The sequence below is a fragment of the Bufo gargarizans genome, chromosome 5 (genome assembly GCF_014858855.1).
Source record: "Bufo gargarizans isolate SCDJY-AF-19 chromosome 5, ASM1485885v1, whole genome shotgun sequence".
Classification (NCBI taxonomy): Eukaryota; Metazoa; Chordata; class Amphibia; order Anura; family Bufonidae; genus Bufo; species Bufo gargarizans.
The window spans coordinates 313197812-313269900 of NC_058084.1; the positions used below are offsets into that span (position 1 = coordinate 313197812).

The 72089-nt window shown below is 42.8% G+C and overlaps 1 protein-coding gene across 1 annotated transcript; it reads right to left on the reverse strand.

Moving 5' to 3' along the window:
- Window positions 1-1695: 1695 nt before the first annotated feature.
- Window positions 1696-48144, reverse strand: IRF4 (interferon regulatory factor 4). The gene is made up of 9 exons (XM_044292815.1): window positions 48124-48144; window positions 40087-40322; window positions 26412-26598; window positions 25822-25916; window positions 23862-23997; window positions 7883-7990; window positions 6784-7137; window positions 5890-6002; window positions 1696-3205 (listed from the first exon to the last, which is right to left on the reverse strand). Exons 2-9 carry the CDS (start codon window positions 40285-40287, stop codon window positions 3062-3064), a joined length of 1338 nt encoding a protein of 445 aa, XP_044148750.1. The 5' UTR covers window positions 40288-40322; window positions 48124-48144; the 3' UTR covers window positions 1696-3061.
- Window positions 48145-72089: the final 23945 nt, after the last annotated feature.

The window sequence follows — 72089 nt, forward strand, 5'->3', positions numbered from 1 at the left end:
GGGATGTCACCATTCATTGCTACAATGGCTTTGCTAGATTCATATCAAGCTGGCAGCTTAGGGGGGGTGCACTTTTCAGGGGAATGCCCTTTCTGCTGCAGCTGGTGGAAGTTGAAGGATGGAACTGAGCATGTGCTTCCATCTCAGTGAGCAGGACAGAGAAAAAAAAAACTGCAGGTGGCGCTATAAAGATACATTTTATTGAATAACTCAGTGGCTATACTAAATTTTTAATTAAATGCAATTACAAAAGTATTCAGATCCAGGTGCTGGTTTGAAAAATGTAGAATATTTTTTCAGCATTGACAACATGTTTCCCAGCAGAAAATAAGAGTAAAATGTGTAGGAGCATGTGCTTCATTGTCACTACAAGTACAGGAAATGAATATTTGTGAGATATTATATCCCAAAACTTTACATCTGTGAGATGTGTATTCCTAAAGCTTGCAAAGTCAGTTCCACAAGTTTAAAAATGGCTATTAACTTTACCATCAATATGTGTACTTTTTTCCCCAAAGGTTTGCATTGTCTAACAAATACATAGTTTCCGCGAGTCTTTGGCAACTTTAAAAATCATGAAATACAATAGTACATTTGTCAGTGATGATATAAAGGCCTAATTTATGCTAGAGTTATTCTAATAATTTATATTTACATCTTTTATATGTCTTGCAAAAATATAAAAAAAACAAGGTTTTGCTGATTTCCCGATGGACGAGCGAAATGCTTGTTCATCGGGTGAAGCAGTAATTCATGCAGACACCTAAATCATCATTTCTGGGCAGAAAATCATGCTGTCTAAACAGCACTCTGCTCTGCACAAACAATAATTCTGTATGGGTATGAGCAATAGCGATTACTCATCCCCATACAGTGGAGGGGATTACTGCACGTAAATGCAGCGCTTCACCCCCACTGACGAGCACTTCCTTCCCGATAATGGACTGCTCACTCAGGCCGTGTAAACTGGCCTTAAAGGCTCATGCACACGACCGTGTTTCTTGTCTGCATTCGATCCACATTTTCTGCAGGTCAGATGCAGACCTATTCACTTCAATAGGGCCACAAAAGATACAAACATTACACTGTGTGCTGTCCACATACGCACGTCCATTCTGCAGCACCTGCAAAAAATAGAACATGTCCTATTCGTGTCTGTAAAATTATAGACTATTCTATTGATGGCAGAACTTACCGCTCTGTAAAATGTGGAACGCACGGAGCAGGAATAATGCCTATGGCCGTGTGCAAGAGCCCTTAGCCTTTGTCAACCACAAGCTGAATATTAAGCTGTGGACCAGGACATGACTGGGGTGCCTTTGTTAATTGAAGAGTATGAGACATTTGTATATCTTGCCATTTCATCTGGCAAAACATTGTGAACTAAGTGTCATGATATATACAGCGGTGCCCGGGGATCTCACTGCACTTACTTTTATCCCTGGACGCCGCTCCGTTCTCCCGTTATGTCCTCCGGTATGTTCAGGGACTTGGTTATAGTAGGAGGAGACTGCCCTTGTTCTCCTGGGTGTCTCCTCCTCCTAGGCTGTAGCGCTGGCCAATCGCAGCGCAGAGCTCACAGCCTGGGAGAAGAAGACGCCCAGGAGAACAAGGTCTCCTCCTACTATAACCTAGTCCCCGAACATACCGGAGGGCATAGCAGGAGAAGGGAGCGGCGCCCAGGGATAAGAGTAAGTGCAGTGAGATCCCTGGGCGCCCCTGTACAGATCATGACACTTAGTTCACAATGTTTTGCCAGATGAAAGGTCCTCTTTAAAGCATATTTAGATATATTGTGTTTTAGCTGGACAACCCCTTTAATAGTCCTGTTTGTTCTTGTAAAATGATCTTTATATCTATTTAGATCTGTTACATTATAAAATGATCCCTATCCCTATCTCCTGATGTGTACTTACTGGTGAAAATATTTTAAAAAAATATCTTAAGCATATCTTAGCATTATCTTAATAAAATGAAGAATAGGAACATTATTATGAGAATCCATTATTAAAGGGGTTGGTTGGCCACTTTCTGGCTACTTTTGACCAATGTACATGTAAGATGACTACATGACACTTACTTATTTCCTGTACTGTTTGCTATATTTCATAAATCATGGTCCCTTGCTGGGCAAATCTTCTGTGCAGTTGACACAGGAGACCTATTAATAAGCTAGCTGCTGATGGAAGACACATTACTCAACCTTCACTCAAATACACCACTTCTTCTATCTGACTTGCAATGTTGAGAGTTCTGTGCAGGTGTAGTGTATTTGAATTGAAGAGACTGAGTGATTTACCTGGTCACATGACCCTCCATTAGCAGCCATTTTATGGAGAGGACCTCTGTTTGGATAGCACAAAGACTTGCTAAACAAGGGAGAATACCTTATGAAATATGCAGAATATCAACAAAAACTATATTAGCAACTGCCATATAGTCATCTTAGAAACACATTGATCAACAGTAAATGGAAAGTGGTCAACCCCTTTAAATTATACTTCACAATTCCAATTACAATGTTAGATCTATAAAATATAAACTGCATAAAATAGACAAATGTTGTTATTGAAGATACATATTTTAGATGACACCAAATAATAAATAGACCCTCAAACACAACACAAAGGGGCACATTTATTAAGACCGGCAATTTAGATACCGGTCTTAATAAAGGGCCATAGCTGGCGGTGGATCCGACCAAAGTAATGAAGAGGTGTAGGCCTCTCCATAACTTCGGCGCATCCAGCGCCAGTTCTAAATGTAAAACAGCTTCCAAGCTGTTTTACATTTAGACCATTTTCTACGCCCATGCCACACCAACTATTTTAGACCTGGCATGAGCAGGGCAAAGTCCCTGAGACACGCCTAATTTAGGTGTATTTCAGCTTAATAAATGACCCCCAAAGTCTTTGTTTTTCTTTTGTCAGTCAAATATGAACTGCGGTAGTTCAACAACTGTACATAGTTCCGCAACAGTAGAAATTGGCACCAGTACTTTTATCAACTGATGCGTTAATGAGTTTAATACAAAGTAACCTACAGGTTCTAGCTTGACAATTTATTCCTGAAGTGGGACATGGCGAATTGGTCGATGATAATCTTCTGAACTGCTAATAAGATCGGAATATTCATAGCCTCTCATAAAATGTCCTCCATTTTGTTCTGCAAAGCCAATTAGCTGTCTTGCAAATACAGGCTCAACCTGGAAAACAGATAACACAGTCACACACTGCTCAGGGGTAAAGAGAATTACAAAATTCGATTCACCTTGTATATACTCGGTCCTTGGAAATATCTGATCTAAGGAGCTTCCAAAATTTCATCTCAGGTTGACCTAATTTATTTTCTCATGTTGGTGTTGGTGACATGTACAAGAACAAGATTTCCCTCTCTACAGGCACTTTTTTGACTAAACATCTATTAAATTTGGATTATTCATATTAAGGTCTATACATGTGGTATTGCCAATTGCATGGCATATGGAGTACCTTCATGTCATACTATGGACCCATATACACCACCATATGGTGCCTCCATTAGAAACAAAACTGTGTACTTCTTTATGGAACCAAAGTCTCACAAAGATGCAGTATAGGCCCATTGTGTCAATAGCTATGTTACAGGTCCATAAATAAGAATATGTACAGCACAGATCCATAGTACAAACATGTGCATGAGGCCTAACTAGATCTCAGCAGGACTGCCAGCTATCTAATGTGTATGGGGTGTCCAAAAGGTAACGGATGGCAGATGTCGAGAGAAAGGTAGATCGGGCTGTTAGATTTCAAGATGCCACTAGTGATGTCGGCTGTACCACTGGCAGCATTTCAAAAAGGTGTCTGGCAGCAGCTTTCTCACCTCTCCCCACTACAGATGTTAAATTGTCTCTGACTTTTCACACAACTTTTGTGTAGTACAGCTAACCTTCTCCCAGGCTGTGACGCTCTCTGCTGCAATTGGACAGCTCACAGCCAGGGAGAAGGAGACGCCCGTTAAGATACAGTGCCATTTCCTGCTCCCTGTACCGATGAATTTACATACCAGGCGGGAAAAGTGATCAGGGGGCACAACGGGGGAACAGATCAGCGCTTACAGAAAATAGTAAGCTCTGTAATATGGCATAAGTATGCCCCACAGAATCCAATCGTTTTATCATAATGCCGGATCAGTGAAAGGTCCTCTTTAATAGACCAAGAGGGACTGTCATCTCACTAAAGGATCAAATTACAGCTGCACACAGAAATCTATGAATCTATGTGGGTAGGAGGAAGAGTGAGCTGCAGTGAAAGAGGTACAGCCATGGAGGATGTAACAGCAAATAGTAAGTGTTATATCACACCCCTAGTGCTTTACTCTCATCAATGCTGTTCATTACTTCTCTGTAATGTTATATATGGTGCTTCTAAGTGAATGAGTGAGAGTTAGGGAGCACTAGCAGGATTGTCTTCTCTCCATATGTACTGTATAGGATGCAATATAGCAGTTTCTGCCACTAGCTCAGGGACAACTAAAAAATACCAGATACAAGTCACTTAATGGCCAGAAATAGTGCTAGCATTCATGTATACGCACATGGTAGCTCATCCTGAAAAGTCATCCGAAAGTCTAAGGGTCCATTCACACGTCCGTTTTTTCTTTCCTGATCTGTTCCGTTTTTTCAGGAACAGATCAGGACCAGATCTGGACCCATTCATTTTCAATGGGTCCTGGAAAAAATCGGACAGCACAATGTGTGCTGTCCGTTTCCGTTGTTCCGTTCCGCATGTCCGTTTAAATATAAAACATGTCCTATTCTTGTCCTGAAAAATCGGATCCTGGTACAATACAAAGTCAATGGATCCGCAAAAAACGGATGACATTCGGATGTCATTCCGTATGTCATCCGTTTTTTGCGGATTCCGTTCCTGGAAACACATAACCAATTATTTTATTTATTTTTTATTTTTTTTCAATTTTTTTTCAAAGAAATCCAAACAACTTTATTTGATTATTGAAATGTATACATGTTTCCGTTTTTTGCGGATCCGCAAAAAACAGATGACATACGGATGACATACGGAAACATTTTCAGGAACAACGGATCCGCAAAAAACGGACCGTTTTTCAGGATGAAAAAAAACAGGACGTGTGAATGGACCCTAAGTATGCTTAACTGTTCAAAGAAATTGTAATAATATTAACCCTAGGGCCATCGTTGTTGATGCCCCATACATATTAGATACATTTTGGCTGGACCTGCCAACCATCTGACATGTATGGGTGACATATGATTCTACCCTGATAAATGATGGTGGAGGATATTAGATTCTGTCATGTTGAATTTCAACATTTGATCCTTTTATGCATCCGTATGGGGAGTGTCAGGGAGTGTCAGGAGAGATAGCTCAGGACCAACAGTTGTTGGCTGAATTAGCATTTGACCAGCAGCTACATGAAGTTTATGGCCAAACTTAGCCTTAAAGGGAACCTGTCACTGGGATTTTGTGTATAGAGCTGAGGACATGGGTTGCTAGATGGCTGCTAGCACATCCGCAATGCCCAGTCCCCATAGCACTGTGTGCTTTTATTGTGTAAAAAAAATGATTTGATACATATGCAAATTAACCTGAGATGAGTCCTGGCCCTGACTCATCTCACATACAGGACTCATCTCAGGGTAATTTGCATATGTATCAAATAGTTTTTTTTTTTTACACAGTAAAAGCACACAGAGCTATGAGGACTGGGTATTGTGGATTTGCTAGCGGCCACCTAGCAACCCATGTCCTCAGCTCTATAAACAAAATCCCGGTGACAGGTTCCCTTTAACATTGGTGCTATCACATCCCAAATTTAGGGAAATTAAAGAATTTTTCATGCATTTTTTTTTTTTTTTACAGAACGTACATGAGCTGTAATTAGCTTCCGTCCTCTCTGCGGGTCTGGAAATTCTTCCCCAAAGCACAAAACGATCTGAAATCTTGGAGCTGGACGTCCATGGTGAGCAAATGCCTGTAATTCTAATAAAGGCAAACATATGTCAACAGAACACTCTGAAAGTTAAGCCAATTTTTTAAGTAGTCTGTTCATATGACTATAATATTTATACCGCATGTTACTCCAATCATATACAGAAAGAGTGTTTCAAATCTCCACACACAGGGGTATACTGTATATCATAATGGGAATCCAATTCTACGTATTTTACAAGTCATTCAATTTTATCTGAAAACGTATAGCAGAGGAATACATAGTTTTGGACATTTTTGGAAATCCTTGAAAAGAATTCTAGGAAAAATGTCATAAACCTATGCCACACAAATATTTCTTACTTTTAACAACTATGTTCAGCTTTTCAACTATTTTTATTATTGTTCTAGTACATCTAATATGAAAAATTGAGCAAATGTTTAACTAGTTTGCATTAAAAGCTTCCTACAATTTTGGGGGTGACTTATCAAACTGGTGTAAAGTAGAACGGACTTAGTTGCCCATAGAAACCAATCAGATTCCACCTTTCATTTTTCACAGATCCTTTGGAAAATGAAAGGTGGAATCTGATGGGTTGCTATGGGCAACTAAGCCAGTTCTACTTTACATCAGTTTGCCTGAATCTCCCCCTTTGTGTCTACAGCTGCTCTGCAGGTCTATGAATCCCCATGTAACATACAACAACCTAAATCTCTGTACCCATGTCCCCATCTGTACCAATTTCATAATGTATTGGGAGTTTAAGATGGATACTAAATATGTAATACAATGATCAATATGTGATACGATAATATGTGATACAAAATATACCTGTTAAAAACTGCTGAGTATCAAATAACTTGCAGGGCACATCTCGTTCTAGTTTATTGGGGCGATCGCTGTAGATGGACAAAGGTCCTTCCCAGTAAATTCTGCTCTGGCACAGTCTCTTGGCATATATTCCATCATGGGCCATCCATAGAATTACGCCTTTCTCCAAGTGACTCAGCAGCTTCTCAATGTTTTTCCGCAGACTATTATCTTCAGGGTAAGGAAACAAGATTTGGTCCATGCGACTTATTTCTAAGCATTGTCCATGTGAAATCTTACATCCTTCTGGACTAGATGTTGTTCTCTCCCCAACCAGAGTATCTCGGTAATATAAACTGATATGGAGCCGGCAGTCTAAAAAGTAATTGAAAGTCAATTAGAATACAGCCTCTTTCACACGAACGTGCGGATCGCGGACCCATTCACTTGAATGGGGTCCACAATCTGTCTGTTCCGCAAAAAGATAGTTCTATTTTTTTGTGCAACGAATGCACGGAACGGAACCCCAAGGAAGCACTCTGTAGTGCTTTCGTGGGGTTCTGTTCCGTGCTTCAGTTCCGTTACGCATCTCCAGATTTGCGCACACATTCAAGGGAATGGGTCCACATCCGTGATGCGGAATGCACACGGCCGGTGCCCCGTGTATTGCGGGCCGCAATACAGCCACGGCGGGACAACGGGCGTGTGAAAGAGGTCTAATGCAAACTTTTCAACTATAATATGATAAGTGATGAACTGCATCAGAGCTGGATTTAGGTATGAGTAATGCAAATGCTGAACATGTGCAAGTTGGATGCATGACTGAGTCCTTACCATGTGCTACCTTCACAGCCCACACACTGTTATTTTAATTTTCCCTTATGATCTATTTAGAGACCTTGTGTGAATTGGGGAAGTCAGACACAAGCTTTCCAGGCAACATGAATAGGTGAGGGCTGATATATTTTCACAGGAAAAAACCAAAGATAAATTAATCTTGCTTAATTACACAGTGTATGAAATGTAAAAAATACCGCATAGGCATTGACCTATGCGTTATAAGGTGCATTGGTCTTACGATACACAGTGTAGCCCACATTTGTCGATTTGGACATCTTACCTGATAAAGCGATGGCTTCTCCGGATCTTAAGCTTGGTTCTATTGGTAGTCCAGCAGTTTGAGATTCTGATGGTGGACAAGCATAAAAAGAGCCAGTCACTTGATAACCTATTAAAAAAGACAAAGACTACATTAACTTGCTTAAAGGAGAGAAAAAAGACAACAGAAAGAATGTACACAGCACTCTGCCTAAAGATCACAACTTTCTCACACGGTTTTCTATAGCACTTATGTGTTGGGGTTTACCCAGAAAGACCATACATATGCAATTCCTAGGATGTACCTATAGTGTATGAATCATATTCATGCCTGGCCTTTCAGATAGTTTTTTTCAGAAGGTACAACAGCAATTCAATTAAATGGCAGTTACTAAAGTAGATTCTTAGTATCAAAGTTTTTTTTATCTGAAAAATAACTGGTATACCGTAGCTAAAAATTCTGCCATTTGAGAACTTGACTAAAGGCATGATTAAGTATCAAGGCTACTTTCACACTAGCAGCAGCCTTCTCCGGCAGGCTGTTCCGGCGGGTGAACAGCCTGTCGGATCTGTGCTGCCGCTAGTGCACATGTGCCGCTGGAGGTCCTCTCCGGCCCCCTTGACTATACCGGGGGCGGGTTTACGGTTTCTCCCATCTGGACACAGGATCTTTGGAGCTTAGCCAGAGTGACCATTGGGTTCTTAGAGAAAACTTCAGAAAAGTCACTGCACTCTTGTTCTTGAATCAAAACTTAGTGTTTAATCACACCGAAAAAATACAGCAACGTTTTGATACACGGGTCTTTCTCAAGCTACATGTGGTTTACAAGTGAACTTCAATACATATACAGGGAGTGCAGAATTATTAGGCAAGTTGTATTTTTGAGGATTAATTTTATTATTGAACAACAACCATGTTCTCAATGAACCCAAAAAACTCATTAATATCAAAGCTGAATATTTTTGGAAGTAGTTTTTAGTTTGTTTTTAGTTTTAGCTATTTTAGGGGGATATCTGTGTGTGCAGGTGACTATTACTGTACATAATTATTAGGCAACTTAACAAAAAACAAATATATACCCATTTCAATTATTTATTTTTACCAGTGAAACCAATATAACATCTCAACATTCACAAATATACATTTCTGACATTCAAAAACAAAACAAAAACAAATCAGTGACCAATATAGCCACCTTTCTTTGCAAGGACACTCAAAAGCCTGCCATCCATGGATTCTGTCAGTGTTTTGATCTGTTCACCATCAACATTGCGTGCAGCAGCAACCACAGCCTCCCAGACACTGTTCAGAGAGGTGTACTGTTTTCCCTCCTTGTAAATCTCACATTTGATGATGGACCACAGGTTCTCAATGGGGTTCAGATCAGGTGAACAAGGAGGCCATGTCATTAGATTTTCTTCTTTTATACCCTTTCTTGCCAGCCACGTTGTGGAGAACTTGGACGCGTATGATGGAGCATTGTCCTGCATGAAAATCATGTTTTTCTTACCTTGCAGACTTCTTCCTGTACCACTGCTTGAAGAAGGTGTCTTCCAGAAACTGGCAGTAGGACTGGGAGTTGAGCTTGACTCCATCCTCAACCCAAAAAGGCCCCACAAGCTCATCTTTGATGATACCAGCCCAAACCAGTACTCCACCTCCACCTTGCTGGCGTCTGAGTCGGACTGGAGCTCTCTGCCCTTTACCAATCCAGCCATCTGGCCCATCAAGACTCACTCTCATTTCATCAGTCCATAAAACCTTAGAAAAATCAGTCTTGAGATATTTCTTGGCCCAGTATTGACTTTTCAGCTTGTGTGTCTTGTTCAGTGGTGGTCGTCTTTCAGCCTTTCTTACCTTGGCCATGTCTCTGAGTATTGCACACCTTGTGCTTTTGGGCACTCCAGTGATGTTGCAGCTCTGAAATATGGCCAAACTGGTGGCAAGTGGCATCTTGGCAGCTGCACGCTTGACTTTTCTCAGTTCATGGGCAGTTATTTTGCGCCTTGGTTTTTCCACACGCTTCTTGCGACCCTGTTGACTATTTTGAATGAAACGCTTGATTGTTCGATGATCACGCTTCAGAAGCTTTGCAATTTTAAGAGTGCTGCATTCCTCTGCAAGATATCTCACTATTTTTGACTTTTCTGAGCCTGTCAAGTCCTTCTTTTGACCCATTTTGCCAAAGGAAAGGAAGTTGCCTAATAATTATGCACACCTGATATAGGGTGTTGATGTCATTAGACCACACCCCTTCTCATTACAGAGATGCACATCACCTAATATGCTTAATTGGTAGTAGGCTTTCGAGCCTATACAGCTTGGAGTAAGACAACATGCATAAAGAGGATGATGTGGTCAAAATACTCATTTGCCTAATAATTCTGCACGTAGTGTATAGGTGTATCATTCAATCCGGATTGGTTGAGGGGTTGTTCCACAGAAAGGTCAAACCCTCCCCTTGCATATTCACCCAATCGTGTTCTAAAGTGATAACATTCAGTAGTATAACAGCATAACAATCTCAGCTGTGTACTTCAATTAAAACCTACCATGCACCTGAGCCGAGAATCCATCCAGCAGTATGCGTGTGATGAGTGGCGTCTCTCCCGTCTGTCTTTGCGCATGTGTGAGTTATGGAACGAGATTCCCGGAAATCACATGTTCGACATAGCGGTCACATGATCAGAGTCCCGAAACCGCGCAAGCGCCCTTGATCACATGACAAGTCATGTGATAGAGCATCCCAACTGTATCCTGGCAACCCAAGGTCCTAAACCAAAACTAATGTGTTGTAAAGGATACAATAGAGCCGAGGATAAGATCCATTATGGGAACGAAATAAGGTAAATATCAGTCGTGCCACTCATCTCACGCATAATGAAATCCAGACTATGAACTCAGACAAAATGCAAATAATAGCCCACGTGCCAGCAACACTGGAACCAGCCAATAGTGGATACCTTATACACAGTTTGGCGCTGCAATGCCAATGGTTGTAACCTAGCTGGACTGTGTTCTGGGCGAAGTGTGGAATGGACCATAGTTAGTTACAGATCCCCTTCCATGCTGACGGAGCACCACCAAAGCTGTGGGTGGAGGTATATCGAGTGCATATCAGAGGAAAAGGGGCAATATTAGGCTAAAAAAAGTCACAAGGATCAAACAATGCAGCCCCATAGCAAAAGCCATATAGTCATAGTCGTGAGCTTAACCCCGCAAACGCCCTATGGTTTCCACCACTGGGATGTGCTGGAGAAATGCGCACACATGCAATTTTGGAAGGGGAATACTAGGGCCGACATACCCCCCACCCCGGTCAAGGGGAGGTGAAATATATCGGCCCTTGCCTGGTCTGGGCCCAGCTCCAAATGAAGAGCGCCCCTACCCTGCTTATTCCCAACGTTATCCTGTGAATGGCTTGGGTTCAGGGCCAGTCAGATCCTGTGGAATAGCGTAGAGTTGCCCCCATGACGTCCCACAACGCCCTCCATCCATATCAAATATGCCGCTCCTCAGGAGGAGAGGGGATCATGAAATTGTCAAAAAATGCCTAATGTCACTACAACATAATTCTCCCAGTACACACTTCCAGCACGGGCAAAAAACATTGGGCTCTTAGTCACCTTTCCAACAGATTACTTGGTTTGGTGGGGTGGCCAACTCTAGGAGAAGACCCAGTTATTCCAGACTTCTTCAATTTATGAATTATGGAGGCCATTGTGCTCTTGGGAACTTTTAGTGCAGCAGACTTTTTTCTGTACTCTTCTCCAGATCTGTGCCCCCACACAATTCTGTTTCTGAGCTCAATAGGCAGTTATTTACTCCTCATGCTTGTTTTTTTTTTGCTCTGATAGTATTTTGAGTTGTGAGACCTATAGATAGGGGGGTATCTTTCCAAAGCATATCCAATCAACTGAATTCACCACAGGTGGATTCCAATCAAGGTGTAGAAACATCTAAAAAAATGATCAAGAGAAATGGGAGGCCCAACAGAGCAAAATTTCAAGTGTCTTAGAAATGGTTCTGAACACTTATGCCCATGTGAAATTTTTAATAAGTTTGCAAACATTTCTAAAATTTTGTTTTCACTTTTTCATTAAGGGAGACTGAGAGCAGATGAGGGAAAACTTGATTTTTTTTTATTTTAGCACAAGGCCACAAAATAACAAAATGTGAAAAACTGAAAGGTCTGAAGACTTTCCGAATGCACTGCAAATCTATTGTGTTCATAAAGAATAGAGTTCGCTAAGATGTTCTATTTTGTCACTACAGATGCCTCTGCATAAAGTTTCAATATTATTTTCGAAAACAGGAAGTTGCGTTAAGACTGGAGAACTGGAAGCAGACCTCTTATTTCAATGTAGGAATCTGTCTAGACAATAGATTGTCTGTGGCTATAGAGGCAAGGAGAAACTTTTTTCCCCCAGACCCAGTCCTCTCATCTAGCTAAACCAATACCCTGCTCTGCACTGATGAAAGGCAAAACCCATGAATCAGCTGTCTGCAGATGGTCTCTTTTCCGTATGGAGAAGATTCTGGTATCCACTGGCATGTTTAAAAGGCCTGTTACCAGGTTGGACTCAGGCAAATTACACCAGTAAGTGGCATTAGAGAGACAATTTTCCTTCTTCCTGCAGGAGAGCTACTTTTTTTTACAATATAGATATTAATTGTTAAAAGGAAGTAGAAGAACAATACATCTAGTGTCATTGTTGTTAGTGTTCTCAGAAGGTTAGAGGGTGGCTTATCAGAGGGTGAGGTGATTCCAAAATGAGTGGCATAAACATCAGCCAGGGAATGGGAGTTGACTTTAGGGAAAGAGAACCAACAAGAGAACATATGGTAGAAGCCATTTCTAGCTAATAGAAGCATTCATAATGTCTATAAAATAGTGTCAGCCATAGTGTCAGTATATACTAGTGCCAACCACAGTGTTCAAGTTATACATTTAGTATTAGGCATATCCAATGTCTCTTGCCTCATTGTCCCTGTTTTTCTACTAGCCACAGTGCCTATAATAGATTCAGGCACAGTGCTTTTGCAACTGTGCCAGCTACTCAGCATTTATTTGTATAGACTTTAGAGGAACATTTATGGTTTCATGACCTCCAGGAAGAGTTAATCCTCCGTGCCTAACTGTGATCATCTCTTTTACATACAGTATGATGACTTGGTTAACCATAGAAATAGTTACCTTGTACCCTTAAAGTATGTCTAGTGCAGCTGGTGATTCTGCAGCTTTGATCCAAATGATATAAAAAAAATTCCAAAAGGTAAAAGTCAATTTTCCTCATCTCAGGGAGTCATCCTTCCTGATTCCAATCAAGTAATCAGAATATATTCCTTGATCAACAACCTTTCTCCAGAAATCTAGAAATTATACTGTAACTAGAGATGAGCGAATTGAAGGTGACGAAGTGGAATTCGTTACGAATTTCAGGAAAAATTGGATTTGCACCGAATGCGAATTTCCTCGCGCTTTGTAGTAACGAATTGCATTTTTCCTAAAATGGCTGCTGCACGAGGACATGGAGAAAGGAAGTCTGGGAAGGCGGGATCACCCATACTGACATGCATGCAGCCAATCAGCAGCCAGCCAGGCCTGTGATGTCACAGCCGTATAAATACGGCAGCCATCTTAGAGTCTGCCATTCACCAGCGTACTTAGTGCAGGGAGAGATGTGTCTGCAGACTCTAGGGACAGTGATAGAAAATTCTGCAAATAAAAAAAATAATAATTTACAAGTGCAGAGAAAGATTATTCAAGGTGTAGGGAAAGGATAGGGAAGAATAATTCCACTGCATTTCTGTTGAACAGGGTTCATTCAGGGAGGTTACAGCCTGGGTAATAGGAACATTCCTATTACACCTTGCAGCATTGACTGGGGACCCAAATTGCCATTATACAGCTCTATAATTCCAGCAAACCGTTCTTAGTAGGGTGCAAGTGCTGTATGATACAGGCATTAACAGGGGTTATTACAAGGAAAATGTCTAATTCTTATTTGCCCTTGTGTGGTGCACTTATCTGTAGTAAAGGCTCTTGTGGGGCGTTTTAGCGGAAAAAGAAAAAATACATTTGCCTCTCTGCGGTGCATTTATCTGTAGTAAAGGCTTTTGAGGGGTGTTTTAGCGGAAAAAGAAAAAATACATTTGCCGCTCTGCGGTGCAGTAATCTGTAGTAAAGCCATTTGTGGGGTGTTTTAATTTCCTTTTTATTTATTTCATCTAACTGTATGTCAGGCAGTGAAGTGCCAGGCCCTGCACAGTGGAGTGGCAGAGGCCTAAATGTTTCTGCCGCAGGTAGAGCTGGAACCAGAGTAAGGGGCCATGGCAGCAAGGCTGACTTCGAGCGGCCTGAACTCCCAGTCTTAGCTAGCGGTCGTGTCGTGACCAGCAACCCAGCGGTTCTTGAGTGGTTGTCTCAATCTTTGACTTTACCAAAAGTCAGTGGGTTCGTCAGACACAACCCTTTGTTGGCATGGCACTGGAGCAGGCCCTGAGCCCTCACCTGTCCTGAACCTGCCTGGGCTCAGCTCTACTATACAGCGAGGACGAGGTACTAGAAGACAGTAAGCAGCTACTGCCCAGCCAAGATCTGGAGGAGACATCCGCCACTTCTTCCGCTAGGCGGGCAAGTAGTGATGAGGAGAGTTGGCGTGGGAGCTGGTGTTGCGAGCGGTCAGGCTCCTGACCCAGAGACCGTGGAGGAGGACATCAGTGACGTGCAGACAGTACTCGATGATGATGATGTAGCTGATCGCACTTGGTAGCCGGGTGACGAAGGGGCTTCATCATCATTGGGAGAAGAGGGTGGCAGCTTGCCCGTGAGCCAGTTGCGGAGCCAGCAAGTCGCTAGCGTGGCCAGGAGTCAGCAGGGTGGCAGCAGTGGGAGGTCGGGAGCCAAACATGCCAGGGGTAGGCCACCCGTTTTGTGGGAGCCTACCTGCCCGGGAAGTAGCGGTGCAGGGGTTCAAGGAGGCAGCGGCGGTAGCATTCAGTCAGTGCGTAGTGTTGGTGGTAAAATCACCTACTAGGCAGAGTGGCAGTTTTTAATTAAGCTGCCGGAGGAGGTGAAAGTGGTCATATGTAGAATCTGTGGGCAGAAGGTGAAGCGTGGCCAGGGTGCCAATGTTGGCACTATGGCCCTGCGTCAACCTATGCAGCGTCACCATGCAGTGGTCTGGGAGAACCGTGGCTCTGATGTGGTGGTCCGGCCTGCTGCAGCAACCGCTGCATCACCCAGTGGCACGCACCTGTTTTTTTAGGCAGTCAAGGCTCCACCACCTCAGCCAAAGGTAGCTGTCTGTCATTTCCATCATCTGCTGGTCCCGATCCTCCTGCTCCTCGTATTCCTCGTCACTCATTCCGTCAGCAATCGATCACTGAAGTGATTGCCAAGAGACAACACTATGCGTGCACTCATCAAACAGCGCAAAAAATCTGAACGCACTCCTGACAAAATTGCTGGTGCTGCAGTCCCTCCCTTTCCAAGTAGTGGACTTTGCACCTTTAAGACAACTGATGGCTTGTGCCGAGCCAAGGTGGAGAGTCCCAAGTCGTCATTTCTTTGCCAAAAAGGCAGTACCAGCCCTGCACACATATGTAGAATAGAAGGTGGGCCAGTCCTTGAGCCTGTCAGTGTCTGCCAAAGTGCACGGCAGCGCCAATATGTGGAGCGGTAACTACAGTCAGGGACAGTACATGTCCTTTACAGCCCACTGGGTGAATGTGGTTCCTGCACAGCCACACCAGCAACTTGGCCAGGTGACGCCGCTTTCACCTCCACGTTGCCATGCCGTTGGTCCAATGACAATGTCCGCCTCTGCCTCCTCATCCTTCACTGTGTCCTCAGCCTCCACTGCAGGGACAATTCACAGTGCCACTCCAGCATACCATATGTGCAGGGCATGCCGGTGTCACGCTGTTCTGCACCTCGTTTGCCTTGGCGAACGGAGTCATACGGTGGAGGATCTGTCATTGTGTCACTGCGTGGTCTCTTCATGTTGCCGCCACCTCCAGACTCTGTAATTGTGCCACTATGTGGCCTCCTCATGCTGCCGCGACCTCCGCACTCTGTCATTGTGCTACTTTGTGGCCTCCTCATGCTGCCACCACCGCCACACTCTGTTATTGTGCCACTCTGTGGCCTCCTCATGCTGCTGCCACCTCCACACTCTGTTATTGTGCCACTCTGTGGCCTCCTCCTGCTGCTGCTGCCACCTCCACACTCTTTTATTGTGCCACTCTGTGGCCTCCTCCTGATGCTGCTGCTGCCGCCACCTCCAAGCTCTGTTATTGGGCCACTCTGTGGTCTACTCATGCTGCTTCCACCTCACCACTATGTCATAGGGCCACTCTGTGGACTTCTCATGCTGTTCCCACCCTCCCCACTTCATGACTGGGCTACAATTTAGCCTTTTTGGCTTGGCTGACATCATCATTTATTTGACCCTTCTTCTGATCTGTCACAAGGAGGATAAAATAAGACACATAATGGATCCTATTTGCGTAGCAGCTGTAAGGCCTATATCGTCCCATCAGAATTGGCTTATGATTTGGTATCTAAAATCAGGAGTGGGTTCAAAACACAGAAGACATGCAACTATTCCATTCACGTGTCATCTGTTTTAGATCCATTTAGTTTTTTTTGGGCATTAGCAATACTGATGGTTTGCTGACCAAATGCTGCCCGAGTGAAGGCGGATGCTTCACAGACCGGATCAGTTTTTTGTGGGTTATTGTTCTGACGGATCAGAGGAAGGGCAAAATAATCAGTGAAGTCGACAGAAATGTACTGCTGTAAACACCGTCTCCACTCTGTCGGGGGGCTCTACTTGTATAAGCGTTTAATAGAACAGGGTCTGTAGACATCTATGTGGAATTAGCTGATAACCGTGTATAAGGATTGCGCTTCTTCTTGACACTAACATTGACCTGTAAGGTTGAGTTCATACGTGAGTTATTTGGTCAGTTTTGGCCCCATGACTGACCAAATAAGTGAAGTGTGCAGTGACTCTAAGTGCGACACCTGTCATCTGCATGTCATACAGACTCACAGTATAACAAGCAAAATTCCTATGCATGTTACTGCAAGGAACAGTGTTCTGCACCACTATAAAGGCTCTATGCAGCAAGGAAATGGACGTTTTTTAACGAAATTCGTAGCAAATTTATTCATATCAAACTGAATTTTTCCCAAAAATTCAGCGAATCGGCTTATCGAATTTAAAAAAAAATTGCTCATCTCTAACTGTAACTTGTAATATTATATTGTATTCAAGACATACATTCAGGCCGCTATTGAACTCTTTTAGTGAATTCACTATCACAACCTCATCTGGCAGAGAGTTCCATGGTCTCACTGCTCTAACAGTAAATTTATCAGGGGAATTTATCAAGTCTCCTGTGCCAGGAAAGTAGCACAAAAAGTCACACATTTTTGTACGACTCGTTTTGCACAAAAATTTGCAACTTTTTGCGTGTGTACACTGTTTTTGCACTGTTCTAAAAAGTGAGCAGGGTATTGGTCATGGCATACTTGGCCTGTCAAATTGACCATTATTTTCTCCAGACAACTGGCTTAAAATACACCGGTGCATGGACATCTTAAGGTGTGCCAAAGTTAACAGGATTTTCCAAGACCTTTATACTGATGACCTATCCTCGGGATAGGTCACCAGTATCTGATTGGTGGGGGTCCAATACACAGTGGCTGTACTTTGCATCACAGCTCAGCCCCATTCACTTCAATAGGGCTGAGCTGCGTCTAGCCCACGTGACAGATGAACATGTCATCACATGGCCTAGACTAATTTGCGAGAAGGCTGCGAGCCCCTGTGCCTTCTCTAATTGCTGATCAGAGTCTCTGTAAACCTTTTTAAGAAGCATGTACTTCTCAATCAGGGCCGTCTTTAACAAGGGGCAAAAGGGGCAGCTGCCCTGGGCCCAGTTGCTCCTGTAGGGCCCAAGGCAGCTCCCTCTTGAGTCCTGCTGGCCACTGCCCAAGGTGTCAGGCTCTCAGCTACACAGGGGGATGCTGCCATGCCATGCCTGCCATGGCTGTTATACTAATATACTGTAAGCTACTGTATACTGTGGGGTGCTGTATACTGTGGGGTGCTATACAGCTCTACTGTATACTATGGGGTGATGTATACTGTGGGGGGCTGTATACTGTGGGGGGTGTATATTGTGGGGTGCTGTATACTGTGGGGTGATATACTGCTCTACTGTATAATGTGGGGTGCTATACTGCTTTTCTGTATACTGTGGAATTCTGTATACTGTGGGGTGCTGTATACCGCTGGGTTGCTGTATACTGTGGGGTGCTATACTGCTTTACTGTATACTGTGGGGTGCTGTATACTGTGGGGTGCTATACTGCTCTACTGTTTACTGTGGGGTGCTGTATACTGTATACTGTAAGGTGCTGTATTCTGTATAGTTTAGGGTGCTGTATACTGTGGTGTGCTGTATATTCTGGAGTGCTATACTGCTTTACTGTATACTGTGGGGTGCTGTATACTGTGATGTGCTGTATATTGTGGGGGGCTGTATATTGTGTGGGCTATATACTGTGGGGTGATATACTGCTCTACTGTATACTGTGAGGTCCTGTATACTGTATAGTTTGGGGTGCTGTATACTGTGAGGTGCTGTATACTGTGAGGTGCTGTATATTGTGGGATGCTGTATATTGTGGGGTGCTATGCTGCTCTACTATATACTGTGACGTTCTGTATACTGTATAGTATGGGGTGCTGTATACTGTGGGGTGCTGTATACTGCGGTGTGCTCTACTGTGGGGTGCTGTATACTGTATAGTATGGGGTGCTGTATACTGTGGGGTGCTGTATACTTTGGTGTGCTATACTACTCTACTGTGAGGTGCTGTATACTGTATAGTATGGGGTGCTGTATACTATGGGTTGCTGTATACTGTATAGTATGCGGTGCTGTACACTATAGGGTGCTATACTGCATACTGTGGGGTGCTGTATACTATAGGGTGCTATACTGCATTCGGTGGGTTTCTGAATACTATAGGGTGCTATACTGCATACTGTGGGTTGCTGTATACTATAGGGTGCTATACTGCATACTGTGGGGTGCTGTATACTATAGGGTGCTATACTGCTTGCATACTGTGGGATGCTATATAACTTAGAGTGCTATACTGCTTGCATACTGTGGGGTGCTGTATACTATAGGGTGCTATACTGTATACTGTGGGGTGCTGTATACTATAGGGTGCTATACTGCTTGCATACTGTGGGGTGCTGTATACTATAGGGTGCTATACTGCATATTGTGGGGTGCTGTATACTGGGGTGCACTGTAACGCTAGGGTGAGCCGAGCCCCGGTCTCCTTCCTGAACTGCAGAGCGGTGCCCACTTCCAGCCCTGAGCACTCATCCTGAGCCGCTGGAGTCTTCGGAACTGTAAGTATTTACAGTCATTCACTGTACTCCACCAGGTGTGTGGATTTTTTTTTTGTGTGTTGTGGTGGAGGACGTGATTGCCTGCTAAGGTGTGGGAAGGCGGGATCCAGGGGACCCAAGTAAATTCTTGCCTAGGGTCCAATCAATATTAAAGACGGCCCTGTTCTTAATGTATTTGAAGCATCTTATGACAGTTTTTTTTTTTAAGACTAATGTAAGAAATGCCAGCCTTAATAAATTTCCCCAAATATTTCACGGGTGGTCTGACTAGTGATTTATAAGAGGCAGAACTATGTTCTCATCATGCATCTATGACTCTTTTGATGCAGACCATAATCCTAATTAGTTTGGCAGTGGCTGCCTGACACTGGTTGCTACACTTGAAAAGAATATATCATCAGAAAATGACATATTGTTTAAAGGGATTCTATCACCAGGTTTGGGGCTATTGAGATACGGTCATGCACGGCTAGATCGCCGCTAGCATGTCCGCAATATATGTGTCCTAAAGGGCTGTGTGGTTTTAATGTCTTTAAAAAAGGATTTTATAGATATGTAAATGAGTGTTGAATGTGTCCAAGGGGCTGTACGAATCTTACTTGTGCCCAGCCGTGCCCAGCCACGCCCGCCTGTGAAGGAGCCCAGCACCGCTTATGTCTCCTCCTTTCATCAACGATAGATAGCCATAATATCGCGATGCGCGAGCTCGCGCATGCGCAGTGCCAGTATAGTGTTCCTTCCCTGTGCTGGCATCAGCCTCAGGGAAAGAACTGCGCATGCGCGAGCTCGCGCATCGCGAGATTACGGCGATCGTTGATGAAAGGAGGAGACATAGGCGGTGCTGGGCTCCTTCACAGGCGGGCACGGCTGGGCTCCAGGAAGGTTAGTACAGCCCCTTGGACACATTTAACACTCATTTACATATCTATAAAATCCTTTTTTAAAGACATTAAAACCACACAGCTCTATAGGACAGATATATTGAAGACATGCTAGCGTCGATTTCTATAGCCCCAAATCTGGTGACAGAATCCCTTTAAATCAAGTTTTTGTTTCACGTATACATTTTTTTTTTTAAATACAGTTTTTTTTTTTCCATGTCAATCTCTATATTTAAACAAAAACAATAAAATCCTGCAATTTTTGCACTAGCTAGTAAGCCTAATACCATATTTTTCGCCCTATAAGAATCCCTGGCCCATAAGGCACATCTAGGTTTTAGAGGAGGACAATAGGAAAAAACTATTTTTAATTACCGTAGACATCACGTCACACCACCAGTCAGACCCCAATGTTAATCAGACCTCAGCTAACAGCCCCAATCAGACTCCCAATGTTAATAAGACCCCAACAAGACTTCAGATCAGACCCCAATGGGAATGACCCCCAATCTGTCCTCAGATAAGAGCCCATGCCTCTCATCAGCCACCAGCAGTCTCATATCAGCCCCCATTGCCTCATATCAGCCCACAGCAGCCCCCATTGCCTCTCATATTAGCCCCAACAGTCCCCATTGCCTCATATTAGCCCCCAGTAGCCACCATTGCTTCTCATATTAGTCCCCAACAGTCCCCATTGCCTCATATTAGCCCCCAGTAGCCCCCATTGCCTCTCATATTAGCCCCCAGCAGTCCCCATTGCCTCCCATATTAGCCCCCAGCAGTCCCTATTGCCTCTCATATTAGCCCCCATTGCCTCAGCTAAGCCCCCTGCAGCTCCATATTACATCAGATCAGCTCCCAGCAGCCCCATATTGCCTCGGATCAGCCCCCAGCAGACCCATATTTCCTCAAATCATCCCCCAGCAGCCCCATATTACTTCAGATCACCCCCCAGTCGCCCCATATTGCCTCACTTTATAAAGTAAAAAAACAACAACTCTCCTCTGCTCCAGCGCTCTGCTTCCTCCTCTTCCATCGGCTGTGCTGTGATCGGACGCGCACAGCATGAGGTCACAGAGTGCCCTCACGCTGTGCGCAGCGACAGCACAGCCGACAGCCAAGGACCAGGAAGCAGTGAGTACAGAGCCTTCTCCGCTTCCTGGTCCTCCAGTACTAATAAACACTTCCATAATGGAAGCGCTCATAAGTATTCGCCCCATAAGACGCAGGGGCATTTTCCCCCCACATTTGCGTCTTATGGGGCAAAAAATATGGTAATAGATGCCATTTCTTTACAGATCACTTTACAGCAGTTACCTGCATATCTGTCCTTCTAATCCTGCCTGTAATGATATCACCTCTGTGTATAGATAAGACAGGATAAACTTTTCACAATAGGTGATCGTCAAAGATGATCTGTTCTTTCCTTGTACAGGTCACAGAACATGCCTAGAAAATTCTCCCATAGAAGTCAATGAGGTCCCCTCCTGACCATTGTGTCTAAGGCCCATGGGGCTGCCATAAAGCTATTTTCTTAATGCTCTCTAAATGCTGTTACGAACAGCTCAGGCAAGATGGCCGCCCCCATAATAATGTTCAGGAAATAGAATAAAAAGATCTGCCACTAGAAAATAAAAACAGAAGAAAAGGATATATGTTACTATCTGCTTTTAACTGACACATTTCCTGTCTACTGTCAACTAAAATGCTAAAATCCTTTTCCCTGTCAGTTTTAACCACTTAGGGACATTTAAGCTATGTATGCCACAATTGTGGTGCGCTATAATTTGAAACTTTTTGAGTTAGGGCAGGGTGAAGCCTAACATGGCCGCCGGATTTGCTATAACTATAACCAGAAACTGGATTAAGTTATAGCTATATATCTGGCATAGGGTTGAGTTTCTGGTGCACATGCCTCTTAATAAATTAGGTCAGGTTCACATCACCATTTAGTTTTCCGTTCTTCTGATCCGTCAGAAGAACAAAATAATCCTGTATTTTAAGCATCAGTTATTCTCAGTCATGCACATTTGGCATCCATTTTAGCCATTTCCATCTAAGATTGGTTATTTTAGATGGGGAAAAACCCCTAAAATAACGGATCTCAGACGGAAATGGCTAAAACGGATGCAAAACGTGCATAACTGAGCGTAATGGATACTTAAAATACAGGATCCATTTGTTGTTGACGGATCAGAAGAACTGAAATCTAAACAGTCATATGAACCCGGCCGTAGGCACATCCTACTCCAACACAGGGGGATCAAAACTGGCATATGGGAACGTCATACGTGATAAATGTCCCTCAGTGTTTTCGCATTTAGTAAGCAATCTTTTCCCTTTCCATGTGCATAACCTAAAAAGGGCATCTGTCAGGATACCTATGAACCTGGCTGACCTGTTGCATATCTTCTAGGCAGCTGAAGGCATCTGTGTTGGTCCCGTTGTCCATATGTGCCCGTATTGCTGAGAAAAAAGGATGTTTTAATATATGCAAATGAGCCTCTAGGCGCAACGGGGACGTTGCTGTTACTCCTAGAGGCTCAGCTTTTTTTTGCAACGGCCACACCCTCTGCATTCTGATTGACAGGGCCAGACGTAATGACGTTTTCAGTGCCTCACCGTATCAATAAAAGTGGTACGGCAGTTGCAGAGAAAGCAGAGCCTCTAGGAGTAAGAGCCCCTTTACACGACCATATTTTTCTTTCCATATCCAATCCGCAATTTGGCCAATTAGATGCGGACCCATTCATTTCAATGGGGCCACAAAAGATGCGGACAGCACTCCATGTACTGTCCGTATCCACACTTCCATTCCACGGACCCGCAAAAAAGACAGAACATGTCCTATTCTTGTCTGTTTTGTGGACAAGAATAGGCATTAATATCATAGGGCAGGACGTTCAGATCTGCAAAATGCAGAACGCACGCGGCTGGTATTCGAGTTTTACGGATCTGCAATTTATGGATCCGCCCAAATCAGATACTTTTGTGTGAATGGACCCTAATGGTAATGCTCCCCTTACCCCTATAGGCACATTTGAGGTGAGAGCTGCACCTATCTGACATCGTTTGAGGGGAGACAACCCCTTTAATGTTAATATATAATAAGTACAGTAGTACAGTAATATATAATATGTACAATGCTCATTTTCATTATCCATTAAATATTTTTTTTCCAGAATGTTTTAATCATTCTGCCAGTCCAGGTCATAAACAAATACTCGCCAAGAAACCATCATGCAACCACAAGAAGCAATTTCCTGGTAAAGTTTCTCGTTTTAACCACATCATTCTCGTATGAACTCGAGAGCTCACAAATGCCTGTATTTACATATATTTCTAGGTTCACCAAGGTTTATTTATGCAACATTATAGTTGGCTGAAGAATTTTGATTATATTAATTTTAATATGTATGATATTTCCAAATTCTTATGTTATGGTCAACATAATGAAGTATTAAGACTTCTTTCACACAGGTATTAGGATTGTCCGGCAGGCTGTTCCAGCAGGGGAACAGCCTGCCGGATCCGTACTATCGTTTGTACGCGTGTGCTGCCGAAAGTCCGCCCCGGCCCCATTCATTATAATCAGAATGGGCAGGAACAGCCCGCCGGACAATCTTAACGCCAGTGTTAAAGAAGCCTAGTACAGTACAGTACGGTTCTTACTGTTATCACAGGGCGTGTTTTGCCATAGATGACTACGTGCTGTATAGGGGACACCGGCACACTGGTAGGGGAGATCAGGATGTGGTTGCTCATAGTCTCTCCAGGTACGTTCATGGGACATCATGAAATGTGGTACCTGTTAAAAAAGATGAATCCTTTTATTGGATATAAATTTTTGCACAGAATTTTTTTTTTTTTTATAGCTTTCAAGTAATCTGCAGGTCATTGTGTCATCTAATACATTTCAAGTCAATGGAAACTGAGCTGCACTACACCGGCATGACCACTACACCCACTACTTCTGTTTAGTGTCTGGCACAGGAAGCTACCAAAAACATGAGATCAACAATGGTGCCAGGTGTTAGACTCCCACCGATCTGATATTGATAACCTCTCCTAAGGATAGGTCATTAAAATCTCCAGGCTGGAACTCCCCTTTAAGATTCCCTTGAATTATTCCTTAATGATATGTCCCGCAGCTTTCATAGTTTGTAAGGCTGAAAAAAGACATATGTCCATCTAGTTCAGCATTTGCGGATCCAAAATACACGGGCACCGTTCCGTGGCCATTCCGCATCATGGATGCGGACCCATTCATTTCAATGGGTCCGCAAATCCAGAGATACGGAATGGTGCGGAACGGAACAACGGAACGGAACACTACAGCAGCACTATGGAGTGCTTTCTGGGGTTCCTTTCCGTGCTTCCGCACAGCAAAAAGATAAAACTTGCTCTATCTTTTTGTGTAGCGAAAGGATTGCAGACCCATTCAAGTGAATGGGTCTGCGATCCCCATGCGCCTGAACCACGGATGGTGCCTGTGCATTGCGGATCACAATTTGCAGTCCACAGCATGGGCACTGGCTTCACACATCCGTGTGAACGAGCCCTTAGTAGTAGATTTTCTGTGGACTCTGTTATATTAGGCTTATATAGGCTTAAATCAAATTCCTAGCAGTATTTTATTATTGTTTTTGCCTCCATGTATTTCTACCCACAGTGACTCCACATGTTCATGTCCCTCACTTATATCTTCTCGGAGTTTGGGCTTTAGACAGGACTTTATATAAAGGCAGACCCCTCCCCCTCTCCGGTTTTTGCAATCTTTTCTAAACAGACTGTAACCCAGTACATTAACTGCCCAGTGTTATTCCTACTATGTCATAGTACTCCTCACACCTCACTTATTCCAATTCATACATTTAAGAGGTTTTTGGATATTTTTTACCCTACATTTTTTTCTTATGAACTGTTCTAGGCCCTCCTTCCATTCCACCCCCAGTTCCATTACCTCACCACAGGTCACTATCTGCACCGTGTTTCCATCTTATAATATAATTACCCTACCCCAGTCCCTAATTTAAACACTCCTCCAACCTTCTAGCCATCGTCTCCCCCAAAACAGCTTCTCCTTCCCCATTGAGGTACAGCCCATCCCTATGATAGAGCCTGTACTCGACAAAGAAGTTGGCCCAGTTCTCCAGGAACCCAAACCCCTCCTTCCTACACCATTTCTTGATTGACTTGTTCACCTTCCTAATCCCCCGCTGCCTTACTGGTGTGACTCATGGTACCAGTAGTATTTCAGAAAATACTACCTTTGAGGTCCTCACCCTGGTCCCTGAAATAATTTTTAAAGTTAAAATGTATAACTTTGTTATTGGTTCCAATGCGGATATGACCACTGGGTCTTCACCAGCCACTCCCAGTAATCTATCAACCTGATCCGTGATATGTCAAACCCAACCTCCAGGAAGACAACAATCAGTTTGATGAACCTAGTCTTTGTGCCAAATCGCCCTATCTATACCCTAATGATCAAGTCTCCCATTGTCGGTGATTGTAAACATTCTTGTTCATAATAAGAAACTGAGAACAGTTCTTAAGTGGACTTTCTTGTGCTTAAAAATGATGGTCAGGGGAGGAGGCTTGGAACCTTGCATCCCTCAATGCTACTAACCTGAGTGTGTGGCTGTAGAGAACTATAGGCTTGAGGTACAGCAAATGCATGGTTCACGATTAGCTGATTATCTTCTGATCCAAGCTGTTTTATTCCTGTAATGATATAAATGTTTGTGCATTCCAGTCAATATGGATACAGACATTGCTTTGTTTCTAAAGACATTTTATTCTGGCCACCCTAAATCTGTCTAATCTGGAGGCATTTTCTTATACATGGCATTGGAGATTACAATATTAAACCTATTTGTGGACAAACCTGCGGGTAGCCCTTATCATATAACCACATTCACTCCTGCCCACTGCACCCCCCCCCCAGTGAACAAGGTCTGGATGTGGCTGCTACACTCTGAGACAATGACAGGACAATGATAACAAAACGTGTCTCGCATATAGGGACTGTGAAGAGAATTTGCTGCACTAGAAGCCTGGCGTGTCTTACTGACAGAACACATTCAGTGGTTAGCCTTCAAAACATTTCCTACTTCTCCCTTTGTTGAGACCTTTGATAATAAAACCAAAAAACGTCATTGGAAGGGTTTCACAAAACCACATACGAAAAGGGAACATATTGGGGGAAGAATGTCTTACCTTTCTTTGATCCTTCCGGAATAATTTTGTACACCTTATATGGGTCTGATATATCAAGTTGACTTCTCTCTACTAATTCTTCAAAGTCGTTACTCTTGTTTAAGGCACAGCGTAATCTTGTCTTCCATGTGGGAGGATCAGGTTTGTCAAGGCCCTCTCTGAATTTACCTTTAAAAAGCGCCCAGGCCTGTAAGGGCGACAAATCCGGTAATTATTACAGAATACAATAAGAAAACTCAACTGATGAAAGCATCAAACAGCATGCAAACATAATAGCAGGAGAGCCATATGATTAAAAAAAAAAAAAAACTTTTAAAATGAAAAGCACAGACCTGAAATCAAGTACTGGAAAACTAAACCTTGGAGCCTTGGACCATTGTAGCCCTCATATTAAAAACACTTTTTAGACCAAAGAGTTATTTTACAGGTGGACAGTGGTACATGAAGGATCTGGCATGTAGAAGAAGGTCAATATTCAAGATTTCCTAGAATATACTGAATTGTAATAAGGCGCAATACAGCACATAATGACTGAGGAAAGGATCTCTTTTGTACTAGGTATATCAAGGAGAATTATTACCATAAGGCCTCATGCACACGACCGTTTTTTTTAAGGTCCGCAAAAACGGGGTCCGTAGGTCCGTGATCCGTGACCGTTTTTTCGTCAGTGGGTCTTCCTTGATTTTTGGAGGATCCACGGACATGAAAAAAAAATCTAAGTCAAGTTTGCCATTGAAATGATAGGAAAAAACGGACACTGATCACGGACGCGGATGACAATCTTGTGTGCATCCGTGTTTTTTCACGGACCCATTGACTTGAATGGGTCCGTGAACCGTTGGCCGTGAAAAAAATAGGACAGGTTTTTTTTCACGGCCAGGAAAAACGGATCACGGATGCGGCTGCCAAACGGTGCATTTTCCGATTTTTCCACGGAAACATAGAAACATAGAAACATAGAATGTGTCGGCAGATAAGAACCATTTGGCCCATCTAGTCTGCCCAATATACTGAATACTATGGATAGCCCCTGGCCCTATCTTATATGAAGGATGGCCTTATGCCTATCCCATGCATGCTTAAACTCCTTCACTGTATTTGCAGCTACCACTTCTGCAGGAAGGCTATTCCATGCATCCACTACCCTCTCAGTAAAGTAATACTTCCTGATATTACTTTTAAACCTTTGCCCCTCTAATTTAAAACTGTGTCCTCTTGTGGTAGTTTTTCTTCTTTTAAATATGCTCTCCTCCTTTACCGAGTTGATTCCCTTTATGTATTTAAAAGTTTCTATCATATCCCCTCGGTCTCTTCTTTCTTCCAAGCTATACATATTAAGGTCTTTTAACCTTTCCTGGTAAGTTTTATCCTGCAATCCATGTACTAGTTTAGATCCATGTACTAGTTTAGTCAATGAATGAAAGTCAATGGGTCCGCGAAAAAAAAATGAAAATGGCACAATGGCCACGGATGCACACAACGGTCATGTGCATGAGTCCTAATCGATAGTCTGTGAATAATCTCTTCATACTTGTTCTCAGCTATACCGGTTTCTTTAATTTATGCATTCTAAATGTAACAGAAACATTAAAGGTCCTTGATTCCTGGAAGGCATATGGGTCTTAATATGCAGTGTTTGATATATCACTGGGAAAGACTAATAAAATCCAAGCCTTTCTGCTGCCTAAGACAGAATGTGAAATTGAGCCCCTCCAAAAATGCTGGACATGGAAAAGAGGGTATATGCATAGAATACCCCTCAAAATGTTTTTAGCATCGCCAGTATTGCATTCCTCTACCCAATACTGGCAATGCTCGTAGTAGTGCGAACCCCATGGCAACCTCAAAGAGGTCTCCATTATGCCAACCTCATATATTTCCTCAGTGCCCTATTCAATCTAGTGGAGGAATAATGATAAACGTACCTGCTTCATGGTTTTGTGCTGTTGCAAATGATAGAAGAAAAGAATATCTGTTCAGAAGGATCCCTTTAGCAGTGTAGGGACAGATAACACGTCTGCCAAAATTCTGCTCCACTGCTCTTAGCAAAGAGATCTGCCTGATACAGAGTGCTTGTATGGGGTACCAAGGCTTGCCCAGAATCTTTTTGCCAGTGATTGATATAGCCCCTATGGTGACGTCTGACTCAGTCCGGTGTTGTGGTGTGCATGATCATTAACCACTTATTCACAGACCAGTGTGAACATCATTCAGTGTAGTTCTTCAGTATCTACAGTGCATTTCATATTACATTGAGTGCAGTTTCACTCACATATCCCATATGGCCATTCTCCCCATTTCACAGACCACCTGTGATGTCACCATTCAAAGAATACTTCTACTTACTGCATAAATATTCAACGTGTTAAACCCACAGTATGCCTGCCCGTATTTATACACACACGTGCTACTTGTCAGAAAAAACTGTGACTTGCTCTGATGTTAAACAAGTTTGGAAAAATTCTCCCTATTATTTGGGAGCAGAAGTAGTACAGTGTGGATGTGGAAATGATAAGGTGTGTAGGGGTAATAGTGGCAGCAGGAGCAGCACAGCATGGAAAAGACAAGGTAGTATATGAATCTGGAACAATCTCTGTGCGTAAGGGTCAAGGCCGTAAAACTATACTGGATGCCCGTGATCTCCGGGCCCTTAAACGACACTGCACCACAAACAGGAATGCTACTGTAAAGGAAATCACAGAATGGGCTCAGGAATACTTCCAGAAACCATTGTCAGTGAACACAATCCACCGTGCCATCCGCCGTTGCCAGCTGAAACTCTACAGTGCAAAGAAGAAGCCATTTCTAAGCAAGATCCACAAGCTCAGGCGTTTTCACTGGGCCAGGGATCATTTAAAATGGAGTGTGGCAAAATGGAAGACTGTTCTGTGGTCAGACGAGTCACGATTCGAAGTTCTTTTTGGAAATCTGGGACGCCATGTCATCCGGACCAAAGAGGACAAGGACAACCCAAGTTGTTATCAACGCTCAGTTCAGAAGCCTGCATCTCTGATGGTATGGGGTTGCATGAGTGCGTGTGGCATGGGCAGCTTGCATGTCTGGAAAGGCACCATCAATGCAGAAAAATATATTCAGGTTCTAGAACAACATATGCTCCCATCCAGACGTCATCTCTTTCAGGGAAGACCCTGCATTTTTCAACAAGATAATGCCAGACCACATTCTGCATCAATCACAACATCATGGCTGCGTAGGAGAAGGATCCGTGTACTGAAATGGCCAGTCTGCAGTCCAGATCTTTCACCTATAGAGAACATTTGGCGCATCATAAAGAAGGCCCAAGACGATTGAACAGTTAGAGGCCTGTATTAGACAAGAATGGGAGAGCATTCCTATTTCTAAACTTGAGAAACTGGTCTCCTCGGTCCCCAGACGTCTGTTCAGTGTTGTAAGAAGAAGGGGAGATGCCACACAGTGGTGAAAATGGCCTTGTCCCAACTTTTTGGGGATTTGTTGACACCATGAAATTCTGATTCAGTTTTTATTCACGATTTGTATAGTGTCCCAACTTTTTTGGAATCCGGTTTGCAGAAGAAAAAATGTGCAATTGCTCACTTTTTGCAGCAGAATGCTATTGGGGTGTTGGCATAAGCATATGAACTGTAGAAACTTGAGGTCTTAATAAAAACTGTCTGTTCATATATTGGGGGAAAAAAAGTAAATTTTTTATTACAATCCAGAAATAGTTGCCAGCCAGTTATATTAATCAAACAAGTGAATGACCAGTCTCTCACTCCCTCAAAACTTTCCCTGATTAAATTCCCTAAAATCTACCCAATTATATCTCCCTATTCTCTCCCTGTAGTGTCGCTTTCAATGTATATTAGAGCCTTACATCTTTAATAGCTTTTTGTCAGACACTCCACATGACACCCTTCCAGGTCAGGAGCTGAACACAGAATAGTGTTCTATGACATTCTCAGCAAAATATCTTACTAAATATTGCCCCTGATTGGCTGATCAGGCTGTCTGTTAGCCTCTGAGTCAAACCCCCACTTCCTCCCAGTGTCTTGGGATCCTCCATGTTCTTCCTCTCTCATGGTTTTCCCAGCCAAAATGTACAGTAAAATGATGCTGGGCACTGTTCTCGCATGATTAATCTTTGGAATTCATTTGGTGAATGAATTTTTGTGAAATTCGTAATGAAAAATTAATTTGCTCATCTCTAATATCCATAAGGTAGCATATACCATAACAAGTATATTACTGGCTTTACCACAGTAAGGAGTCAAATACCAGTCCAAGAGTTCAACTTCTGTGAAATCGCCACCATAAAAAGGCCAACGATAATCCAAAGCAATGGAGAAGAAACTGAAAAAGATTTGTATTTCTCGGGGTCCAGTAATTTTCAGACCTCTTAGATGCTTCCTCACCTTACTAACAGTGCACCTCCAACTGAACTTGGCAAACATCAGAGTTAGGCCTCATGCAGACGACCGTTGTTTTGGCCCACATCCGAGCCGCAGTTTTTCCGGCTTGGGTGCGGACCCATTCACTTCAATGGGGCTGCAAAAGAAGCGGACAGTACTCCGTGTGCTGTCCGCATCCGTTGCTCCATTCCGTGGCCCCGCAAAAACAATATAACCTGTCCTATTCTTTACGTTTTGCGGACAAGAACATGCAGTTATATTAATGGCTGTCCGTGCTGTTCGCAAATTTTCGGACCACAAAACACACAACGGTCATGTGCATGTAGCCTAAGACAAGAAAAAAGAAACAAAAATTTGCTTCAATGCTGATCTACCTATCTCAGATTATGTATTACAAAACATTATTTGTTATGAATAAGACAAGGAAGACAATGGAGGTTCAAACAGGCATCCATGTATTAGCATTTCAGCTTTAAAGTAACAAGACAGCATATACTCTCAACTTCACCCTAGGTTAGTTTCATGCTAGAGCTAAAATCTCCCAGCAGGCTGTTCCAGCCAAGCAAAAGTCTGCCGGATTTTGGAGTTATTTCCAGCGTTAGTGCTGCTCGCAGCAGTATTTGTGTGGCCGAATCTCAGCACTAATGCCGGAAACAGGCAGGATTCCCGCCGGGTCCCATTATAGTGAATGGGGCCTGGAAGTTCTCTGGCCCATTTCCGGCTATGTCATATATGAACTCCAGCAGGCTGTTCTTCTGCCGAAACAGCCAGCCTGAATATGTTTGTGCTAGTGTGAAACTTGCCTTAAAGGGAACCTGTCATCTGGATTTTAGGTATTGAGCTGAGGACATGGACTGCTAGATCGCCGCTAGCACATCCGCAATATCCATTCCCCATAGATTTTATATATATATATATATATATATATATATATGTGTAAATGAGGTTACTAATGTTTCCGGAGCCCAGCCACACCCACTGTAAAGGAGCCCAGCACCGCCCCGCATTCTCTGAATCTCCTCCTTGCTCCCTGATGTCACAGAGCTAGAGCGCCGTAATCTCTCTGTGCTGGCATCAGCCTCAGGGAATGAAATGCGCATGCACTAGCTAGTGCATCGCGAGATTACAGCTCTCTAGCTTTGTGACGTCAGGGAGCAAAGAGGAGATTCGGGGGATGTGGGGCGGTGCTAGGCTCCTTTACAGTGGGTGTGGCTGGGCTCAGAGTCAGAGAACGCTGAAGCATGGAGGAGACAGGACTCATCCAAGGTTCATTTGCATATCTATACAATTGTTTTTTTGACACAATAAAAGCACAGAGAGCTATGGGGACTGGATATTGCGGATGTGCTAGCGGCGATCTAGCAGCCCATGTCCTCAGCTCTATACCCCAAATTCAGGTGACAGGTTCCCCTTAAACATGCATGTTCCAAGTTTATTTCAATTGTGAGAGGGAAAAATGCCCCTAAGGCTACTTTCACACTAGCGTTCATAGGTCCGTTCGTGAGCTCCGTTTGAAGGAGCTCACGAGCGGACCCAGACGCCTCCGTCCAGCCCTGATGCAGTCTGAATGGAGCGGATCCGCTCAGACTGCATCAGTCTGGCGGCGTTCAGCCTCCGCTCCGCTCGCCTCCGCACGGACAGGCGGACAGCTGAACGCTGCTTGCAGCGTTCAGCTGTCCGCCTGGCCGTGCGGAGGCGAGCGGATCCGTTCAGACTTACAATGTAAGTCAATGGGAACGGATCCGCTTGAAGATGAGCCCATATGGCTCAATCTTCAAGCGGATCCGTCCCCCATTGACTTTACATTGAAAGTCTGAACGGATCCGCTCAGGCTACTTTCACACTTAGAATTTTTTCTAAGTTATTAATGCAGACGGATCCGTACTGAACGGAGCCTCCGTCTGCATTAATATGATCGGATCCGTTCAGAACGGATCCGATCGAACGCTAGTGTGAAAGTAGCCTAAGACCACCAGATACTTACAAGGAACCAAAAGATCAGGCATGTTGCAATTCAACATGCCCAATCACTCTTTCCTCAACATCTGCCTTCAAGGACAGTCGAGAGGCCCATGGACACATTAATTCCTCGACCAACCCCACTGAAATAACTGCTTCGGCTGATGTTTCTTTTATGTGTATCGCTAATTTAAAGCAGCATACATGGCTCTGCAATAAGAAATTGATCCATGCAGATCTCTAAACAGAAGGCAATATAGTATCATCAGAAAATAGTTTTCATATTTTTAGGGAACATCCAAACAGGACATACACTGAGAATTTGCTGCTGTGGATTTACATGCAGCAAATCTGCAGTGTTTTATAGTATCAGCAAAGTGGATAAGATATCAAAAAATAATAATCATGCTGTGAAAAAATCTGCAGCATGTGAACAGATTTTACTCTTTTGGACTCCCAAGGGTGAAATCTGTTGAAAATCCATGACAAAATGCAACCCATGTTGCTGTACCCTTAAACGGCGTATTCCACGACTAATGTAAAAATTTTAATCAGACATCATATAGTACATGACAATCTCTCTCTTTAACACAGCTAGAACCGGCCCTGTACCTCACATGGATCCAGAGATCTCCCCGTTCATTGCTCTGCTAGATTTATATCCAGCTGGCAGCTCAAGGGGAGTGTCCTTTCTGCCGCAGCTAAGGGGGCTTGTCTCAATGCCTCCTATTACAGCTCAGGGGGCGTGTCTCAATGCTTCCTATCACAGCTCAGGGGGTGTGTCTCAGTGTATCCTATCACAGCTTAGGGGGCTTGTCTCAGTGCTTCCTATCACAGCTCAGGGGGCAGTTGTACAGTATTTTGATCACTTTTTTTGTGCTTTTTGAGCTGACTCCAACATGGAAGTAATCCCCCCACCTATTTACATTTGTCATTTTTTTTATTTATTTTTCTGAGCTATTCCAAGAATAAGAATTAAATATTTTTTTACTGTTAAATATTATTTCTTAATAACTCTGTCACAGTTTTGTCCATAAAGAGAGGTTTGAACTGGAAGAAATGTAGAGCATACAGGAAGAAACACCACAATGTGCATCTCCCTGACGTCTCTTCTACATCTGATAAGTGTGTTATATATTGTAAGGTAAAGCTTCATATTTATAATACCTAGGAAATGAGAAAGCCTTCTGATGGTAAATGAGTCACCAAAAAGATCACTTTAAAATGACAATCAGAGAAGATGAGAAGTGTGGGCAGCAGAAATAAATAAAAGGTCAGTTTAAGTTAAAGTGGTCAGTTTTAGAATTAGGATTTAAAGGGGTTGTCTCACTTCATTAAACAGCTTTTATTATGTAGAAGTTAATACAAGGCACTTACTAATGTATTGTTATTATCCATATTGCTTACTTTGCTGGCTGGATTCATTTTTTCATTACATTATATGAATGACATCAGGTTGTAACTTTTAAAAATGACCATATGGCGGATATGAGTGCAATGAGACCACAAATGCAGGCTATAAAATGCCATCCTCAACAATAAAGGAAATCTTGTACAGTTGTGTACTAAGATAAATACATGTATGTCATTAATTCTCTCTTTATTCTACCAATATCGCTATTCTTGCAAATGAATGGCTACAAACTATTCAGATATTCAATATAAAACATGATTAGAATGTAAAACTAAAAGGCATTTTCTCCTAAACCTTTTACTTCTAGAGCCAGAGTGGAGGGTTCTACACAGCTGTTCTGCCTACAACAGAGACTGGTCTCACCTGTTTACTTAAAGGGTTAGTCAAAAAAAAAAAAATAAAAAAAAAAAAAAAAGAATTAGCAAATGCCCTGAAACAAAATAAATAAATAAAATAATTTAAAAAACTGTCACCTATGTGGATTTTGCAGTGGATTTCTGCTGCAAATTACGCCCTGTCTAGACGTACCCTTAAAGGGGTTTTCCAGGATTTTAATATTAATGGATTATCCTCAGGATAGGCTATCAATTTCTGATTGTCAGGGTTCTGACACCCTGCAACCCACCTGTTTCAGAGTAGATTCAGCAGTGGAAGTCGACACTGGAACTACGCAGCTCACTGCATTATGTAGTGGATTTAGCTGGTAGCTCAGCGAGGTTTTAATTCACTTCAATAGAGGAGGTGCTACAGTAACCACTTCCATCCAGATGGAGTTGTGTATTTTCGGCGGCAAATTCCTTCAATATCCACAGCTACATTTAAAGGTGTTTTCCATAAAATAATATTTTTTAGGTCCCTGCAGCATGTCCCTGAGATAGAAGATTCATACTTACCTGCTCCCCACCACTCTGGTCCACCGTTGTCTCCATCTTCCGGTCCTGGCACTGTTTACATCTGGCAGTGCATGGGCATGGGCACATACACCAATTCAGCCAATGACCTGTGGCTCATTGCCCCAGTGCTTCCTTACATTTCTTATAGTTGGTTATTTCTACCAGATACTGTACGTTGGATGCAAAAACCTAGCATGAACTCCTGGGTCCCAATACAAAGTCTGTAACAAGGTGTCCTACCTACCATATGCCTTTTGTAGTACTGCTGTCCTCTTATGTGAAAGACATTAGCGGCCCCCTCAGCTATACCCAACATGATACCCAACTCCACTCCTCTCCACAAGGCCAGAAAAGATCAGATAATAAGTGAAAAATGCAATGAAGTTTGGAAAGGCATTTGTACCCGACAGATTCCTCCCGATCAAAGCAACGGATACATTTTTGTATGTGACTTGTCCATGAAAAAGTTTAGGTCGCATTTCTAAGCATACCATAACCCAGACAGGAATACTGAGAAATGTTTGAAATGGAAACAGAAAAGCAGTTGTTTGGGATAGGTGATCTACATGACAACAATGATTTCAACGGGGAAAACCTGAAATCAGGCTTTAGGGCAGGTGAAGTTATGCATGTGTCCCTGCCAGAAATTACTTCATATGACTTTAGACAATAGGACAGTAGCTTCCCTGGTCAAGCAGAGGCCTTGCCCCACCTGTAGCAAAGAATGTGAGGAGTGAGAGAGGTTCAGGTAGAATCTAACCAAGGCTTACAGAAGATATAGTTTGCCAGCCTAGAGGGAAAGCCGAGTTAACAAAAAGTTTATGGGGTTATCCCATCTTAGACAATAGGGGCATATCGCTAGGATATGCCCCCATTGTCTGATAGGTGCGGGTCCCACCTCTGGGACCCGCACCTACAAGGAGAACAGAGCCGGGGAGAGTTGTGGCTGGAGGCCCCCGGATTTCCCGGGGTCCGTCCACCACCAGGCGCAGCTCCCCGCCTCTCCCATTGAAGTACCGTATTTTTCGCCCTATAAGACGCACCGGCCCATAAGACGCACCTAGGTTTTTGGGGAGGAAAATAAGAAAAAAAATTTTTTTAACCAAAAGGTGTGCTGTGTGTTTGGTGGGTTTGGAACTAATGGTGGTCTGTAGATGGCACTATTACTGGGGATCTGTGGATGACTGACACTGTTATGGGGGGGATCTGTGGATGACGGACACTGTTATGGGGGGGATCTGTGGATGACGGACACTGTTATGGGGGGATCTGTGGATGGCGGACACTGTTATGGGGGGGGGATCTGTGGATGACGGACACTGTTATGGGGGGGATCTGTGGATGGCGGACACTGTTATGGGGGGATCTGTGGATGACGGACACTGTTATGGGGGGGATCTGTGGATGACGGACACTGTTATGGGGGGGGATCTGTGGATGACGGACACTGTTATGGGGGGGGATCTGTGGATGACGGACACTGTTATGGGGGGGGGATCTGTGGATAACGGACACTGTTATGGGGGGGGGATCTGTGGATGACAGACACTGTTATATACCGTATGTGCCATCCACAGACCCCCCAGCCCATAACAGTGCCATTCACAGACCCCCCCAGCCATAACAGTGCCATCCACAGACCCCCCCATCTCATACCTGTACCATCCACAGAACTCACCCGATATGACCCACCCCCCCCCCACCCCCCGCCCCCTGCGCCGCCATTATACAAATATGAGATGTTATATTCAATTAATGGTTATTAAACATGCCCCCTCAGTCCTATTACGGTACTACCTTACATCCTAATTGCTTGTGTAGAATTCAGGCAGGTCGGGCGGCCGGCGCGTCTCTCACTGACGTCACTTGCCTGCGCCGCCTGCTTCATTCATAAAGTAGGCGGCGCAGGCACGTGACAAGAGTTACGCTGCCGCCCGCCTGGCCTGAATACTACAGATGCGATTAGGATGTAAGATAGCAATAGGACTGGGGGGGCATGTTTAATAACCATTAATTGAATATGAGATCTTATTTTAGTATATCGGAGCGGCGGGGCGGTGCTATAGTACAGTGACTGCACCGCCCCGCCGCTATTGCCGGCCCCAGCTCCTCCTCCCAGTCCCTCCCCGAGTCCCCGCTTGCTCCTACATCGCAGCATGCGATGTAAAACAGCAAGCATTCGCCCCATAAGACACAGGGGCATTTCTCCCCTGTTTTGGGGGAAGAAAAAGTGCGTCTTATGGGGTGAAAAATACGGTAAATGGGAGCGCACTGCGCATGCGCGGCCACCGCTCCCACTCATTCCTATTTTTGGCGGCTCCATAGAAATGAATGGAGGACGGCTGCACATGGGCAGTGCGCCCTCCTCAAGTTTCTCCACTCTGTTCTCCTTGTAGGTGCAGGTCCCAGAGGTAGGTCCTGCACCTATCATACAATCGGGGCATATTCTAGCGATATGCCCTCATTGTCTAAGATGGGATAACCCCTTTAAGAAAGTGGTCTGTACAGTGAGAGGTGAAAATTCTTCCCTATTACATCTTAAAGAGGTCCTGTTACTGCTCCAGACATGTCTGTTTTAGTAACTACGTGCATTCCCCATGTAATATCAATTCTGGAGCATCTATTCTTATTACATGTTGTGCCATTCCTTTATTATTCCTGCTAGCGGTTTGTAATAAAGATCCAGCTGGGTGTTACCAGTTGGGGGTGTGTCCCTGCACAGTTTGTCACTGGCAGCACTGATTGAATAGTATCAGACTGTACAAGGACACCTCCCAAATGATAACAGCCATCTGGACCTTCATTGCAAACAGCAGGTTGCATATTTTGGAAAAAAATATCAGCTAATACCTTATGTTTCTCAGGACACAGATGTTGGGGGTGTCAGTACTTGTGGGCTTTACATATAGATGTGGTGGATCAGCCCATCTGATCTAAGATTATGGGCAGGAACAAATGTCCTCTAGCTAGCATAGTGCACCAGACATAACCTTATAGTGCACCAGACATAACCTTATAGTGCACTAGACATAACCTCTGTGCACATTTAGAATACTACAAATCCACCTCCTCATGGAAGGAAGTTTTATGAGTGGATGTTCATGAATGTCATGTGTACGAATGGACGTTCATGGGTATGCATTCTCAATATAACTATTGCCTGTCTGGAGTCCTTTCAGTGATATGCCATACTTCTCATACATATGTCATACTTCTTGCTTAGGCTAGGTTTAAAGTTGAAGCTTTTTCTGTATGTTACTTGTGAAAAACAATAAATGGCAGTCAAAGCGATATCAAAGTGCCACAGTTTTCATCTTTTCCATTCTAATTATAATTTTTTTTTATACAGGGTCTATCGATATCTTTTTTTTTTCTGTTTTGCTGTCTTAGAGATCAGTGGGATATTCAAACTGCATAAAAAGCATGAAACTAGTCTTCCTAAACATCTTATCTCACAAAGGTCTTGGGTCTTGATGTTTCCTCAAGGGCCCTTTACATGTAATGGCAATCTGGGCAATAATTGGGAATGAGCATTCCTACTAAAGTTCGTTCCTGATAATTGCCCTGTGTAGAAGTGGCACCAATCACCCAATGAATGACATCAAAATCATTGTTTCTTGGCATCAGATCATCCTGTATAAACGGGAATCAGCTGCTCAGAAACAGTGGATGTATATGGGGATGAGCGATCACAGTAGCAATATCTCATCTCTATACAGAGGAGATGATTGCTGCATGTTAATGCAGCTCTCACCTCCTCTAACAAGCAGTACATTTTCAGTGACAAATTATGTGTTCCTGATAATTGCCTGCTCAGTCCACACATGTAAAGGGGCCTTTTGTAAGTTAGGCAAATACCAGACCAATCAGTCCTGCAGTGCTCATGACATTACATGCAGCATTTTTTTTTCTCTATGTTTTCAGCCATCACCGTACTGGGAGGTGCTGACTAACCCCCTTTTCTTTGCAGATTTACAATGCTTTAGATGTGACACTCCAGCGACTCGTGCACTCCTGATTAGCCTGTCTGCCCCATAGGCTGATTTTAATTAGTTTCAGTATAAAGCTGTTGCCTGCTCTCACTACATTCATTGGAAGCTATCTGGCACAAGGAAAGGTATGGAGTGGGCTCGGCATGCGTGTTGGTACCTGCATCCCTTGTAATGGAGGCCATTATGGCACCAAAAATGGTAAAAGGCAGAGTGGATCCAGCATGCAGGTGGATCCAACACTCCCTGAACTTTATGGCGGCCATTATGGCGCATAACAGGTAGTATTTAGTGTTAGGACCTGTCTTACAGAGATCACCTTGACGTCTGGCAGATGGGCTCAGATGGTTTTGTACAAAATGCATTTGCTAAGCATCTCACTTTATAAGCATAGCATTAGCACTTTAATATTTTTTGTGACTGGCATTATTGTACTTTATCTGGTTTGCAGAGTGCTGTTGCATTTGTCTTTTTTTTTTTTTACATGCAGCATTTACATGGTTAATAGAGCTATATTACTGAATGTCCTAATACTTGAAAGGATGGCTTTCATCTTACTTTCTATGCCAATGAATTGGTTTCAGTAGAACCAATCAAACCACTCTTTGTTTTCTACTCATGGTTGCACTGGGCATAAACTGTGGTAGAAAGTTCTTGAACAGAATGTTGTGATGTTCATACATTACCTGAAGCCTCCATCTTCCACTAGAGAAACCCTATCAACTGTCCTGTGGACCATTTTGAATTCACATATTCTATATAAAAAGCTAGAAAGACTCATTGCATGGTCTTTAGTGTTTTTCTAACTCTGAAGATCAAAACTTTTAGACCATAGTTTAGCTGTTATGTGAGAGGATGCAGTGAATCACACCATTATAAAGGAAATTTACTTGTATGCAAATTATTTCACTAGAAGACTGGATATGTGGTGATCAGCTCATAATTGTCACAAATCATCTGTCACAATGTCATCATTTTCGAGGGAGTCGCTATAAATATTTCACGTTGGCATTAATCTAGGCGTCCTACCTTAAAGAGGGCTGCATCTTCTTCCCTGTTGTAATCTTGTTTCCCTGCATGTTTCCATGGAATGCGAAAGATGGTCCGATCTTCATTCTCCCATACTAAACCAGGATACTTGCCGCTGTCAATCTGGTCGATCAGCCACTGTCTTAGCTTTCCATTGCCACAGCTAATTGGTGTCATTACACTCTCTCCGTTGTGGTTCATACCAAATATAGTTGCCTTTTTTTTTTTTTTTTGCACTGTCAGAAATTTAGAGAATGATCAAATAGAAAAGAGTTATCAATTAATATTATGAAGCCCTCATTTATCTTCTGATTTGTTGTTTGCTATTGTGGTATAAGAATCTCATGTATGCTCACAATGTATCGGCGATTGTGCAGTGAATTTCCACTTTATAAACCGTTTCAATCCAATGACAAGGCTTGTAATTCATTTGACCGCCATCAGTAATATAATTATATCCTCATGTTTCTTTGCAAATGTGTGGTTTTAACTCAAGAGAAACAGTTTGGATCTGTCCAGCAGCGAAACTGCTGGTAAGAACAGACTGGATAGCAATACACTGCAGTATTCATATATACCGTATAACACAACTTTATAATATGCTTTCATAATGTAGTTTAAACTCTACTAAATTTCATTGTATTCTGTCAGACGATTTAGTATAAGATCCGTTTTATGCCCGCAACACCCAGAGCCTGTGTAGTTCTACTAGATCTTAGAGTAGATAACCTTAGAAACCTTTGGTGATCTAAGTTTGGCTTAAAAGACCCATGGGATCTAGGTGTTACATCTTTTAGTATGAACAGGTAAATAGGGATATAATAAGTCCCATAGAGGGACAGTAAACCATAAAATACTGGAGCCATTATAAGAAAAATAGAAATTTAGGGGGGGGGGGGGGGGTCACAAATTTATTTTAATTCTTAGATTGAGGACATGTAACACGTAACCCGAAATAAACTAAATTAGTTATACCCCACTGTGATATCCAGATTTGGTGCACAATGTCACCATTAGTTCAAATGTAGCAGTCAGTCAGTAATTTCCTTTTATTGTAATGCTGCTGCCCATCACTAATAGTACTTTCCTACTGTTTTTTTTTTTTTTTTAATGTTTAACTGTTGTCAAACCTTTAACAAAAAAACAAAACCTAAATACGATGCAGTTCATATAAAGTATATATATTAAACTTAATGCAATATGTAGATTTTAAGGCTTCAATGCATCCAGCCCCCAAGAGAAATGACTAAGAGTCTCCTGTTCTTGGTGACTGGTGCAAAGCTACCATGTGAGGGTAAAAATGCCATATGAGTTGTCAGGGAATTTACTCCAGGTGCTAGAAAGTACTGCTATTTTCTAGCTTACTGTATGTCACTAAACTGATCACGGCATGCTGCCAGTTGCTGGTTGATCATGCTGAGTTAAATGATCACGCAGTATTTGAAATCAGTGGCTCAATTGTAGAGAAATATGCACTTTAATTCATATGCGTATTGTGTATTTGAAGCACAGAGGCGCGGACCTAGTCCCTCAGAGCAACGCTTCACCACCGCCTTTCCCCCTCAACTACTACCCCCTCCTCTTGAGTGAAAGAACCAGTCTTCCTGCTGTCTTCCTGCCTGGTCCTGTAATCCTGTGAATGTTGAATGGTTGCATGCACAGTTAGGTTCTCAGCATCATGGAAAGTACATTTCACCCTGATATAAAAAATGCCAATGTGTACCCAGCCTTATCCCACCCCTAGTGTCATGTGCAGTTACACAGGACAAAGATCATGCGGGTACTATTTCTTAACATGTACTAAGCAAGTAGAGAGCACCTAGTAAGTATAAGGAGTCTTATAGGTCATGCAATTCTCCTCTTCAAAAATAAACCGGGGTCTCTAATGCCACCCGATGTAAGGTTGCTATCCTATAAGTCAATTTTCAACCTTTAAACAGGCCTCAAGACATAACTTAGGATCATAGCTAAGCCAGTACCTCATCTGTAGACATTTATTTTTGGGTGATGGCCCCTCATCAGTGCAGAGCATAACAAATTGGCTTAATGATAGGGCAAGGAGGATCTATATCTCTCCATCTGTCCCTACAGCCTGTCAGCACTTCCCCTACTGGCCCGCCCTCTCCTACACCCACTGGCTGGCTGAAGGGGGTTGCTTGAATGTGAAATATCTCAGGCTGCAGATCTCACTCCCAACCTGATATCTAAGGGCTCTGTGCTCTGATCCCCTGAAGACGCCAGATCTACTGGCGAGACATGTCGGGGGGCAGTGTTTGAGGGTTTTACTTTTGATCAGGAGTAAAGCCAATTACTGTTAGAAACAAAGATACAGTAATAGTGCATGTGCAGGCGAATAAAACAGAAGTTCAAAAGACTGGAGCCAGCGTGCGTCTGCCAGCTCCCCACTACATCCAATAGCATCCTAATATAGGAGGTGATAATAAATATACTAACAGTAAGGCGACACAACTGAAGATTTTAAGTATATCTTTATGGTTAGTAGGGAGATTTACAGGCAGTGTAATGAAGGTGAAGCAGCACTCGCATGGAGCGCCCCCTCCTCTTCAAATAGCCAATGCATTGTGTTGCAGTGTTTCAGACCCCGCCGCTCAGATAATGATGACCTTTGCTTACGATAGGTCAACAATATGTTTGGCCTGCACAACCCCTTTAATTTATGGGTCTGGTACAGGGCTGGAATGCATTTCTGGGTTTTTATTTGGGTCAGAATTAATTTAGGGGTCTGGTCTGGAGTATGCAATAATTAAGAGGTCTGGTCAGAGTTCTGAACTTATTTTGGGCTCTGGTCTGGGGTGTGAACAGTTAGCTCTCTGAAATGGAGTCTGAATTTTATTACGTGACTGGTCTGTGGTCTGACTTTATTCTGGGGTCTGGTCAAAGGTATAAATATATTTAGGTGTCTGGACTGGCACCTGAATTGTCTATATAGGAGTTATTAGAAATCTGAGAATTTTAAACCGCTATACAGGGAGGGAGAGATTATGTGATGTAAAGATCAGAATACACGATGGTGCTCCTTAGATATAACCTAAAGTGAAACCACTTTTTAGGCTGGTTTTCTTATTTAGTTTGGCAGTACTATGCCAAAATATTCTCCTTCTGTTGCAGTCAACACAACACAAATGATAAGACCTTCTAAATAGATAGATAATCAACAGTCAGTTTACTGCTGCTGTGAGGAAAAAATTTTATCTGTAAGGTAATCCTCATGAAGATAGCATTTGCAGAATTAGGATAACAGTATATGAGCTCTATTGTTCTTTTGACAGGCATACATGATGTCTACAGAAGTGTTTTTCATTCATTAGTGAAGTAATGTCTGATGCTCTAATTTATTCAGTAGAGGGGGTTCTCTCTGTTTACAGTGAATGGTCTGTAAAGTTACCTAAGACTGTCTGCAGTACTAAAAGGCCAGACAAAGAGGAAGTTAAAGGCCTCTGTCAGCAGATTTGTACCTATGAAACTGGCTGACCTGTTGCATGTGCGCTTGGCAGCTAAAGGTATCTGAGTTGGTCCCATGTTCATATGTCCCCGCATTGCTGAGAAGAATGATTCATATATGCAAATGAGCCTCTAGGAGCAAAGTGGGCGTTGTCATTACACCTAGAGGCTGGGCTCTTTCTGCAACTGCCACGCCCTCTGCACTTTGATTTACAGAGCCAGGCAGTGAAGATGTGTTCACTGCCTGGTTCTGTCAATCAAATTAGAGAGAATGAGGCAGTTGCAGAGAAAGCAGAGCCTCTAGGAGTAACAGCAACGCTCCCTGTTGCTCTTAAAGGCTCATTTGTATATATTGAAACTCCATTTTCCTCAGCAATTCGGGCACATATGAATGCAGCAGTTCGGTCAAGTTTATAAGTATAAACCTGCTGACAGATGCCCTTTAAAGTAACAGGACAAGAAGTAAAACGCAGTGACTTCAAAAATTTTATCCAGAAAACCATCCACCCGTTCTTTTATTTAAAAAATACACAGAGTGGCACATTTATTAAGACCAGCGTTTTACACCTGCGGTGTTAATAAAGCCCTAAGCTGATGGAGGATCCGCCGAAGTTATGAAGCAGTGCAGGCCTCTCCATAACTTCAGCGCATCCAGCACCAGTTCTAAATATAAGACAGCTTCTGCGCTGTCTTACATTTAGACCTTTTTCTTAGCCTAAAACAGGAGTAGAAAATGGTAAATGAGACGGGTCTATCGGGCTGTTCCCCACCCACGCCACCCCCTCACAATTTTCGACCTGGCGTGAGCAGGAAGAAGTCACAGTTAGCCTGAAATATGCCTAATTTAGGCGTATTTCTGTATAATAAATGACCCCCAGAATATTCACATATAGTTTGTTAAAAAAGCGTGATAATTTTTATGGAAGTGTCCCATAGGTGGCTATATACCTTAGATGGCTATTGAACAGCAGCTATTTCTCAGGATCCCCTATACTCAGATTCTTTCAAAGTGTGTTGTCAAAAGAGAGGTGGAATAAGCAGCTGCCCCCTCTATCAACTGCTTATTTCCCATTGGAACAAAAGATTGGGCATGTCAAAACTGAAAAAGTGCAAACCTTCCTCCCAACTACTGCCATTGGGGAAGAGCTGTCATATTAGAGCTCTATATAACTCAACAAGAATCATGACTTGTGTGCAAGGAGCCTACCAGACATGGTATTTAAAGTTTAGAGTATATGAGCAAGATTAGACCGAGTAGTCAGGCACTTGGGTTCTACCTCAGATCCTAGAGGTTTGAGGGTCTGAAAGGCCCTACCCTAAGCAGCATATGGGAAGAGGTCAATACAGAAATTGCTTACCTCTTCACCAATGAGCTACTATATTATCTCACTTGTGTGGTGACATCACTAAAACTCACCCGCTGAACTTGACCTCGTCGAAAAAGGACATTATCATAAAAAAAAGTGAACGTGTCTAAGAAGGATAGAGTATGATTAACATAATGGCCATCTTACACCTGATGGCCATCTTAAATCGGCTTTCTATTTGGCACTATGAAGATAAGACAGAAGTTTGAAGAAAAACATGTGGCCAACAGCAACAATACAACATTCATGTTAAATATAATCTTGCACAGATGTTAGGCACAAAAAGCATGTTGTATCTATGCCGAGGTTGATCTAAAGCAACGTTCCACTTGTCTCTAGAGATTCAAAAGACTTTTGTTTTTCTGTATAGAAATGCTTCACACATCACTGCCGCTGCAATGGGATAAATGATGCATACAGAATCTAAACTATACGGTACAAAAACTGGTAAAGTACAAGACAAATTTCAAAAGATTCTTGATAGACAAAAAATGGTAGCTACATACGGTACACATGTTCTTTCTGTATTTAAAAGTCAGATAGGGTGAGACTGAATTAAGTTTAGAAGGTATGCAGGCTGGTAATGTGGAAAAGTGGATATATCTATCAATAATGCTATTTCTATAAATCGAAATAGAACAAATTACGGTATTATTTATTCTAAAAAATTTCCATCTACACATTCAGAACCTATGTCCCCTCATGTCTATTATAAAAGAAAAAAAAAACTCTGACAAATGCAAAGAATAATAGAATCTATCACATAAGTGACTCCTCTTTATGCAAACGGAATACTGTGACCACTCCCCTACTTCTAATACTGAGATGTGTAACGGTATTTCTCTCCACCACACATAGTCTTAAAGGGTTTCTACCACTTGCATATCACATATTTGGTGATCAGACACTAGCGATCCGCTAGTGTCTGATGTAGCTTACAAGCTAATTATTACATTAATCCGTTCGGCCCATACCTCAAAAAAAGCACTTATATATTTATGCAAATGAGCCTCTAGGTGATATGCAGGCGTTTTTCCAGCACCTAGAGGCTCCGTCTACCTTGCAGTTTGCCGCCCATCGCCTCGCTCCAGCACGCCCATCTTCAACTCTATTCGATCCTCCCCCTGCTTCTGCCTTCCGAAATCTCGCGCCTGCGCCGTTCGTCGCGGCATTCGGCGCAGGCGCAGTCAATGTCTGACCGCTTCGTGCTCAGACATTTCCACTGCGCCTGCGCCGATGACATCGGCGCAGGCGCAGTGGAAATGTCTGAGCACGGAGCGGTCAGACATTGACTGCGCCTGCGCCGAATGCCTCCGAATGCCGCGACGAACGGCGCAGGCGCGGGATTTCTGAAGGCTGAAGCAGGGGGAGGATCGAATACGGTAAGAGATGGGCGTGCTGGAGCGAGGCGATGGGCGGCAAACTGCAAGGTAGACGGAGCCTCTAGGTGCTGGAAAAACGCCTGCATAGCACCTAGAGGCTCATTTGCATAAAGATATAAGTGCTTTTTTTGAGGTATGGGCCGAACGGATTAAGGTAATAATTAGCTTGTAAGCTACATCAGACACTAGCGGATCGCTAGTGTCTGATCACCAAATATGTGATATGCAAGTGGTAGAAACCCTTTAAAGGAGGTTTTGATTTGGTTTGTATGTAGACAATTATGGCCTGTAAATGTTAAAAGAAAAGTTATCCTAGAGGAACCATATGTCTTTGTTTAGGCTCTTAAAGGAGTCAGGAAATAAGGATTATTGGACAGAGCACAAGTTCATTGTGAAATGGCAGTTTTTATTTATTCTCCTGATTTTGAGATCACAGGTGCAGAGACTTCTTCTTTACATGGGCACTGCTCATTGATGAGGAAGGCTTACCTAGATTTATAAAACCACTTTATTGGTTGCAGAAGATGTCATGGAGTGTGTTGTACTGTGTGTATCTAAAGTTATTCAATTGCACTTATATTATATTTTCATCTGAGATTATGCAACCTATATGAAAAATCAATATGGCCTTAAAATATATTTTTTTTAAGTTAAGATATTATTTGCACAATGAAGGTGATATTTTATTAGCATTTTACAAAGACTTTTAGGGATTGTAATTATAAACCATGAATTTTCATGCCAAATAATATAATAAATTTTACAACTTTTCTAGTATTATGTAGCATATTAGTAGTAGAGCACAATATACTACAACAGGTCTACGTTATAACTGGTACTGTTTATGCACTATATATATATATATATATATATATAGTCCAAGTAACCAACTGTGCTCCCAACAAGACTATACCCAACCCCCCCCCCATTACTTCAAATGTGAAAACTGAGGCCAAGTAACACACAGCTATATAGTGAATCTGAACCTTTCTTACCCGCTGCCCTAAGCACATGCATATATTATTATTATTTAGTATTATTATAATAGTGCTAAACCATAAATAATCCACCAAACATGAAATCAAGTATCACCAAGCACTGAGTGAAGCTTTATTCTGCAGCTATCAGCACAACATCCTCTTGTAGCACATTCTACATTACCTGGTCTTACTCTACAGAATATCAATGTCATGTTGTTTCCTACTTATTGCACCCACTTCCAATATAAATAATTAGGCTGATATTATACAGATTGAAAGGACCCATTTTGCAAATGCATATAGCTCTCCAGCTGTTATCCATTGAAGATACGCCAGTAGCATGAGGGGTGTCTTAGCAGTACTAGACCTTGGTATTAGGTAGCTGTATCACTGGCAGTGAAGCCTAAAATAAAATCTACATCACTACAGTCACATCTTAGGCTTTTTTTTTTTTCACTTTTAATACTCAGCGCAGCTAAGCAGCATCTATTGAACGTGGCCTCTGAACTGCAAAGGTTGAGGACCTCAGAACTAAAGTTTATTAAAAACTTACTGCATCCTGCATCAAGTCAAGGTAGATTGTGACTTCACCTACCTACAATATGTAAAACGCTATAATTCATTACATATTAGATGCTATCTACATTTGAAATCTATAAATAAAAGACAAATAACTCATTTAAAAAGTGTAATTTTCAGTCTCTCAGCTATTAGAGGAGAATCGCAGCAAAGTTTATAAATAATTATATTACAATGTATGCATAAAAGTGGTCTACTAAAAAAGACAAAGAGAAGAAAGTCTAAGTAGGAGGATGCTAAACTGCAGAGAGTGGGTGCATATCTTACCTCTCCTCCAACTGATTCGAGTGTAAGAGCTTTTTCTTCGCAAAACTAAGATATTACTACTACTATGTAAAAAAGGGAACTTCCTTTTTGTGGGGAATAAATTATCGAAGGGGTGTGTAGGGGCAGGAACCAAGCTGAACAGATGCAAGCGTATCTTATCTATAGTGCAGCCTGGAGCCCTCCAGCGCATCTATAGTCTAAAGACATGCAGTGGGAAACCCCAGGCTCCCTCTACTATAAACTGCTATTTACTGTAAAATTGCTCCAGGAAAGTTCTCAAGCACCTAAATGTATTTAAAGTGACAAAGTCTCATACAACACCCACAATAAAAATTACGAAAAATAATTCATTGAGTAAAAGGCACAACATGTGATGGTTTACTGTAACCGTCACTTCAAGCAGCCTAAGCTATGAGCTTGGAGGGAGTCTTGCAGGTAATACATTTATGCTCTTTCACACAACTGTACACCTAATTTTACAGCTAAACAACCAGTTAAAACAGTCAAAGTCAATGTAAATGTTACCCCTTGGGTCTATAACTCAAGATTTTTGCTGACAACAAGTTTACTATTACTATACTAAGAGGAAACTCAACCATGCAGGCAGGGTAATATAGCTTTTTTATATTGTAAATTCTGAATTTATGTCTCATGTACATAGAATTAGAGCATATCTCAGGTGACTTAAAGGGAATCTGTCACTATGAGCTGTAATACCGTACAAGAATATTACTATAGATAAGGAGTCCAGACCACTACTTTTTATTTTCCTACAGCCCCCTGTTCCTCCACTTTAGCATTTAACGCTGCGCTATACATTGGTAGGAGTGCTGTGCATGCGCATAGGAGTCCTCTCCGTTATGTTAGCATGGCGCAGTAGTCTGGACTGTGTATTTCAGCGTAGCTTTGAGTGTTGATAGCAGGAGAATGGGGGGCAATAAGAAAATAAGAAATTGTGAACTGGGGTCCTTATCTGCAGTGCTACTCATGTATTACTTGTGCAAAATCATGGTGAGAAATTCCCTTTAAGTGCTCATTAAACCTGTTAAAAAAGAGTTGTCCCAAGAATAATACAGTTTTCAAACCAGCACCTGGATCTTACAGGTTTTTTTTATTGCTTGTAATGAAAAATGTATTATAGCTACTGAATGTTTCAATTAAATCTAACTGTAAAGCGCCACCTGCTGTTTGCTCTTTTTCTAATTTCTCTGTCCTACTCACTGAGAAGAAGGAACTCAATCTAGTAGAATAATTGGTGTAATGGATGGGGAGGTACACGGCTGGTTCTGGCTTTGTTGGAAAGAGATTGTCATTCACTATATGATGCTTGATCTTAATTTTTTTGCATTAATCATGGGAGAACCCCTTTAATGCCCCAGCTAATTTTAGCCTTTAGAACCAGAAAAAAGGTTTTTCCCCCTCTGTGTCCCAGTGGTCATAACTTTTTACATTTTTTTTATCATATAGATGTATGACACCTTTTATTTTGCAGGATGCATTGTACATTACTTTTGAAGTACATATATTTTCTCATTGACTTTAAATTGTCTGCAAAATACAGAAGTATTAATAAAAAGGCAAGGGGGGAATGCAAAGAATGTGAGAAGGTACAGGAACTGGAGCACTGAAGAGAGGGGACAGGGTCAAGCAGAAGAGTTATGGAGGCAAAGGAGAGACAGAGTGGGAGCATGGGGGACCACTGAAGTATTATTTTCTACAGAACTAAGGTGGGGGTGGAACTGCACTGTTGGGAGAAGTACTGTCCAAGCTTTATTTTACTTTATCGCAGAAATAGATGCTGCTACCTGCACTTAATGGTACAGTAAGAAGGTGATTTTGTGCACGAAACGTGTCGCACACCCATGCCAAGCCCAAGTATTGCAGTGTAGTGGGGCTGCCATAGGAATGAATTGGGTCACAGTGTTTGCAGCGAACACTACATGCGAGTCATAAAAAACCCAGTAGTGTTGGATTTTCTTGCGATTCATGTGTCGCGGTTGCAACAAAGGTATAAATCACAGTGCAACCCCATTCATCCCTATGGCAGCCCTACTATACTGTGATCTGTGGTTGTGCGACATCTGCCAAAGGGAGAATTGTCGTGTAACTGAACCCTGAGACCTGAGTGGTGTTCATTCAATTGCTTTGTAAAACAATATCAAGTTACACAGGTTACACAGTTGGGTAATGCACATAGAAAGTACTACACTGTATGTATGGAAAGGGTCTTAAGAAACAGCATGACCTACAAGACCAGCTGAAGGGACCACAGTACTAAACAGCACTAGCACCATGGGGTAGATATACTATTGCACTTCCGAAATGTGCACCACACTCAATAAGACTTTTAAATCTGGCACATTTTTAGACTGCCTAAGTATGTAATAATCAATCTACCCCATTATGTTTCAGTGGAACAAATGGCAGTTTAAGCCCCTAAACTATAAAGCAAGATATTAGAGTCCAAAACTAGGAGAGTTAGAATTTTTGAAAAGATCAACCATATTTTACAAGATACCAAGGAACTACTGTTTGGTCATAAAAAAAAAATGTTTATACAGCTATTGAAGAAGATGGTACTTGAAATAATATCTTGGGTTCATATTATCTTTAATGTGACACTTTTTGGACGTAATACACTAGTTCCACCACATGGCGCTGCTGTAGTTTAACAAATTCTGGAATAGTCTGGCATACGTCATGTTATGTATAAGTGTCAGTTCTGCTTCAGTCTCTCACTATAGATCCTTAGATAGATTGAGTCAATTAAAAAAGTAATGACCCCCTAACATATATTTAAAGTGTTTTCCGTATTAGAACACAAGTTTGTCTAAAACTAGAGATATCATTTAATTACAAGAACCTGGTGCCAACATTAAAAACATTATGGATTAAAGTCTACTATGAATACTTCTATGCACCAGAGGGTGGTTAATGTGTCAAAGGATAATGTGGCACAATCTGAAGGCAGGTGCTCAGCCGGATGTGGATCTTATAACATGACTAAGTCTAAAGAGAATTTATCATGGAGGTGCATATTTCCTGGTGACTAAATTCCTAGTGCCCTTTGTAATTATATGGATTTCTGCACAAATTAGTCAGAAAATGTGATCTGATCTTCACCTAAGTCACAACAATAGACAATCACAGTCTGCTTAAACTAATAACATACAAAGAATGAAATGTTACCATGTCTATATTGAACACACCATGTAAACATTCACAGTGCAGGTGGAAAAAGTATGTGAACCCTTGGATTTAATAACTGGTTGAACCTCCTTTGGCAGCAATAAATTCAACCAAACGTTTCCTATAGTTGCAGATCAGACGTGCACAACGGTCAGGAGTAATTCTTGACTATTCCTCTTTACAGAACTGTTTCAGTTCAGCAATATTCTTGGGATGTCTGGTGTGAATCGCTTTTTTGAGGTCTTGCCACAGCATCTTAATCGGGTTGAGGTCAGGACTCTGACTGGGTCACTCCAGAAGGCGTATTTTCTTCTGTTTAAGCCATTCTGTTGTTGATTTACTTCTATGCTTTGGGTCGTTGTCCTGTTGCAACACCCATTTTCTGTTGAGCTTCAGCTAGTGGACAGATGGCGTTAAGTTCTCCTGCAAAATGTCTTGATAAACTTTGGAATTCATTTTTCCTTCGATGATAGCAATCTGTCCAGGCCCTGACGCAGCAAAGCAGCCCCAAACCATGATGCCCCCACCACCATACTTCACAGTTTGGAGGAGGTTTTGATGTTGGTGTGCTGTGCCTCTTTTTCTCCACACATAGTGGTGTGTGTTTCTTCCAAACAACTCAACTTTGGTTTAATCTGTCCACAGAATATTTTGCCAGTACTGATGTGGAACATTCAGGTGCTCTTGTGGAACCTGTAGACATGCAGCAATGGTTTTTTGGACAGCAGTGGCTTTCTCTGCGGAATCCTCCCATGAAATCCATTCTTGTTTAGTGTTTTACGTATCGTAGATTAGCTAACAGGGATGTTAGCATATGCCAGAGACTTTTGTAAGTCTTTAGCCGACACTCTAGGATTTTTCTTTGCCTCATTCAGCAGTCTGCGCTGTGCTCTTGCAGTCATCTTTACAGGATGGCCACTCCTAGGGAGAGTAGCAGCAGGGCTAAACTTTTTCCATTTATAGACAGTTTGCCGTACTGTGGACTGATGAACAGCAAGCCTTTTGGAGATACTTTTATAACCCTTTCCAGCTTTATGCAAGTCAACAATTATTAATTGTAGGTCTTCTGAGAGCTCTTTTGTGCACCATTCACATCAGGCAATGCTTCTTGTGAAAAGCAAACCCAGAACTGGTGTGTGTTTTTTATAGGGCAGGGCAGCTGTAACCAACACCTCCAATCTCATCTCATTGATTGGACTCCAGTTGGCTGACACCTCACTCCAATTAGCTCTTGGAGATGTCATTAGTCTAGGGGTTCACATACTTTTTCCACCTGCACTGTGAATGTTTACATGGTGTGTTCAATAAAAACATGGTAACATTTAATTCTTTGTGTGTTATTAGTTTAAGCAGACTGTGATTGTCTATTGTTGTGACTTAGATAAAGATCAGATCACATTTTATGACCAATTTGTGCAGAATTCCATATAATTCCAAAAGGGTTCACATACTTTTTCTTGCAAATGTATATTAGTCAATAAGTGAAATTGCTTAAATTGAAATGTTGGAAGCATAAAAATGGGCAAGCATATGTATATGAATAGGCTAAATTGTGATGGCTACAGGCTGGGTCAGTGCATTTCCAAAACATTAGGTCTTATGGAACATTTCCATTATGCAGAGCTTCGTTTCCTACCAAAAGTGGTCTAAGGCAAGATAACCAGTGTACTGGTGACAGGTTGATAGCCCCCAAGGCTCATTGAAGTGTGTGGGGAACAAAGGCTAACCTATCTTGTCTGATCCCGCCAAGCTTTTCTTTAGCAAGCATTCCTGAAGTTAATGCTGGCTATGAGAGAAAGGTGTAAAACACACAGTGCATTGCAGTTTGCTATGTAAGGAGCTGTATAGTCACATACTGGTAAGAGAACCCATGCATCCACCACCAAATTTACTTATAATATAAACATTAGAAAATAATAATGGATCAATGGGACATGGTGGTCCAGTCCCATAAGTTACATTTCCTAAAGAAGTGGCACCAGGAAGCACTATAGGAACAAGGTGGAAGTAGTGGGATTCTCTGGGCAATGTTCTGCTGGAAGACCCTGGGTCCACTGTTCCCTCTAAGCTATGTTCTTTGAACTTGGAAGATGTTAAAAATTGCAAATGTTGCAAGTTAAAGCTGTTATTAGGCTTGTTAATTCTGGTTAGTATGTTTTAACCCTCTTCTTTCCAGAGTGAACAGTTTAGAGGAAACACTTCTTGGGTCCTGGCATTCATGTGTGTGTAATTTTGATATGTTCCACATACCTAAACACTATTCAAGGCAGTGGCAAGGGCCTCTTTTCACAGGATAATACTTCTCTTACAACAGAGCAAAAAAATCTTCAGGTATGGTTTAACCCCTTCAACACCTCTGCCGTACATGTATGCTGGAAGTGCGGCGTTTCAAAATTGCACCTGAACAAAAGAGACTTAGGGCTGTCTGAGATTGGCGACAATGTCAATCGCAGCCATTTAACCCCTCAGATGCTGTGGTCAATTGTGACAATGGCATCTGAGCTGTTTTTTTCCCGGCCCGTAACTATGCTAGAAATGAAAGGGGGGGGGGGGGGGGGGGAAGGGGTTGTGCCTAATTTCACCCAAATTGAAATTTTCTTTCCAGCTTCCCGCTACATTGTATGCAATATTAAATTATTTCATTAGATAGAACAATTTGTCCCCCCAAAAAACAAGCCCTCATATAGCTATGTGAGGGGAAAAGTAGATAGCTATGGCTCCAGGAAGGCTGGAAATAAAAAAATAAAAATGCAAAAGAGGAAAATTGCTAGGTCCTGAAAGGGTTAAGGACCATGACAGAGGGTTCAAGTTGTTGACTTGGCTCTAAATTGTCAAAAATTCTATCTGAATGAGCATTAAAAACATGTCTGATCTAGGTAGGTCACAACTTATAGGATTCAAATAATCTTCTGCTGTCTTGTCAGATACCACAGGACAATTTCTGGTCTTGTGAAGTCTGTGTCTCAGCAGTCAGAGATGTCTTGGCTATACTGGAGTGGTCTACATGGCATTGGGTAGGTGATTTTAATGATGTGACTGGTGTATATGGATATATATTGTTACCATTTGACTCAAGTGTGGAGATACAATTCTAAATTGGATCTTCAGGAGATTTTTAGGTATTTGGGGTAGTTGTCTCTTCAGGTTATAGAAGGTTTGTTGTTCTCAATCTATAGCCATTATTGAGAAGGATGAAGGATTAAGGTTAAGGTTGGTGTATGGAATAAGGCTACTTTCACACCAGCGTTTTTGCTGCATCCGGCAGGGCTCAGTAAAAACGCTTCCGTTACTGATAATACAACCATCTGCATCCGTTGTTAATGGATCCGGTTGTGTTATCTTTAATAGTGTTGATCGCGAATATCAGCAGATGTAGAATATAGTGTTATATTTTCGTAATCGTGAATATTCTAGATTATTCTTTTTCATCAGTAACCTCAGTTATTGCTTGTGGGCAAATGAGAAGGCTGCAATGTCTTTGTCAGAGCTTAGCAACATCCCTAGCAACCAATAGGAAAGTTGCCTACCCCTTACTATATAAGAACCTCCTCAGCAGCCATTTTCTACAGTTTTTTGCAGTTCTGAGAGAGCAGTGACATTGCTGTGCTCTGTACTTTCATCTGGATCCTATTCCTTATCTAATTACATTAAATAGTTAGCTCATATATATATATAATACAGATAGTTAGTGGGAGACAGTCAGTGTAGGTTAGATAGTGATGTAGTGTCGCTGATAGGCTCCAGTGCAGGGTGTTAGGTAGTCTGATAGGAATTCCTGTTTCTCTGCTGTCCATACATACATGCTACAGACATAGTGCTGTGATGTCACAACAATACTTAGTTCACCAATCAGTAATATTCAGGGCTTCTTTTCTCAGAGAAAAGGTGGTGGAACTCACCCCCCCCTCCCCTGGCCCTGCCCCTACCCACCCCTAGGATTGCCCCCTAAAACTGCCCCTTTAGAGAACAGGGATCAGGGGCGTACCTAGAGCATTTGGCACCCGGGGCGAACCCTTTGTTTGGCACCCCCCCCCCCCCCCCAAGAAAGTTAAGAAAACATGCACAAACTTTTTTCAATGTTTTCAATAATATTTATTACAAAACATTCAGACATCCGCATGTGTTTTGCGGATCCGATCCATGTATCAGTGGATCCGTAAAAATCATACGGACCTCTGAATGGAGCCTTACAGGGGGGTGATCAATGACAGGGGGGTGATCAGGGAGTCTATATGGGGTGATCAGGGGTGATCAGTGGTTCATAAGGGGCATCTCCTCTCCTACATAGCGCCACATACCTCTTACATCCAGTGATGTCACCTTTGATGTAGACGTTCTCTTTCCTCATCTTCTCCATTCAGACCAGACCGCCATGATGATTTTTCTGCCATCTCCCGTCTCTGCAGAGATTGAGAAACAGACATTAGTTTCCTGCCACCCCCAATACTATACTGCAGAAACAGTCCCCCTGGAAATACTACTATAGTGCCCTAGTAATCATGTTCCTCATAGCCCCCAGTAGTAGTAAAGCTCCCCATAATACCCCCTAGTAGTACTAATTTTCCCTATAATATGACAGTACATGAAATACCCCCGCTTAGTGCCCGCAGTTGAGCTAATGTCCCCATAATGTATGCCAGTATAAAATACCCCTATATAGTGCCCCAGTAAATGCCCTCATACTGCTCCTCTCCCCCTTCCCCATAGTGTCCCCCATAATATGCCAGTAAAAAAATGCCCCTTAGTGCCCCCAGCAGATGCCCCTATAGTGCTCCTCCCCCACAATGTGTCAGTAAAAAAATGCCCCTTCTTAGTGCCACCATATGCCTCAATAGTGCTCCACTCCCCCATAGTGCCGCTCTCCCCTATAGTGCCTCCCATAATGTGCCAGTAAAAAATGCCCCCTTAGTGCCACCAAATGCCAGTGCCCCCCATAATGTTCCAATACAAAAGACCACTTTAGAGCCCCCACTTCCCCATAGTGCCCCAAAATAATGCCCCTATAGTAACACCAGATGCCCCATAGTGCTGCTCTCCCCTATAGTGCCCCCCAGAATGTGCCAATAATAAAAAAAAAGCCCACAGATACCCCCATAGTGCTCCTCTCCCCCATGGTGCCCCCCCATAATGTGCCAGTAAGAAATGCCCCCATAGTGCCAGCTCCCCCCCATAGTGCCAGCTCCCCCCCCCATAGTGCCAGCTCCCCCCCATAGTGCCAGCTCCCCCCCATAGTGCCAGCCCCCCCTATAGTGCCAGCTCCCCCTATAGTGCCAGCTCCCCATATAGTGCCAGCTCCCCATAGTGCCAGCCCCCCCATAGTGCCAGATCTCCCCCATAGTGCCAGCCCCCCCTATAGTGCCAGCCCCCCCTATAGTGCCCCCCCATAGTGCCAGATCCCCCCCATAGTGCCAGCTCCCCCCCATAGTGCCAGCTCCCCCCCATAGTGCCAGCTCCCCCCCATAGTGCCAGCTCCCTCTATAGTGTCAGCTCCCCCTATAGTGCCAGCTGCCCCATAGTGCCAGATCTCCCCCCATAGTGCCAGCTCCCCCTATAGTGCCCCCCCATAGTGCCCCTCCATAGTGCTAGTTCCCCCATAGTGCCAGATCTCCCCCCCCCCCCCCCCCCCGCAAAGAGGAAAAAAAAACAAAAAAACGAATACTTACCTCCATCAGCTCAGCAGCGATGCAAGCCTTTTCCGGCCTGTGTCCCTGCTGTGTGCTGCCGGGCTCAGGCGTCGCGATGATAATGACATCATCGCGCTGCCTGAGCCGGCCTCTGATAGGCTGCAGGCATTAGTGCCTGCGGCCTATCAGAAGAACAGGGGAGGGACACACCTCTCCCTCCCCTGCCCCACAGCACACAGCGGCCGCAATTACATCCAGGGCCGCGCCGCCTGTGGCGATCGGCGGTGCGGCCCTGAAGAATAAAAAATATATTTTTTTTTTTTAAAGACAGGCGGCCTGGCACCCCCCTTGTGAGTGGCACCCGGGGCGGCCCGCCCCCCACGCCCCCCCGCCCCCCCCTTGGTACGCCACTGACAGGGATGCAAGTAAAATTGCCAGTGACGGTCATGACAGTTAGGCTGCCAGTGCCCACGGCCGCCGCCGCCCTAGTCCACACATGGTCAGCGCAGCCTGGCCTGGCCCCTTCCTTCCTGTTCCCCTAATTGGCCAATTCAATCTTTTTTTATTTAAAAATGAAATAAATGAAAAATTACCTTTTTCCTTTTGTTTCCTTTTCCTGCCTGGTGCCGCTCTGCCTCCTGGCTCCTGCTCGTGCCAACATCCACGACACTAAACTGCCGCCCGCGCCTCCAGCAGCCGCCCTGCCTGCTAGGCAGGCCTGTCAGTGGAGCCGGAGGCGGAGGGTCCCGGGTCTGGGGCCGCAGACAGCAATGGAGTCGGCCTGGGGGTGGGGTTTGGGGCCACAGAATCGGCTTCTCCTCTCTCACTCTCTCCGCCGCTGTCAGTGGTGGACGGGAGCTGAGCTGGCCTGAGCCAGTGGAGGGCCAGAGGTGCCGGAGGCTGCAGGGACTGAGCAATCATGTAAACTGTAAGTAAGCAGCCTAAGCAGGGCCGGTGCAAGGATTTTTGCCGCCCTAGGCAAAATAGAAATTGCCGCCCTCCCCCCTTATCAGACATCACATACTGTATGTTCCACCCCTTTCTCAGCTTTTAAATTAAAAGAACTGCTATGCTTCCCTTACGGTTAATCAAGCTTCTTGTAGCTGTCTCTTTTTGCGGAACGGAATTGCGAACCCATACATTTCTATGGGGCCGCACGACCTGCGGCCCTGATCTGTAATTGCGGACCCGGATCCGCAATTCCGATCCTGAAAAAAATAGAACATGTCCTATTCTTGTCCACAATAGCGGACAAGAGTAGGCATATTCTCTTAGTGCCGGCAATGTGCGGTCCGCAAAATACGGAACACACATTGCCGCTGTCCGTGTATTGTGGATCCACAAAACACACACGGATGTGTAAATGGACCCTAAATGTGAGGTAAATTAGTTTCCAATGTAGTATTAATAACTAAACAATTACATAATAGACATATTGCATTGTCTACTTACCAGCAGGACAATAAGATGATCTGGTCTCTGGCTGCAGTCTGGCTCTGGGGACTTCCTTGTCACTCTCTCCCCCCCCCTCCCTTGTCACTCTAATTCTACCCCCCCCCCTCCCTTGTCACTCTCATTCTACCCCCCTCCCTTGTCACTCTCATTCTACCCCCCCTTGTCTTTCTCATTCCCCCCCCCTGTCACTCTCATTTCCTCCCCCCCTTGTCACTCTCATTTCCATTTCCCCTTGTCACTCTCATTTCCATTCCCCCCCCTTGTCACTCTCATTTCCATTCCCCCCCTTGTCACTCTCATTTCCATTCCCCCCCTTGTCACTCTCATTTCCATTCCCCCCCTTGTCACTCTCATTTCCATTCCCCCCCTTGTCACTCTCATTTCCATTCCTCCCCCCCCTTCCTCCTGTCACCTCTAGTGTAGCGTGGCCGAGCTCTGTTCGGTCCGCGGTACAGGAGCATTTGTTTCCTGTACCCGGCTGGACTGAAAGGAAGTGCACACTAAGTGAGCACTTCCTGTCAGTCCGGCCGGGTACAGGAAACAAAAGCTCCTGTACCGTGGACCGAACAGAGCTCGGCCATGCAACATTAACAACAGCACAGAGCAGACACAGCAGGCGCAGGCAGGTTGCGCAGCACTAGGCCGGCGGCCGGAGATTCTTTAGAGCGGCAAGCACTCAGCCGCTCAGGAGGCGCAGCATGAGGGGCGCCGCCGGCCGGCCGAACTTATATAACCAACTTTTTTTTTTTTTTTTTTACACCACACCGCAACGGGCGCCCAATAGGTGGCGGAACGCCGTTCCGGGGCGTTCCGCCAGAAAAAAAGGCCTGGTAATATCTACTCAGACTTGATAAAATGCGAAGTTGCATGTATTGCGCAAAAAATATGTGCATAATTAGTGCCGATTTGCGCAATCGAGAAGATAATGACTAGAGATTACAAATTCTAGAATTCGTGAGTTTATTGCGAATATTATGTCAAAAATGTGCAAAATATCTCGAAAACTAATATTGCCTATGCCGCTCATCACTAATCTTTAACATGGCTAAGACGGATCCGTCATGAATACCATTAAAAGTCAATGGGGGACGGATCTGTTTTCTATTGTGTCAGTTTGTGTCAGAGTTTAACGGATGTCCCCATTGAGTTGCATTGTGGGTCATGACGATTGTGGGTCATGACATTTTGCTCCGCATACCATTATCAAAAGAAAACCGCAGCCAAACTGAACAGAATGCATTTTGGAGCATTCCGTTCTGTTCAGTTATGTTTTGCCCCCATTGACAATGAATGGGGACAAAACACAAGAGTTTTCTCCGTTATTGAGACCATATGACGGATCTCAATACCAGGAAATAGAAACGCTAGTGTGAAAGTAGCCTAAATTAGAGTTAAATAAAGCGGATAAGATAGGCTTGATAAAGATCGTAATTCTTCCACAATTAATGTATTTTAAGCTCTCCTGTGTATTTGGATATTTCCGTATTTAAACCACAGAAAATATGTTTAACTAATTAATTTGGGCTGGAGAAAGAATGACAAAGAAGTTATCCTACTTACAGTCATGTGAAAAAATTAGGACACCCTTTGAAAGCATGTGGTTTTTTGTAACATTTTTAATAAAAGGTTATTTCATCTCCGTTTCAACAATACAGAGAGATTAAAGTAATCCAACTAAACAAAGAAAACTGAAGAAAAGTCTTTTCAAGATCTTCTGTAAATGTCATTCTACAAAAATGCCTATTCTAACTGAGGAAAAAGATAGGACACCCTTGCCCCTAATAGCGAGTGTTACCTCCTTTGGCTGAAATAACTGCAGTGAGACGGTTCTTGTAGCCATCTACCAGTCTTCGACATCGGTCTGAGGAAATTTTACCCCACTCCTCAATGCAGAACTTTTTCAGCTGTGAGATGTTTGAGGGGTTTCTTGCACGTACAGCCCTTTTCAAGTCACCCCACAGCATCTCAATGGGATTCAAATCTGGACTTTGACTTGGCCATTCCAGGACTCTCCATTTCTTCTTTTTCAGCCAATCTTTGGTTGATTTACTAGTATGTTTTGGGTCATTGTCATCAGGGGTCGAGTGGAGGGGGAACGCATGGGAACGGCGTTCCTGCACTTTTTTCATGGCAGGAACGCCGTTCCCTTTCAGCCTCAAGCCAGGAGAACACGGCTGAATCAGAATCACAGGGGGAGACGGAGCGCACTGTGCAGGGCAGGTTAAGGGAGGAGGGGCGGCTTCAGTTGAGAGGAAGCTGTCTGTGCGGTGCCGCTGCCTGCGACTCCTCTCATGGCGCCCCGCCCCCTAATGACATCATCTCCTTCACTACGAGATCATTTAGAATGTCTTTTAGAAAAGTTTGTCCTGGGATTCGAACTCACGACCTCTACACATCAGAGGAAGGCATTTACCCTCACAGCCATGAAAGCCGTCTAGGTAGTTGCTTAAAAAAAAAAAAATATAAGACTTCTAATTATACCTAGTGTACTGATATCTAGTGTACAACCATACACATGACAGCTGCCCACTGTGTATGGATGTAGCAGAGCTGGGTGTGTTGGGGCAGCTGTCATGTGTATGGTTGTACACTAGGTATCAGTACACTAGGTATAAGTAGAAGTCTTATATATTTTTTTTTTTTAACAGCTACCTTGACAGCTTTTATGGCTGTGAGGGTAAATGCCTTGCCTCTGATGTGTAGAGGTCATGAGTTCGAATCCCAGGACAAACTTTTCTAAAAGTGTTTTTTTTTTTTTTTTATAAGACTTCTACTGATACCTAGTTTACTGATACCAAGTGTACAACCATACACATGACAGCTGCCCACTGTGTATGGATGTAGCAGGGCTGGGTGTGTTGGGGCAGCTGTCATGTGTATGGTTGTACACTAGGTATCAGTACACTAGGTATCAGTACACTAGGTATAAGTAGAAGTCTTAGTTTTTTTTTTTTTTTAAGCAACTACCTCAACAGCTTTTATGGCTGTGAGGGTAAATGCCTTGCCTGTAATGTGTAGAGGTCATGAGATCGAATCCCAGGACAAACTTTTCTAAAAGTGCTATTTTTTTAATTTATTTTTTAGTCCGCAACGACACAAATTACAGCATGCTAGATTTTCTGTGCTTTATTTTTTGGAGGGGGGGGGGGGGGGGTTGCAGTGGATCTTGGGTGAGTTCCCACACTTTTTTTCCCAGGACTTGACCCCTGATTGTCATGTTGCATGGTCCAGTTCCGCTTCAGCTTTAATTTTCTAACTGATGGTCTCACATGTTCTTCAAGCACCTTCTGATACACAGTAGAATTCATCGTGGATTCTATGATGGTGAGCTGACCAGGTCCTGCTGCAGCAAAGCAGCCCCAAACCATGACACTTCCACCTCCATGCTTCACAGTTGGTATGAGGTTCTTTTCTTGGAATGCTGTGTTTGGTTTACGCCAAACATGTCCTCTGCTGTTGTGTCCAAATAATTCAATTTTGGACTCATCTGTCCAAAGAACATTATTCCAGAAGTCCTGGTCTTTGTCAACTTTATCTCTGGCAAATGTCAGTCTGGCCTCGATGTTTCTCTTGGAAAGCAAAGGTTTCCTCCTTGCACACCTCCCATGCAAGTTAAACTTGTACAGTCTCTTTCTGATTGTAGAGGCATGTACTTCTACATCAACAGTAGCCAGAGCCTGCTGTAGTTCTCGAGATGACACTTTAGGGTTTTTGGAGACCTCTTTTAGCATCTTGCGGTCTGCTCTTGGGGTGAACTTGCTGGGGCGACCAGTCCTGGGCATGTTGGCAGTTGTTTTGAAAGCCCTCCACTTGTAGACTATCTTCCGGACAGTGGAATGGCTGATTTCAAAATCTTTTGAGATCTTTTTAAATCCCTTCCCAGACTCATAGGCTGCTACAATCTTTTTTCTGAAGTCCTCTGACAGCTCTTTTGCTCTCACCATGGTGCTCACTCTCACTTCAACAGTCAGGAGCACACCAAACTAAATGTCTGAGGTTTAAATAGGGCAAGCCTCATTCAACATGCAGAGTAACGATCTACTAATTATGTGCACCTGGTGTGATATACCTGTGTGAGATCTGAGCCAATTTAAGAGGGAATACATGTGAGGGTGTCCTATCTTTTTCCTCAGTTAGAATAGGCATTTTTGTAGAATGACATTTACAGAAGATCTTGAAAAGACTTTTCTTCAGTTTTCTTTGTTTAGTTGGATTACTTTAATCTCTCTGTATTGTTGAAACGGAGATGAAATAACCTTTTATTAAAAATGTTACAAAAAACCACATGCTTTCAAAGGGTGTCCTAATTTTTTCACATGACTGTAACTCTTCCATATGACAGAGGAGGATTGGAGGCTCCTAATATTAAGATATATTTTTAGCATCTATTATTGCACTGCTAATAGGGTCTATACCTATTGTGACAATGGTAGCTAGGGCATGGAAAAAACGTAGGGAGATCTTAGGAGTAGTGGGCTCACTATGTGTCACCCTTTATGGTTTAATGGCAAATTGGGACACATAATTGATATAGATATAGCTAAATTATGATACAGATGTGGTATATTTCACAATTTTTACAAGATGGTAATTTTAAACCAAAGGAAATATTATTAGGTCAGACCGGTAATAAAATAGGAGAGGTATTAAGTTACTCACTCTTGCAGGCACTAATTAAGGATATTAAAAATAAGATATGATTTTCAACCCTCAAGTATAAGTTGATAAACTTTATTTCTATTATTACCACAGCCCCACATTACCACAACCTGCCTTGTCCGTCCTCTCCGTACTGCATGTCTCCTCATGAACTAAATTCAGAGATTCAGCTAAAGTATTTATAGTCTGTATTCAGGATCATAATCCCTGGCAAGTAGAGAAGTGAAGGAGGATGAGGCAGCTCTTTACCTCAGTGTTGTAAAGTAGCTTGTCCTCATGTGTGATCAGGACAGGTTTTGTGTGAACTAATGGGACAGCGGCCATTGTGTTTCCCCTATTGAATGCTCCCCAGAGAAAACAAGCCATTATAAATAATGAAAGGTATTTGAGAATATATTTATAATAAAGTAATTTTTAAGTATTTTCATTTTCTTAATTCCTGGAGAACCCCTTTAACCCCTTAAGGACTCAGCCCTATTTCACCTTAAGGACTTTGCCATTTTTTGCAAATCTGACCAGTGTCACTTTAAGTGCTGATAACTTTAAAAAGCTTTGACTTGTCCAGGCCATTCTGAGACAGTTTTTTCGTCACATATTGTACTTCATGACACTGGTAAAATGAAGTTAAAAAAAAAAAAAAATTTAAAAAATTGCAAATTTCCAAGTTTCAATTTCTCTACTTCTATAATACATAGTAATACCTCCAAAAATAGTTATTACTTTACATTCCCCATATGTCTACTTCATGTTTGGATCATTTTGGGAATGATATTTTAATTTTTGGGGATGTTACAAGGCTTAGAATTTCAGACATTTTCAAAAACCCAATTTGTAGGGACCAGTTCAGGTCTGAAGTCACTCTGTGAGGCTTACATAATAGAAATCACCCAAAAATGACCCCATTCTATAAACTACACTCCTCAAGTATTCAAAACAGATTTTACAAACTTTACCCTTTAGGTGTTCCACAAGAATTAATGGAAAATAGAGATACAATTTCTAAATTTTACTTTTTTGGCAGATTTTCCATTTTAATAATTTTTTCCAGTTACAAAGGAAGGGTTAACAGCCAAACCAAACTCAATATTTATGGCCCTGATTTTGTAGTTTACAGAAACACCCCATATGTGGTCGTAAACCGCTGTACGGGCACACGGCAGAGCGCAGAAGGAAAGGAATGCCATACGGTTTTTGGAAGGCAGGTTTTGCTGGACTGTTTTTTTTTACACCATGTCCCATTTGAAGCCCCCCTGATGCACCCCAAGAGTAGAAACTCCAAAAAAGTGGCCCCATTTTAGAAACTACAGGATAGGGTGGCAGTATTGTTGGTACTAGTTTAGGATACATATGATTTTTGGTTGCTCTATATTAAACTTTTTGTGAGGCAAGGTAACAAGAAATAGCTGTTTTGGCACAGTTTTTATTTTTTGTTATTTACAACATTCATCTGACAGGTTAGATCATGTGATATTTTTATAGACTAGGTTGTCACGGATTCGGCGATACCTAATATGTATACTTTTTTTATTTATGTAAGTTTTACACAATGATTTCTTTTTAGAAGCAAAAAAAAAATCATGTTTTAGTGTTTCCATAGTCTGAGAGCCATAATTTTTTCAGTTTTTGGGCAATTACCTTGGGTAGGGTAAGATTTTTGCGGGATGAGATGATGGTTTTATTGGCACTATTTTGGGGTGCGTGTGACTTTTTGAGCGCTTGCTATTACACGTTTTGTGATGTAAGGTGACAAAAAAATGGTTTATTTAGCACAGTTTTTATTTTAAATTTTTTACGGTGTTCATCTGAGTGGTTAGGTCATGTGATATTTTTATAGAGCCGGTCGATACGAATGCAGCGATACCAAATATGTATACTTTTTTTTATTTATGTAAGTTTTACACAATAACAGCTTTTTTTAAAACAAAAAAATGATGTTTTAGTGTCTCCATATTCTGAGCCATATTTTTTTTTATTTTTTGGGCGATTGTCTAAGGTAGGGGCTCATTTTTTGTGGGCTGAGGTGACGGTTAGATTGGTACTATTTTTCTGGGCCTTTTTGATCGCTTGCTGTTGTTCTTTTTGTGATGTAAGGTGACAAAAAAATGGTTTATTTAGCACAGTTTTTATTTCAATTTTTTTTACGGTGTTCCTCTGAGGGGTTAGGTCATGTGATATGTTTATAGAGCCGGTCGATACGGAAGCAGCGATACCAAATATATATATATACTTCCCCCCTATTTTTTACCAATTTTTTTTAACTTTATTTGGGGAAAATTATGTTTTTGTTTATTTTTACTTGAAACTTTTAGGGGTCTAATTCTTTACAATGCATTCCAATACTTCTATATTGGAATGCATTGGCTGTATGAGTAATACAGTGAGTATTACTCATACAGCTTCCGGGGCCTGTGAGATCCAGTGGGCTGGATCTCACAGGCTCTTCACCGGAAGGCAGCGCAATGCCTTTCTTAAACATCGCTCTGCCTTCCATGCCATCGTGTCCCCCCCACAGCCGCATGGGGACCCGATGGCACTGCCGCCCACTGGATAAGGTAAAAGCTGCAAACCTGTAGATCTGAATTGACCTGCGGTTTGCGGCGATCGCCGATACGGGGGGTTACGGGCATACTGTCACAATTAACCCCCGCCGCGCCGCAATGTAAATTTAAACTTAGGACGTATCGGTACGCCCTAAGTCCTTAAGGGATTAATATTACTATTATATACTAGATTAAGTGCAGGGCCGTTGCTGGGTTAAAACATTTGGGGCCTGGGCCCCTAATGTTTTGTCCTAGGCCCTGAATGTCCTGCCTGCCAGCTAGATACAACTGTATTTCTGCCCTATGGACGGCAATACAATTGAATCTAATGCACTGGAAGAGCTGAGGGACCTGTGGTGACATCACAGGTCATGTGACCAGTAAAACAGGCAGTGGTTGAGAAGGACCTGCGATGATGTCACCATCATGTGACCAGTGCAGAAGAGGATGGAACTGAAGAGGAGAAGTCCTGGGGGAAGCTGTGGTGATGTCTGCTACATGAGGAGAGGTAAGTGAAGGGAAAGGCAGAGCAATGGTTATTTAACTGGGACTGTATGTTAGGGCTGAAGGGAGGGATGTTATTTACATGAAACTGTGTGTTGGAGGTGGCTGGGGAGGGGTCATGTTATTTACATAGGACTGTATGTTGATAGCGGCTGTGGGAGGGGTTGATGTTATTCATATGGAACTGAATGTTGGAGGGGGCTGGGGCAGGGTGATGTTATTTACATGGGACTGTATGTTGAAGGCGGCTGTGGGAGGGGATTATGTTATTTACATGGGACTGTATGTTGGAGGAGGCTGTGGGAGGGAGTGATATTATTTACATAGGACTGTATGTAGGAGGGGGCTGGGGGAGGCAGTGATGAGTGTTGGACTCATAGGAAACCACACAAAGGCAGGGAGAACATATAAACCACTAAGTCAACAAGACACATTTTAAAAAGTCAGTCAATAAATGTAGGGAACCAAGTACTTACTCTCTATTCACAGTACCATCAGAGTCTCCATTTCCAGACTTCTTCAACAGTCTTGGCAGTTTTGATAGAAAGTATAGTGTTACACGCAGTTCTATTCATCCATCAAAATGACAGCAACCACAATGAAACCCAACAATCCTCATTTTAAGTCAACTGGGTCTGCTGGGTGCCAGAGGTATTTGCCATACGACATGTCCGGCAGATCGTTGTGGCACTCAATGGTTATATAGCTTATATAGTTTTATGTATAGCACACAAATGCCACAGAATCCATAACTCTATCCTTTCTAGCACTTAAAGATTGCTGACCTATCCTCAGGATAAGTATTGAATATCAGATAGGTGAGGGTTCCAATCCCTGCACCTCCTTCAATCAGTTGTAAAAGAAAGCAATCCATTTTGCTTATCTTTATTTGCTTCATATTTTGGTGAAGGTAAATGAGCCATTATGATAACGAAGAAATCTGCACCCTCTATGCAAATCAGAGCGTTTAACATGGATTTCCAGTTTGCATCAATACTTTAAAATAACCATTTATGAAGGTAGTTGTAATGTTGTGATGCATCCATTCTTAAGGGTGTATTAGACACTCTGATCACACAGACAATTGTCGGGAGGGAAATCGCCCGCTTGCTTGCTGAGGAGACTGTTGCTATTATATGCAGTGATCTCCTGGGCAACATGGGGAGGAGCGATCGCTATGCGATCGCTCGTCCCCATGCTGTATATACAGTGGTTTGCATGTAGCAGATCGTAATTAGACAGCACAAACTGCTGCCAGAATATCCTGAGATTTCAGCATGCTGAAAGATCTGGATTGCCTGATTAACGAGCGTTTGCTTGTTCATTGTGCAATCGGCGGCAGTATTAGACTGCCAGATGAGCGGTAATGAGCGTCACTATGAAAGCACGTTAGCGATCATAGGCAGAAAATCTGGCGGTCTAATATTCCCTCTAATTAGTCTCTGTGAGTCACTGTAGCTCGTTATCTCTTCATGAAAGACAACAAAAGCCATTGAAAAGCCTTCGAAACAGTTTATATAACACACCATTGCTATGCGGTGCATCAAGAGACCAAATAAGAATGGATACATCTGTATCTTCTGTTCTGGGCTGTGGTCACATGATTGTGTCCATGCAGCTCTTTCTTACTTCCTGTTATGTCCATGGGAAGGTCAATGCAGTAACAGGGGCAGTGATAGGGGAGTGTCTATGTAACCCCATACAGTATTAGAATGAAGTTTTATGTGAATCGACTTCAGAAGTTTCATCCGAAGTCGATTTGCTCATCCCTAATAGTAATCCCAGAAACCCCTATGAGGGGTTATCCCATGATTAATATAAAGAATGAAAATCAGACATCATATATTACATAACAATCTCTTTCTAACAACGTTAGAACCAGCCCTGTACCTCACATGGATCCAGGGATCTCCCCATTCATTGCTCTGCTAGATTTATATCAAGCTGATAGCTCAAGGGGAGTGTCCTTTCTGGTGCAGCTTAGGGTGCTTTCACACTTGCGGCAGAGGATTACGGCAGGCAGTTCAGTCGCTGGAACTGCCTGCCGGATCCGGCAATACGGACGCAAACTGATAGCATTTGTCAGATGGATCCGGATGCGGATCCGTCTGACAAATGTATTGAAATACTGAATCCATCTCTCCAGTGTCATCCGGAAAAACGGATCTGGTTTTTTAAAGGTCTGCGCATGTGCAGACGGGAAAGCCGGATCCATTTTGCCGGAACACTTAATGCCAGATCCAGCACTAATACACTTAAAATTAATGTGTGTTCAGTATTTTTAGCCAGAGAAAAAATTGCAGCATGCTGCAGTATTTTTTCCGTCCAAAAAACGTAAGAGGGACTGAACTGATGCATCCTGAACAGAATGCTCTCCATTCAGAATGCATTAGGATAAAACTGATCAGTTTTTTTCCGGTATTGAGCTCCTGTGACAGAACTCAATACCGGAAAACAAAAACACTAGTGTGAAAGTACCCTAAGGAGCAGTGTCTTTTCTGCTGCAGATCTCTCCCTATCACAGCTTAGGAGGCAGTTGAAACTGAGCATGTGCGGCCTTCTCAGTGAGCCAAAGAAATAAGAAAAAAAAAAAACAGCAGGTGGCGCTTTACAGATACATTTTATTGAATAACTCAGTGGCTATACAACATTTTTAATTACATGGAATTACAAAAGTATTCAGATCCAGGAGCTGTTTGAAAATTGGGCAATATTTTTCTTGGATCAACCCCTTTAAGAAGCATCACTTACAGCATCAAAGTGACCAAACACTAATTCAAGAGCTAGAGGAACCAACATGTGTCCATAATTCACTTACATTCTTTCGAAACATTTACCGTAATTCCATCCGGTAAATTGAATATGCTGTCTGAGACTATGTTGCTGAATCCTGATAAAAGATTTGAAAGAAAACTCAGGTTCAGTGATCATCATGTAGACAACTCATGACCATGCAGCTGTCTGTGAGACATTGGGGAAGTCTGTGTTGGAGATTTTCTGCAGCTGACACAGTTTGTGTTTTTATCTTATAATTCACATCTGTGAAGAAGATTTAATTTTATCTGCAGCTGGAAATTCATCTGTGTGTTCATTCATACTGAAAGCAAGTATTTTATGGTGGATAACTGTCAGTTATTGAAATGTTTTGTTGTTCCAGTCAAAGAATGGATCGATGTATACCCTTCCATAATACATCCGTCCTTTGTCTTCTTTAGAGCTTTCATATGTAGAACCATAGGTGCATCAAGCAACAATGTAAATGTATAGCTAAATCTGTAGAGCACCACTGGGGGGAAATGAGTTTGGACTTGTAAAGATTACAGCTATTCTGGTCTTTTTTTTCCAGTTCCCCATATTTTTCCACTTCCTTGAGCTCTCAGCATCCTACATATCACTATCCTGCACACTTTTTCCTTTTATCATCTATACTAGTAGCCAGTAGTCCGTTTATAACAGTGAAGGTTGCCTCCACTCCAAAATATTACTAATATTCTTGTGTACAACTCTTGTAGAGAACGTCATGCGGGAGAAATTACCACACATTTAACCATGTTGTAAAGTAGGCATCCTCAAACTGCGGCCCTTCAGCTGTTGCAAAACTACAACTCCCAGCATGCCCGAACAGCCTACAGGTATCAGCCTACAGCAGGGCATTGTGGGAGTTGTAGTTTTACAACAGCTGGAGGGCCGCAGTTTGAGGATGCCTGTTGTAAAGTATAGGACAGCATCAAATTGAGACCTTCAAAAGTCTTGGTGAAAAGTTGCTCACAAAAAGTGACTCAATTTCCAGAAAATATTACAGAACAGCAGCATGCTCCTGGAATAAACTGCAGAGGAACATGTACCACTACAATGATGAGGGTTAAAGGAGACTTAGAAAAATGTTCTTTGGTCCTCATTCAACAACATATAGGTGGATAACTCCTTGTTGTTCTTAAAATGTTCTTTGGTCCTTATTCAAAAACATATATTGTGGATAACTCCTTGTTGATCTTCCACCCATGTCTACCTTCAACCATAGCTCATGTTCCTCAATCATAATCAAAAATATAATTAACCAGAAGAGGAAAATAGAAAAATCAGCGGCACTCACCAGCTGCAGGGTGTCTTAATTTCTTTCTTTATTGCAGTAGCAAAAAACATGCAGACATAGCAGGGCTGAGGCGGACAAGCCTTCACAACAAACAAAAGCCGCCTGAGCGGCGAGGGGCAGCAACGGCCGTTTCGCATGAATGTACTTCTTCCGGCTACCTGTATGACGCAGACAGGTGTGCCAGCCTATTTAAGGAGAGTGTGAGGTTAACCCTGAAAGGGCATAGCTCTAAATCCGCAGAGGACATCACCTGTATGCGTGTTGCAAATCAATCAACATAGCAATCAAATTACATCATAAGTAATAACATGTATGTTGCAAACAAATACACTAAGATCATTACGATCATTAAGGCCTAAGGGACCCATTGCATCCTTACGGATGATCCATCGCGCTTTTTTTTGTAATAGGATGCGATGCCTATCACCTCCTTGTGTCATTGCTGGAACCACCTCAATTCCTGCAAAACCCAAACATTTTTTATCTCCCCCATGTTTTTGCCATACATGATCTATAAGGCGGGGGCAGCCTTTTCTCGTTCTGTTGGAATTGAGGTTTGTGTTATGTAGAAACATGTCTAGAATATGAGTAACATCCTATATCTATAGATGGGAATAGTTCAAAAGAGTGGATGTGTCACGTAGGGGTGGGAAGATTGCAGCCCTGATCTCCTACCTATTTGCACAGCCCGTCCTAACTGATGGCATACAACTTGGCGACGGTCCCTAGCTTAGATACTTGCAGAGGCCTAAAGAGTGCTAGAGTAACACGTAACAATGTCAGGGAAGCAAAGGTCAAAGCCAGGATGTCACGCAGGTACACAAGGGAAAACACAATAGCAAGGTGAACACAAACCGAAGTCAGAAGCCAAGAGGTCACGTCAATTCCAAGGAGGTAACAAGGTCGAGGTCAAAAACAAAGCCGAGGTCCAAACACATTAGCAAGGTAACAATAGGAACGCTGGTGAAGGTAGAAAGACCATTAACAGGCAACCTGTGGCCAGCAGGCTGCCTGTTTAAATAGCCCAGACTGGTTAGTCACATGACGTGGCCAGCGGAATAACACAGCCCAACATAGTCGAGCGCTGATCATCATTATCGGCACTCAGCTCTCATGCTGATTGTTGTCTAGGCGACGGAGGATGCCAGCCACACAGAGGAGGCATGTGCGGCTGGATCCTCCCCACCCCCTGGCCCTTATGGAGACGAGGACGCCACCTGCATCCTCGATCCGCTATGTGCACGGAATGCCAGCGGCGCTGCAAAGAGAGAGTGTGCCTCCGGCTCCCCGTGACAGTAACTCCCCTTCCACGAGGGGCCACCGGACCCTTGATCTCTGGAGTGGGTTTCTCTGATTGAGCCAGATTGAATTTTCTCACCAACCTCTCAGCATGCATATTCTTAGTTGGCTACCAAGACCTCTCCTCGGGACCAAAACCTCTCCAATGGACCAAATACTGAAAAGAATTCCGGACCCTTCTCACATCAATAATCCTAGAGAATTTAAATTCAGGTTGACCAGCAACCTCCACGGGGGCAGAGATTCCTGTGTAGGGGATACAGGGGAAACATACTTCTTGAGTAAAGACTTGTGAAAAACATCGTGAATACGAAAAGAGTCAGGCAAACGTAACTTAAAAAACACAGGATTAATAATGTCAACAATCTCATAAGGCCCAATAAACCGTGGTGCAAACTGATTGGAAGGTACCTTCAAGGACAAATTCTTGGTGGATAACCATACTTTATCACCTAACCCAAAGTCTACTTCTCAAGAGCGCTTTTTATCCGCTTTGGTTTTATTAACCTCTTGGGCTTTTTTCAGGTTCGACTGAACTTGGGCCCAAACTGTTCTTTAGCTACCAGATCAGCTTCCGGAATTTGTGAGGAAGACGGCAAAAAC

Excerpts from the sequence above, each read along its gene's own strand:
- IRF4 (XM_044292815.1), bottom strand. The coding sequence starts at position 40,287 with ATGAACCACAACGGAGAGAGTGTAATGACACCAATTAGCTGTGGCAAT. Across the intron at positions 23,998-25,821 it reads CTCTACAGCCACACACTCAG|GTACCACATTTCATGATGTC; the intron begins GTTAGTAGCATT and ends CTTTTTTAACAG. Across the intron at positions 3,206-5,889 it reads GGAAGCTAATTACAGCTCAT|GTTGAGCCTGTATTTGCAAG; the intron begins GTACGTTCTGTA and ends TCTGTTTTCCAG.